We start from the raw sequence: 72,089 nt of genomic DNA on the forward strand, positions 1-72,089 counted from the left end.
AAGAAGTTTGATCTAATGGATTGCACATCTGCAAAAACTCCCATGGCCACTGCAACTAAGCTTGAATTAAACACTACTGAAAAGTCTGTGGATATTTCAAGCTATAGAGGCATGGTTGGCTCACTTCTGTACTTAACAGCTAGTAGGCTAGATATAATGTTTGCTACATGTGTATGTGCTAGATTTCAGGCTGATCCTAGAGAATCTCACTTGATAGCTATTAAGAGAATTTTTAGATATCTCAAGGGAACACCAAAACTTGGCATTTGGTACCATAGAGATTCTGGTTTTGATCTAACTGGTTATTCAGATGCAGATTATGCAGGGTGCAGAATTGATAGAAAGAGCACAACAGGAACCTGTCAATTTTTAGGAGAAAAGCTTGTGTACTGGTTCAGTAAAAAGCAAAATTCAGTTTCTACTTCTACAGCTGAAGCTGAATATATTGTTGCTGGCAGTTGCTGTGCACAGATTTTATGGATGAAAAATCAATTGCTAGACTATGGTTTGCAAGTTGAAAGGATTCTTATTTTCTGTGATAACATAAGTGCAATTGCCATCACTGAAAATCCAGTGCAACATTCAAGGACAAAGCACATAGACATCAAGTACCATTTTATAAGGGAACATGTAATGAATGGTATTGTAGAATTACATTTTGTTCCAATTGAGAAGCAACTTACAGATATCTTTACCAAGCCACTGGATGAATCCACCTTTTCTAGGTTGGTAAGTGAGTTAGATATGCTTAATTACTCTTGAATTTATCTGAGTTATTTTGCAAGTTGAAAAGTAGCCAGAAATTTAGCTGATTTTTAATAATGGATGAAATTTTGGGTAAGTCAAAATTTGCATCTCGACGGGTGACCATTATCCATCGAGTTGAGTCATTCGTCGATATACTATTTGCAAATAAAAATCAATTACTTTTCTGGAACCTTTTAAAACTCGACGGAGAACAGTTTATTCTCATCCGTCGAAGTGTCTAAATCTTAACCGTTAATTCCCTGAACATTATCCATCGAGTATACTTACAGTTTGTAAGTATTACACGACGGATAATGGGTGGAATTTTTACAGTTTATTTTTAAACGGCTATTTTAGGCAATTTCTATTGGGTAATTTACTTTTCTTTATTATTTTCATCCGTTGTTTTTGAGATAGTATTAAAGCTTATTTCATTCCAATTATTTTCTTTTATCATTCTCAAATTCAACTGCTTTTTTTTATTCTCTCTCAAGCAAATATCCTCTTTCTCTTCAAGGTTTCACTCTCTAACAATGGCACTTGTAGTAAAGATTATGTCTCAGACTGAGTTCATTTATGAGAAGAACAACTTCACTGCTTTGGTCAATAAGGGTATTCAGCAATCAGAAGACTATCACAAGATGATGGACTTCGTGAAGAACTGCAAGTTAAGTTATGCCATGCTTGAATCACCCACAATTTTCTGTGAATTTGTTGAAGAGATGTGGACCTCTGCAATCTACAACTCTACTGACAAAACCATCACTCTAACTATCAAAGGTAATGAGTTCTGTATCAATAGTGATGTGATAAAAGCATGTTTCAAAATTCCTGATGATAATGTAACTTCACCACACACTGACACTGATATTATCAATATGCTTAATTCCATGCATTATGCACTTCCTACTACTAAGCTAAGTGATATTAGAAGATTAGGTCTTAGAAAGGAATGGAGTTTCATGTGTGATGTTGTGACTAAAGTTTTCTCTGGAAAAATCAGTAATTTTGATTCTGTGAACATTTCCATGCTTAACATGCTATACATGCTAGTTACAGATAAATTTTACAATTTCAGTGACCTTGTCTTGTATGAGTTAGGTTTTAAACTAGGTGAGTTAGCCAAAAGGGGGAAGAATGTATATTATGCTAGATTTTTCATGATATTGGCTAACCATCTTTGTCAAGAGATTGTACTTGAGAACCCAAACAACAAATTAGCTTGTTGGGTTCAAGAGAGAAGAATTATTGCAGATTTGAACAGAGCCAACCATCATAGGGATGTGCCAATGTTCTACTTTCCTGTAATACAGACACCTCAGGTAAGTGAGGTAAGTTCATCCATACCCTCAACTATTCCAATCTCCTCAATTTCTTTGAGTTCAGGAGTAGCTATGGCAACTGTGACAATGACCAAACAGTTGCCTACCAAAGCTGCCAAAACAACTGTAATTTCCAAATCCAAGTCAAAGAAAACCCCCTCTGGTATCTCTCAAAAGGTACCAGTTGAAAAATCTACCAAACCCAAAGAGGGGAGTGTGAAGGAGGGTCAGTTAGGTGAGGGAAGGGGTGAACATCAAAGAAACCCCAAGGATAAGGTTGGAGAGTTGAGTGAATCCCAGCTTAGTCACACTACAGTTTCCCAACAAACTACAGTGCTTAAAAAGGACAAAAGCTCACTTCTAGCTGCATCCTCCCAAAAGGATGTGGCTATTGAACAAAGTTCTCAGCCAAGAGCACATGCCAAAAGGGTTAGGGACACAAGCTCACCCCAAACTTACACAAGAAAGAAGAAATCCAAAACAACTGGGGATGCACAGGGCACACACACAGTGCAAACTGGTGCTAAAGACACAGTCCCTGCACTTTTTCAAATTCAGATTGATGTGACTCCAATAAATGTGGAGTCACAGCCAAAATTTCTTATAATAGAAGCCTCTGAAACACCATACTCACCAACAAACTCTCTGGAAGTGGACATGATAAACACTTCAATTCCCGATTCCCCTTCTTTAACTCTTTTGGGGAAGCCAAAATCTAGTGCAAGTGAGCATCATCTTTTAGATGATTTGTTGGCTCACTTGCCAATTCTTTCAGATACTATTATGACATATGTGCCTCAAATAACTTCAATCAACACAGAGTCAACAATAGTTTCTCTTCCCACCTCATTCATTTCTACTCTCTCGATGGATATTGCTCATCCGTCGAGTAGTGATTGTATCCCGACGGATAAGCTTAACAGCAGTTATCCGTCGGATAGCTTTACCACTCACCCGATGGATATCACTTATCCGTCGAGTGTCTATGCACAACTTTAAACTTCAATTATTTCCAGTGCAGAAGATTTAGTGGTAATACAGTCACTCTTAGGACTGAGAGAGGACAGTGCATTAGATCGAGAGGCTGGGTTGCTCTCAGGCAAAAGGAGAGGAAAAGAGTGAATCTCAGCAATCCATTTATTCAGGATTGGCAAAAGTGATTGAGAGGAGTCCCACCTTAGTAGGTGAAGGTGAGGGTGTGAGGGTGGGGAGCCAGGGTGAGACCCTGATACAATAAAAGAGAGATTATAAGAGAAAGGTAGGTATAGGAGAAATAAGGGTGGATCCAGCCATTGCTAGTGAGTCAATGATTGTGGATGATGCTGAAAAGGAAAGACAATTTCAGCAACATTATAGAGCTGAAATTGATAACATTTCCTTGGATGCTGACACTTTTACTCATCCTGTGTCAGCCTATCAATTGTTGGCTGCTCAGGGCAATGTGGAGGCAGAACAGACCTTGAATCTAGTACACACCTCAGAATCTCTTCAAAGAGATAAAGCTGCTGTCAATAGGATGCCTTCTCAAGCTGGTGAGTCATCTGAAGAATTTGGAGTAAATTCTAATGATGATGACTCTGTTTTTTTGGATGGAAGCATGAACTTAGAGGGAGATGAAGGCCCAAGTTCTGTTTTAAATTTACCTGGATGGGCATGGACAAAGGAATTTACACCAGGACAATTTGACGTGTCTTTGGTCAAGCAAGTGATGGCTATTCAAAAGGCCCTTCAGGAAACTTCAGATGCTGGTACCAAGGCTATTCTTCAAGCTCACCTAGACTCTCTACATCTCATGAAGATCCAACACTTAAGATAGAATATGAGTGTGGATGAACTAAAAAGAGATATAGCTGACTTGAAGACATACAATTCTGAGAAGCTGGATTTAGTAATGCCATATGGTACCATGCAAGATCTACTACTAAGATTGAGGAGAGAATCAGATTCTGAAAAGAAGTTAGCCAAGCTGGAAAACAGAGTTCAAGTTATTGAGAATTCAGTGGCTATCCTTCTTCAAAATCAACAGACTCAGACAAATCTTCTCCTGCAACTGGCTAAAGCACAAGGCCTAACTCCTCAACTTGATGATAACAAAAAGGGGGAGAGAGAATCAAGTAAGGGGGAGAAAGGACCAACTGAGGGGGAGAAACTTCAAGTACAAATCAGCAAAGTAATTGTACCTTCAATTACAGTCTCCAAGCCAACAGTTGCAGATGGTATAGATCTAATTAAAGCAGCAACAGCAAATTTGAAAGTTGCTGAAAAAGGAAAGTTGAGTTTGATCAACTGGAATAAGATTGATGAGGAGATACATAAAAAATTTGAACTAGTCAAGGAGCCAGTTCAGTCAACCATCCATCACTCTCATATCAAGCCAATCAGTGTGAATGAGATGAGCATGAACTATCTGGAAAAAGGACAATCTTCCTGCATCAAGTCTACAAAGGCTGAAACAATTCTTAAACCAAGGGCAAATTATCCGAAATCATCTTGGAAGAACCCTATGGACATTGTGTATGAGACACCCAAGCCTGATGAAAAGAAGCTTCTGTCAAGATCTATTATCTTCTATAAAGATCCAGCTGATTCAGCTTCAAAAAGGAGAATTGCTAAGATATTCAGAAATGGAAAGGAAATTTGTGTGGTGGCTGGACATCCATAATTTGCTCAAGCAAAGAAAGAAGAAAAAGCCAGATTAAAGCAGGAAAAGAGGCAAGCTGCTCTAGATACAAAGAAGTCTAAACAAAAGAAAGAACAGATTGCTATCTTGGCCAAGCTTCAGGCTGTGAATTCTTCTCAACAAATTCCCTCTCAACCTTCTGAAGATGCTGAATCAAAGAAGAAGATTGAAGAACAGAAGAAATCCCCAAGAAAGAAAGAATTGGCTAGAAGAACAAAAAGGAAACTGGATGTTGTTGACAAGGAATTGGAAGATCAATTTCCTAAGGAATCCACTCAAGCTACAACTCAAGCATCAAAGCCCTCTGTGGTATTTGAAGACATAAGGGTGGTGGATCCCTACAGGAACATACATGGTGAACCTATTGTGCCAAAGGATGAGCCAATAGAGTGGGATAAAATACCAATTCCTGACTTCAGCTTACCAATCCTTAGCAAGCCAAAAAGGACAAAGTCAAGGGCAGTCAAGAAAGTGAAGGTGTCACCTCTCAAGTCCAAATCAGTAGTTAAAGCTCAACCCAAAGCCAACAGGGGAGACTACTTGTACTTGTGTGACATCAAAGAATTTTCAGATCTAAATCTTTATCTGGATGAACTGGATGAAGTAAGGGCAATTGATGCATACAGAAACCTACCTGAAAGGTTGGTGTTCAAGTACAAAGGAGGAAGGAAGATTCAGTGGCCACTTCACAGGATTCTTCAAGAAAGCCAAGCTGTGCTGATTAAAGTCTATTCATCCTTCAAGAAAAACTTTGGGTTCAATGTAACTGCAAGAAGACTAGTATTGAAAAAGATTGAAGAGCTGAGGAGTGTTAGAGCTAAAGATGCACTCCCAAAGACTCTAATCATCCCATACACAGGGAGAATAGTGCATCTAAGGCCCTACTGGCTGATGGAATTCATGGATGACAAGGGTATAAGAAGATTCTTCAGATTAGAAGACCAATTGAGTATCTCTAGCAATGAGACTCTCTTGGAAATGCAAGAAAAGCTAGATCTCTCAGAATCTGATGAACTAGAATTCAACAGGCAGCTCCAGAATCAAATTGAAGAAAATAACAGAAAGCTTGGAAGAAGATCCAGACCTTCAAGCAACTAGAAAAATCTGCTCAGGCTAGAGGGGCATCTTGAATTGACTGTGAGCCAAACCTTGTTCATTTTAATTAATTGAAGCACTTTCAGTTTTATCTACTTATCTTTAAAGATATATGTTCAGGATGTTTTGTTATCATCAAGTATCTCTTAATTTATGGCTACAATTCCAGTAGACATAAATTGGGGGAGATTGTTGTGCATATGTTGTGTACTTGATGAATTCATAAACAAAACATCTAAGTAGATTTTACTTAGTGAAATTATGTAGCACTCGACGGATAAGAATTATAGTCCCGACGGATAACTCATTATAGTCCCGACGGATAATTAACTTAGTATCCATCGAGTGAGTAGCTTATGTAATAATAAGTTTGTAGCACATTTATGTATGTGTTAGGAATACATGTGCATTAGTTTGATGATATGTTTAACAAAACACTTAAGTAGAAATCTAGTGTTTGTAGCCTCAACGGATAACACCACTTTGGCTATCCGTTGATGGTGTAGCTTTACTTAGAAATAAGTCTAGTGTTGTAGCACATTTCAGTCTCTGAATTTGAGATATAATTCTTAAATGTTGAGGGAAATTATAAGTCATGTTGACTACTGAAGGATATGCAGATAGGAAGGTCAATTGTAAATATTTCATGCCTTGTAATTTTGTATAAATGAAATGGTGTCAACGGATAACTTAAAGACCTTCAACGGATGAGAAACAAAGCTTCAACGGATGTCTCTAAAGCTTCAACGGATAATATCCTTCAACGGATGAGTGCATCAACGGATAGAGCTTCAACTGCTAACACATCAACGGATAAAGCCATCAACGGATGAAGGCTTCAACGGATGTTCTGTTAAATAGCAGTTGACAAGTGGTAGTTGTACCTACAAACAGAGGCACATGGGTTGACAGAGACAACTGAGATGTGGTAGCCTATTTCAGGAACATCAGAAAAAGCAGCCGTTCTACTCTAGCATAAAGAGGCAATAGTCAACAATGCACTGGAGTAAAATGGAGAAGAAACAAGTGGAGAACTTATTTTATTATTGTACTTTTTATCTTTGTCTTCACTTGTAAACTTGGTGTTATATAAACCAAGTAGCAGCTAGTAATTAGAGAGAATTTTTCCAGAGCTGTTTAGAAAAATCTTGAGAAAAATTATCTAGTTTGTACTAGGATGCAGCTGTGATCAACTTCTTGAATCACAGATTTTCTGAAATACCATCTCTGGTGGAACAACAAATCCACCAGAAAAGTTTTTAAGGTCTGTTGTGTTCTGTACTCTTGTGCTTGAATATATATCTGTCTGTATTAGCTTAAAGCAATTCACACACTTGTTTATCTTAAACACACAGCCTTTGAAACTGCTCAAAACTTGAAAAAGTTTTGAGATTTACATTCAACCCCCCTTCTGTAAATCTCATTGTTAGTTCACTAGGAATAACAGTATGCACCTTTGTATAGAATCTGTAGTAGCATATAAGTCATGTTGACTTTAACTAGATATGCAGAATAGGTTGATTAATTGTACATAAATGATGTCTTGTAATTCTGCATAAGTGATATAGAGTCAAGTGTCAAAATAGCTACCGACGGATGATTAACAAAGCCATCGACAGATGATCAAATGACTATCAACGGATGTTTAATATAGCAGTCGACGGATGATCAATTAAATCATCAATGGATGTTCTGAAAGTCGACAGGTGATCATATGAAGAATTCAAACAGCAGTTGAACAGTGAAAGCTGACACATAGCCGTCGAGATGATACAAACACACTGTGGAAGCTCATTAACTGGGTAATAGAGGACGAAAAGCAGCAAAGCTTAAGACTGTTAGATTTTATATTTGTTCAGTCTTTTTGACTTTGTAATCTTGGTATTATATAAACCAAGAGAGTAGAAAATTAAAAAAGAACTGAGATAGCTGAGAAACACAAAAACAGAGAAATCTTTGTAAGCAGAATCTTTAGCATTTCCTGTATTCTCAGTAGTTCCATTTGTAAGCAGCTGTGAGCATTTCTGCACACAGAGTCCTCTCGATATATTATATATATCTCTGGTGGAATTGTTTAAATCCACCAGAAAGTTTTTAAAGACTCTTGTTTTTAATTACTTATGTTTTGATTCAATTAAGTTCACATTCCGCATTGTGCTAATCAAAACAAATATATCTATAATCCAGTTGAACATTTTCAAGAAAAAGGTTCAAGAATTCCATTCAACCCCCCTTCTGTAATTCTTGCTATATTGTTAAGGGACTAACATAACGTTTAAAGACAGCTATCTCAAAGAACAACTGGCTCTCAAGGATCAATATCTCAAGAATGAATTGTCTGTCAGGGATCATCAGATTGCACGTCTTTCTGAACAACTTGAACTTCAACAAGCATCATTTGCTAGTTTACGGGAATTTATGGAGCAATCTCTCACTCAATCTGGGAAGGGAAAGGCAATTGCCAATACCGAGCCAGATGTAATGTCTGGGAAATTTACGTCTGTATTATATCATATTTATAATAAATTATGTGTGTTAATGTGTCATTTATGTGGAATTAACTGTCAAACCCTAATTGCTATGTGTTACGTGCATTTTATGTCGTCCCGATATTTTTAAGATATTTTTCAGGTATTTTATTTTTCATTTATAGCTTTCATTTCAAACGTTTTACGACCCGAATCATGATTTTAAAGCAGGTATTTCAAATAAAACAATGGGCCTTATTTTTCATCAAACAGCTTTTACCATCGCATTATTCTGAACATCTAGGTATTTCATAAATTTTCTTGTTTTACGAAAAATGACTTTTTCGGGCCCCATTGGGTGTTAAAAACCCCACAAAAATCACATTTTTATTTTTATAAAATTATAGGACTTTTATTTATACCATTTCTTTGTATTTTTGCATTATTCACAATTTTTGGGAAATTTTGGCATATATATTGCATATATAAAATATTTATAAATTAAATTTTAATATTTAAAAATTATAAAATTATTTATTATTTATTTATTATTTAAAAATGATTAATTATTTTGATAATTAATCAAATAATTTTTAATAAATCATAATAAATTCATTTTAATTCCAAAAATTGTAAAAAAATCATTTTCAGTTCTGATTTTTCTTAAATAATTATTTAAAAATTATTTTAGGGTTTAAAAATTAGTAATAATTATTTATAATGAATAATAAATTGATTTATTCGTGTTCAATTGATATTAATTAGACCGTTAGTCCGATTCGAGCGAAACGAAAGCCCTTTGACTCCGAAAAATAAATTCTTTTCATTAAAAATAATATTAAGACCTAATTTCTTTTAGAAATTAGTTGACTTTGTTACTTGTTTGATTATCAGTCGAGTTGCGTGCCGAGACGATTCCGAAAAATTTCGAAAAATAGGAAACGAGTCAGATAATGATCAGTTGAGCGATTAGCGAGTCGATTTTGATTCTAAAAATTATTTTAACTATTAAAAATGATTATGTGCTTATGTGCTTATGTGCTTATGTGTATTATGTGGTTAATCGAGTCTTACTTGCTAATATATAATATACGAGTCAGTCATAAGCGCATGGGTAGATAATAGGAACGATATGAAGTCGGTTCAAGACGCAATTGAAGTACAAAATGACTAAACAGGTATATTTCTCTTACAGAAGCTAAGCCAGCAAGGCAGGTTGAGTCGGTTATAGACAAAGGTGATATATTTGCAGTGAGTCGCGCAGAAGGCAAGTTTTTCCCCTATTCTAATTTCAGAATAGTGATATTTTTTCAGATTCTTATCACAACTGCACTCTTTTGATTCTTGTTCATATTTCATTTCGATTCTTGATTTCTCCTTTTCATTTGAATTCATTGTTCATATTCCAATTGTTACTCACAAATATTAATATATTCTGGTGATTAGAATATATCAAAGAATACCGATTGTTCCGGTTGCTACTCCATGGACTGGATAATGATACTTTTGGGGATTAAGTTTACTTAATCCTAAGGACCGGGACATAACCGGATCTTTGAGATGGGTTGTAGTGCCTGGGTGCCCGACGGGATCTATATAGTGGGATATAGATCTGCACTGTATCCTAGCTGTTCAGCAGGGTATAGATGCGAACTTGTATCCAGTTTAGTTCATTTGTACTCGCCAGTAATGGCCTTCTTTCTACTCTTGCGGGGTTATATCTTTGCAGATATACCCAGGTTACCGTTTCACTTAAACTGCTTAAACACTGTTTATATTTTGTAGACTTGTTGAGCAATTTTTGGCTCACCCCTTTTTGTTGTTATTCACCTTATTATTTTCAGTTAAGAAGGAATATGAAACCCATCAGGACTCGAGTGGTAAAGAAGCGGGTCAAGCCTCAGGATCCTCTCATACCCAATGTGGTGATCCCAATCCAGGAAGAAAGCTTTGAGTTTCCCGAACAGGTGGAGTGTAGATAGTTAGTGTATGTTTTTGAATAAAAGATGAAATTAGTTTAAAACTGGTTAGACAATGGTTTGTAATAAAGAGAGTTTGTAAGATTTTGAATTTGGTTTGTAATAAAGTAGTTAGTGGTTCAACCTAAAAAGATCCTGATTAGTGTTAAAGGGGTTTAGATTCATTTCTTTATTATTTGTTAATCAGATTTTATAGGTTTGGTGATTAGCTATTAACCCCCAGACTTATACCCCGGGTCTGGAAGGCGTAACACCAAAGATCTCCATTAGCAAGCAAGCGCTAATCTCTGTCCCCACTGAAACAGCTTTTGCCAGTACTGGGCCAAAGATCTCAATCAATAAGCAACTGTCTGTTTCAGAACAATATTCCAAAGAAATCCCTATCTTGATCGTGCCTGATCAATCAACCCCAGCTATGAAGGATAACACAACTGGGGGGAGAAATGGGTAGAGCAAGAAAAAGTAACTGCAGCTGTAAACTTAATTCAGGATGCTTTTCAAATAGCTGACCCTGGTTTTGATGAATTTGGAGATGAGCTTCAGAAAGAAAAGGAAGTGGAAGAGAGAATTGATGAAAGAGTATTGTTGAAAGCAAGACATGCTGCTGAGAAGAGTTCTTCAACTCAGGGGGAGCAATCAACTTCAAAACAAGATCTCCTAAGCAAAGTCATTACAAGTCAAAAGGATCTTCTGTTAGAGATATATGCTCCAAAGCCACTATTCTCAGAGTATGAGTTGAAGGAAGGAGAAATAGATGAAAGCGATTTTCTTGAGGGTTTTGAACCCAGAGTTGAAGCTGTGATTTCTGAAGAGAGAAAAGTCATATCTGAGGATAAAGAATTTGAAGATGAAGATGCATTCTCGGATGACTATATGTACTATGGACTATCTGAAAAGCTCAATCGATCTTATCAAGAAATTCAAGAAGATATTGAGAGATCAAGAGCCAGAATACAGAGGGAAATACAAAGAAGGGAAAAGAGATAAGCAAGGAAATCTTATCTTCGAGTTGATAGGAAAGGAAGTGGATGGTATGAAACCAAGAGGAAAATGGACAAACTAGAAAGCTGCCCCAAAATAGACCCTGGTAATAGAATCTTCTGAACACTGTAGAAAAGTACAGAAAGGACTATCCAAATATTCATGAGTTTTACTTTCAATTCGACAGGGTAATCACTGGCACCACTGTGAATATTCTAGAAAATGGATGGAAGATTACTGTCAACCACAGAGATGGACTTCAAATGAAGATCTCTACCAGTGTGCTGCAAAAACTGAATATAGTGGAGCTGTTTGTCTTAGCTTTAAAAATCCCATGGTTGAGATCGAATGAGAATGAATAATTCAGAGACAAACTTTGGAAAATGATGATGGATTTGTCTCCCCAAGCATTTCTTACTCTGTTTATGGTCAAAGTAGTTGTTGATGGCAGACTACAAAACATCTCCATGTCTGATCAACAGTAAAGATCCATTCGATATCTACAACTCACTTTCTTGGAAATTCAACTCAGAAGCAAAAGAGAAAAACTGGATGCACCAGGAGTTAAAAGATCAGAAGCAGACTTTAAGGTTGCTGAAGTTCTATATGCTTATAGGCTAAATGACAAAATGATCAAGGATACAGAAAAGGACATAAAGAAAGTTCAAAGAATCTATCATGAGATGGTGTACATCAATGGAGAGCCAGAAGTTAATCTTATAAAAGATAGTTAACCTATCATCAGCGCCAATAGTGAGGGGGAACTAGTATTTAAGATTAATAAAGCACTGATTAAAATCAAGGACTTCAGAACAAGCAGATCAAAAACAATACATCAAGCCTTAATGGACGTCAAGCTCTCCACATGTAAGAAGGACAAGATTGCTTTGATTCCAATCATAAAGATACTTGATGAAGTAGTGGAAGAAGAATAAATCAACGACACTAAGAGAGTACGAGGACATCCTAAAAGGATAACAGTCTTTGTAATGTCAAAGAGATCTAAAATGTTGTTTGATCTTGTTCATAAGTGCTCCAAAGTCAAATATCTTCAAATGATGCTCAATGAACTGAATAATCCACCTCCAAGTAATGCACTGGAAATAGAAGCTCGTGATTTGGTTCAAGCTAGACTAGATGTTCTTCAGAATAGAAGTAAATGATCATCTCTCCTAGAATCTACAAAGTCAACTGATCCTAAAAAAGAAAGCTCCTAAGCGAAAGTCTGTTGAGACTAAATCTACTCAAGAAGGAGAAGGCAGTCAAGGCAAGAAGCCCAAGAAGACAAAGACAAAGAAGACATAGATAATCTGTTCATGCTAGAGGAACACTTCTTTGTAATTTATAACTTAAGAAATCTGGAAATGAATATGTAATCCAAAATGTATTTAATATCTTTATCTATTTAGAGGTTGTTCTTTTTCTTATTGTCAGTTGCGTTATCCTTAGGAATTTGTTTGTCGAACTCTAACAATCAAATAGGGGGAGATTGTAAAGCATAATGTAATGTAACATGTAATTGAGGAATTATAACTCAACATGAAAACAGAAACAGATAAATAATATTAAAATGTGAAGCACATGAACCCTAGAGATGAAGACATGATACATACAAAGAATCAAAAGATGCAAATGACCCTCTAAATCCACACTCAGTTCATGGGAAGAAGTTCATTAACATGTTCAAACCTCCATGAAGAATAAGACATCAAAGGACTTTCAGAAATATTTACATGGTTTGATTGGAAGTATTGAAGATCAGGGGTTCAGTGTCTGAAGCTAGAAATAACTTTCAAATATGTATCAGCTCTTCAGTTCAAAAGGAATTGAATTATATCAACTCATGTTAGTTGTTTGTGAACCAGACTAGTGCACCAAACATCAACAATACGGAAGAGATTTAATTCAAAAACACAAAGAAAATTAGAGTTGATATAGCTATTGGAGACAAGGAAAATTCACTAAGGCAAATACTAGTCGCAGGTTAATTTGCAAGTCGCAAGTTGGTTTACTAAGTCTCAGGTTGAGTGATCAGTCGCAGCTTGGTAAAACAAGTCACAGGTTAGAAATGGAAGTCGCAGGTTGAGACAATGTCGCAGGATAATCACTTGGTCGCACCTTAGATTTACTAGTCGCAGGTTGAGTTTTTACTTGTCTCCAGTTAGCACTTTGATTAATTTCAGGAATGATTTGCAGCATAAACAAAAATGATATGTGGTGTAAAATATGCCACCTGTCCAAAGTTTGTGAAGTCTACAAAAGAAAGCAATTGAAGTAATAAATCAGTTGATTATCTTCTTCAGCTTTCAACAGAGTGTTTACGGGAGCTCCATTAAAATATCTCATTTATTAAGTTTGTAAACATAGTGTTATGCTGCTGAATTTATTATAGCTAATCAATTCATTGATTAGATTGTAACAACCTCAAGGATTATATTAATAAAACAATATATTCCTCGAATTGTTTTGTGTTTATTTTGATTCCGCTCTTATAACGAAGAACTTGTATACGAATCAAAAAGATTGTAGGTATCGTATTCAACCCCCCTTCTACGATACTTTGGGACTAACACTGATGTTGAAGATAATCAAGAAAAAATTGTTGATGAAGCTGGTCAGGATGCTAACTGTGATGCTTGGTTGGACAAGGAATTCAAAATTGAGATGGATGCTGTGCTAGCTAAATTCAGGGAGGAATACATCATAATTCTGGGAAGCAATGCCAGATTCCTAACTCCACAAGAGGTGTATGATGCCATCAATGAGGTCTACAAAGCTCAAATCAAGGCTTTCCACAAATTTGGAAAAGCACTACAAATTACATTGAATGGACATCAAGACAAAGTCATGAAGATGGTCAGAGAAAAGATGGACCAAATCATCCCCTCTCAAACTGAGATCAAAAACCAATTCAAAATCTTCTCAGAACAAATGTCAAGGTATGATCTCAATGGTATTGATAAAAGTGTAAATCAGCTCAAAGAATCTTTTGTAGCCTTGCACAAGGTAGTTCAAGATCACATCACTAAATCCAATGACACAAGGTGGAAGTTGGATCAAATGCACACTGCAAGATATACTCCACCTCTAGTCATGGATGAAATTCAGAAAGTTGTGCAAGCTACATTTGGACCATCTACTGCTCTTTCTACTACAAGCTCCTCTCCACAAGATCTTCAAGAACTCAAGACACATGTAGCTTCTTTGGAAACCTCCAATATATATCCCAATGCTCAAGTTTAGGCTTTGACTTCTCTAGTCAAGAGTCAACAGACAGACATCAAGATCCTGATGGACTCTCACAAGCATCTCCAAATGCAAAACTCAGTTGTTTTGGGAGCCATCATGGGGAAGCTCAAAATTCCTCTACCATCACTTCCTGAACAGATAAGGCATGAAATTCCTACTCCCCTTCTCATGCCTGCCAACAAGACTAAGGGGGAGATGGAGGCTAGGCTAGCAGAATCAAGACCATCTACTCAACATGTCCAAAGTGCTGAAAAGAGCTTAAGTCAAGAAGTAGATATTGGTATGGAGAGGTTCATTAGGGTTGCTGAAGGACCAAGTCTGAGCAGGGAATTTGATGAATTGCTCAAGGCTCTAAGGGCTTCTCTCAACAATAATCACTTCACCTACAAAAAGGCCTTGGACAGGATAATAAATTCATTGAGGGTGATTTTGGTAAATAAAGACAATTTTCAGGAGAAGAGGATAGTGGTCAATATAAATGACTATGGGGTAGATAGGTGTATGCGGGTATCCCTCAATTATCTTATCTCAAGGAGAGAATCTGAGTTGGATATTCTGATAAATAAAAGTCAGAGTTATGATCCATGAAGACACTCAATTGCTGGCTGAACTGAAGAATGCTCAAGTGGCTGCTTTTCCAGAAGCATACCTACAGCCAAACAAGGAAGTAGCATACATCTGTCCTACCACCAAACAATTCAAACACTTCCAAATTCCTAAACAGTGTGTCATGGCCAACAAGAAGTTAACCATGATCCTGGAAACTACTTTAAAGGGAAAGAGGAGTAAGTCTGTTGAAGATGTAGAAATGATTAAGCTATTGGGAAGATATCTAAGGGATGCTGAAGCTAACTTACTTAAAACTCAAATTAACAAGGATAATTTGGATGATGATGGATAGAAGAAAGATGATCAAAAACCTTCTGGCTCAAATCCAAGTCAATCCAGTAGGGTAGCTGGAAGCAAGGGTGGAGAGAAGAAGGGTGATGAAAAGAAGAATGATGAGAGAAAGAGAGGGAGTGGGAGGAGAAGCAAGAAGAATCATGATGGCTCGGAATCACAACAAACCCTAAAAATTCAAACAACTCTAGCTCAACCTTCAAAGTCAACAACCTCAATCATCAAACCTTCTCTAACCTCTAAGCCAAAGTTTCTGTACAAACAAACTGCAAACACCTTTCTTAAAACACCAATCACCTCAAACCAAACCTGTCTCAAGAAAATCACTACATTACCTTTAGACAAGCCTTCACTCAAAATCAATTTCAAGTCTGTTGGGAAGAAACCTAGAAAAGTCAAGCCTACAGAAAAAGTAAAAGTCACTGAAAGGGCTCTCTGGAATTATTTCAAGCGAAATGACTTTCTACCCTTGAATTGGTGCATCTCAGATGAAGATTATTTTCAAAAACTAGCTGATAAAATAGTTATAGTCTGGGTTGTATCTTTAAAGGAAGTCAAAATTTATTATGCAGATGGGTCCTTCACCTTCCTTGGCTGTGCTTTAATGGATTCTCTCTCTCCCACAAAAATCAAGAGAGTGATAAGTTTGCTAAAAGACAAGGATACTGCTACAAGAGCATGGAGATCAGTTTTAGATGAGTGGTTAATTGCAAGGGAAAAAAGAAGAGCCAAGGGTAAAGCAGAATATGAGGAGAAAAGGAGAAAGTATGATGAAGAGATTGAAATGTACATCAAAAGATCAGAAGAACTTAAAGCCAAAGGGATGAGTAGAATTTCTAAAGATGGAAGATTTCTGAATGTAAAAGCTGGCTCATTTTTAAAATTCAGAATTGAAATGTTATATGGTTATCCAAAGCAAGACAGACTCAAGCTGATAGAAGCTCTAACAGGGACTCCAATTATAGAGAAACTTGAAATTCTTGTGTATTTAAAGGACCTCATTAGAGAAGAATCAAAAGTTCCAGTCTTTTTCTGATGCCTGTAAATACTCAAACTCAAAATCATCTAATGTATAATTGTTGCAACTGTGTCAATTTTTATATTAGTATTATTTTCCATTTTTAAACTTGGGGTTAGTCTTGTTAACAGGCATGAATATGTGTTAAGCAATCTTCTCACAAAGTGGGGGAGATTGTTGTGCAAGACATGCCTGTACTTTAACAAGACTAAGTCAAATTGACAACCCTAAGTAAGTTTTATTGTAATCTTAGTTTGCATTTTGTACTTTGTAACATTTAAAGTCTGTAAATATGTCAAATGAGCAGACTAGAGTCTTTTTCTTTAAACAGTATCAAGCCTAAGAATTCTATCTGGAAGAAGATCAAGAAGATCATGCTTCAGAAGAATTATAAAGAAGCTTGGAGTTGAATAAATCTGTTTTGGGAAAATTGTTCTAAGTCAAGATCTCTGCAAGTCACAGATTTAGTGTTATAGAGAAGTCATTCGAGAACTCCAGAATGACTTATAGAGAACTCAGGAAAGCTACTAGAGAACTCAGAGATATCGACAAGCTAAATTGAAGACATGAAGATTGGAGATATCGACAAGTCATTTCTTCACTAGAGAACTCAGAGTTATCGACAAGTCAAAATTCATTAGAGAACTCTGAGTTATCGATAAGTCAAATTTTACTAGAGAACTCAGAGATATCGACAAACAAAAATTCACTAGAGAACTCTAAGTTATTGAAAAGTCAAATTTGACTAGAGAACTCTGAGTTATCGACAAGTAAATAAGTTACTACAGAACTCAGAGATATCGATAAGTCAAAGTGAAGATATGAAGATTAGAGATCTCGATAAGCCAAATTCTCTTATAGAGAAATTAGAGACCTCTACAAGTCAAATCATCTATGGAGTATTAGAGATCTCGATAAGTCATTATACTTATCGAGATGTCAATATCTTTATATGCCTAATTGGAGATCTCGAGGTAAAATCTCAAAGTACAATTTGCAGACCAGTTCAATCCAAGATTAACATTCAACAAACAATCCAACCAGTTGGATTGACAAGTCTACAAAAAGCAGCTTGAAGAGTGTGCAAGATAAAGGGTGAAGATTAACTGACAAAGGAAGATCAAAATTAACATAGTATGGAAAGATATGCTAAGCCATAAATGGAAGATATAGTTTTCCTAAAATGGAAATGATTAGTGACAGTTTACTAAAGTGAATAGCATCCCTTATTGTTGGGTCCCAATGTGTTTGTAGAAGGGGGGTTGAATACAAACGTTACCAAATAATCGAATAAAATGCGGAATAAAAAAATGTGAAACAAAATTCAAGTTAAATAAAAATATTATTAAACTTGAAAGGTGTTACAACAACTGTATCGATTACAAGGTATTAATCTCAAATCAATTATCACAAATCTAGAATAAATTCGACATGAACTTTTTCTATTTTTGCAATAATTAGAATCAAATGCTAAACGCGATTTGAGATTAAGTTCTAGGGATTTTAATCCGCTAGATTGATACACAAGAACAAGATAAAGATTTCTAGTGGATTAGATTTAACATTACAATCTAGAAATTATGATCTTGAATAAAGCAGATGAAGAATAATATGTTTCAGAGGCGGCTGCACTTTTGTTCTTGTATTTTGATTGAGATAAAAATGATATGCTGCTTCTCTGCTTCTATTTAATCAATCAGCTGAATCAATTGAATTGGAATGACAATCCTTTAAGCTTGCAAGACTTTCGATAGGACAATTGAATGAACTAGCAAGACAATCTGAATGAACTAGCATGACAATCAGAATGAACTAGCAAGACAATCATCCTCCTGATGTAACTTTTGGTGTAACAATTGAATATGGCCTAGCATGACAATCGGTATGACAATCCTGATTGTCATGCTAGTTCATTTTCAATTGTCTTGCTGATTTAATGCTTGAATTTAATCCAATTAAACTTCTGAAAATTCCTAAAATTCCTAGAATTAAATCAGAATTAATTAATCAATTAATTCAATTAATAAATAAATTATTCTTCGCAGATATAATTTATTTTCTTAATTAAATTAGATGACTCAATTAATTAATAGAGAATTAATTCTAGTCTTGAGCAGCAACCATTCTTCTGTAAATCTTCTGAAAATCACTGAAAATTATGAATCAATTCCACCACTTCAACGTTGACACTCGATGTACTGTCTGGTTCATGAGTGACTAACTTCCGTGACGTTTCTTCATGTCTTGACTCTGACACTTTGATTTTCTTCAGATTAAATCCTTGTAATTAATGATACTCTGACGAGATCTCTGTCATTTGATTAAATCCACAATCTTGACTTATATCACTGAGGCATGATCAATTTCTTGAACTTCTTCCAGTGAATTAATTCCTCAAGTCTGTAGATGAACCTTGTCTCTGAATCCTTTGACATATATTACTTTGCGAGATCTCTTTGACGGTCGATCCACTATTTACTTATTACATTCTTATTTGAGTTGAGTTGAATCCTCGAATATACAAATAGGTCTATGACATATGACTTACAATCTCCCCCTATTTGTTTGTTAGACAATAACACACAAATACCTAGAGGATAACTCAACTAGCAAATAAGAAAAAGATATAAACATACATGCAAAGTAAATAGGAGAAAAGTTCTGGATGACATTTAACATTTTCCAGATTCCAAGTAAATGTTCCTCTAGACTGAACATATCTTCAAGTAGTTCCATCTTCATTTGTACAACCACATTTCCTGTTGAGAAGCACATATCTCTTGCTTCTCCCCCTATGAGAATCAACTGATTAAAGAAGATCACCTTCGTTTTACCACCTCTCCCGTACAATAGGATCCGCAGATAAAAATCAATGGTACTCCCCTAACAGCTTCTTCCCTTATCAGAAAATCACCTTGTGTTTACCACCTCTCCCGTACAATAGGATCCGTAGTTAGAAACAACAATGGTGTGGTGTACTGTACATATAGGATCTTTTTCTTCCTCCCTGCTATTTCTCCCCCTTAGTTGAGGAATCCTCCAAACTATTACTTAAGCTTTTATCTCCCCCTTAAAGAAGGAATGTATGCCGTCGTCTGAAGGAGTTCTCATATTTCACTTGGATGGAAAAGAAATAACAAGTAGTTTCTCTTTCTTCCTCACTGTGAGTGTGTGATTGTGTTTTAGTGTACCTCACATGTGTTTCACTCTTCTCTCCACTCGTGTTTACACTCATTCTCACAAGTGTATCACTCTTCTCTCATAGCTCCATAATCCAGCTGTACCTGCAAGGAAAATCACCTTAGCCATCCTTAAAGGAGGTCACAGGTGGTGCAATGGGAGTTCACAAATCCCCATCCTTGTTAAACTCGTCAGATGAATCTGAGTCATAATCTACAAGTTGCTAGTTTCCCTTTTAGGGTTCCAGATTTGAATTCTGGGAAGGTAAACAATGATCCAAAGAATTTAGCATAAAGATCAAGGTTCCCTTCTAATGTCTGTGAAGACATTTCCTTGTGACTCATCAGGTAATATCTGAATCATTGTCAACAAGTTGCCGATCTGCACCTATGTCAGATCCACTATCCGCAGATGCATCCAGGGGATTTAAGCCTGGGGAGGTAGACACTGACCACTGACATATGGCTTTTGGATCAGTATCCTCTCCTAACACCTGTAAAGGCAATTGGTCCACTAACGAACCTTGAACAATCGAATCTGACCTTAAAATGGTCGAAACTCTTGTTTCCGTCAACTCATCCTTTGTGTGTGTAACCTCTCCTTGTGCATCAATAATTGATTATGTTTGAAGTGGTGACACTACATCGGATACCTTGGCCGACAGGCAAAATTCAATAGACGCACCCTGTTGAGAGAATGAATCTAGTAACTGTTTTTGTGCCTTTTCAGCCATTACATCTTTTTGAGAAGATGTATGGGGGCTAGCAATTGTCTCGGTTTAAATACTACTCATCTATGTAGGAGACAGAGCTACTGGGTTGACTACAGAACCTTCCTTATGTGGTCCACTAGGCACTATCTCCCTCACGCTCATTCATACTACATTTAGTGATAAGAGAGTGTTGGTTGGTTCTGTTTTTGTGTTTGTCTTTACAGTCTGGGATAGATGTTGTGGGTTTTCAACCTCATGACTGTCAATGAAAGAAAGTCATTGGAGACTGAATCCTGTATCATAGAACATATGGTAATAGAGAGAAAATGATTTACAATAGTGATTTCAAAAGATTTTACATGAAATAAGAAATCACTAATGTAGAAAGAAGTTTAATTTTTGTTTTTCAAAATGAATGAGTTTTTGATAAAACATTGATCACTTAGGGTAAAGTCTAAGTAATTCTCATTCATGTCAAAAGCTTACAAATATCTGCAACATAATGTTAACAACATATCATTGACCGATACTTGTCAAGTACTTTAGATACTAATTGTTATGTTGCATTAACAATATACCACTGCACATATAAAACAATATGATTGTGCTTAGTGATAAGATAGTTATTAATATGACAACTCTACTTATTCATATAAAATTATAACTTCTGTTAGAGTGCCATACCATGTCCTTGACGATTGCTTGAGCAGTATACTAGTTCATACCAACCTAAAGTGTGATTGTGAAGAAGAGATTGCATAGTCCAATAGATCTGCAGCTGCAAAGTCCATGAACTGTGGTGCATTGACTTCCTCTTTTGACTCACCAAACAGGAGTACACTTGTACACATCTTACTAGAGTACAATTCCAAGTGTAATGTGCAGCAGGTGTCTGATATGTCGTAATATTCTCAAGTCTCGTCACTGGTGCTATATGTTAGATACTGCTTCCTGATAATAACCTAGCACAATATACAAAATTACAATGATAACATTCCCAGCTTGCAAACAGCCATATCCCTCAGATAAACCTTTGCTGTTATCTCCAAAGGTAATCAGGGGGCCAGCTTTCTCAATCCACATCTGATAGCAGGGCTCTATCTCCGGTCATATGTCTTGATGATCCACTGTCAAGAATCCACACTACCGGTTATACTTGTTTAATGCCCTGCACTTCAAATGGATTAGACCTTCTTCGGAACCCAAACTTGGTTGGGCCCGACATACTTGTAGAACTGTCCTTTATCAGACAAAACAACATTTTTAATTTTAATGGTCTCAACATTCTCAATGACTGAACATTTGACCTTGTAAACAGCCTTAACAAATTTCTATTTAAGCTTAGGCACAAATGTCTCCTTTCTAGCCTTAGAAGGACTAGCAGTCTTAGACCTATCATGCTTCTTGTTATTCACATGCTGACGAGGAGTAGTCTTATCATTAGACACATGCTTACCATTAAAATAAGCATACATCATATTAAAAGCACAAGACATACAATTAGCAACACCACATGCTTTATGAGAGTGATTAACAGCAGGCAATTTATGCATGGTAGACATGGCATTATTGTTATCCAACTCATGTGTGTCTGAGTTAGTCTCAGTTGCTTTCACAACTTTGACTGGAACTTTCGACTCACTTGACTTGGAAACAATCTTCTCATAAGCATGATCCTCAGCACGTATTTCTTCTTGAATAACAGAAGAGGTCGCATCAAATGGTTCAGCAATTGATGCTTTATAGAGGGGTTCATCAACACCCTTAAGCACATGTGGTACTTCCCTCCCTTTAGCACAGACATGGGGAGGGGAGTTTATGCCTAATTCTCCAATAGCAGCATTGTAATCATAACCTATTCCAGATGTTTGATTAACAGCTTGCTTACTGTAGAACTCTTTAGCCTTCGAACAAGAATTGAAGTAGGCTCTAACCTTAGTCTCAAGACCGGTGATCTTGTCTTTGAGAATAGTTTCGAGTTTTCTATAACAGTCAACTCTATTCTCTAGAAAAGATACCTGTTCTTTTAATTTGTCTTGATTAATGTGCACAAGTCTTAATTCATTGACCTCTTTCTCAAGGTCTGTGATCTGTAAACTTAACAGTTCATTATCACGACGTGCACAATCTAAGTTACCTCTTAGATGATAAACCATTTCAGCATCAGAAAGTTTTACCTCTATTCTTGACGATGAAGCTTTTCCATCAACAGCCATAAGAGCAAGATTTCCTTCATCTTCATCTTCACTGTCAGTATCATCCCAGCTTCTTCCCTTTGCCAGATAAGCCCTTTCAGAGTTCTTTCTTACTTGCTTTGGCTTCCTATATTCTGTGGCAAAGTGTCCCAACTCATTGCAGTTATAGCATCTAATGGTGCTTCGATCAACCATCCCTGTTTTGTACCCACCACTGCTGGTGTTAGAGGATGAAGATCCACCTTTCTGGAATTTGTTGTAGTTGGACTTGTACTTAAGCTTGGGATTCCTCCTGAATCTGACATGGGAGAATCTCTTGACAATTTGGGCCATTGATTCATCTTCCAATTGCTCCAGCTCTTCCAAGGAATAAAAATCATCACTTGATTGATTTGTAGTAGGAGGATCATATTCTGCTACTAACTCATTTTCCTCACCCTTGGAAAACTGTACCATTCTTTCTAACTGTTGAGATTGTTGTTGTTGTTGACCTTCAGCTACAAGTGCAGTAGATGTGCTGACCATTCTATCCTTCCCGTAGACTTCCTTCTGTTGAATCTGCTCCAACTCATAGGTTTTTAACACTCCATAGAGCCTGTCCAAAGAAATCTCACTCAGATCTCTAGCTTCTCTAATGGCAGTGATTCTATGTTCAAGATGAGCTGGCAGTGTTAAAAGGAACTTTTTGTTGACCTCCCTGATTGAATAATACTTTCCATTGATGTTCAGGTTGTTGATCAACGCATTGTACCTCTCAAACACTTCAGTAATTCCTTCTCCTGGATTTGATTTGAAATGTTCATATTCAGAGGTTAGGATTTCCAACTTGTTCTCCCTAACTTCCTCTGGGCCTTCATTAATCACCTCAATAGTTTCCCACATGTGTTTGGAATTTTTACAGTTCATCACATGTCTGTTCATCAGGGGATCAAGGGAATCAATTAATATTAATTGAAGGCTGGCATCCAAGGAGGCTTCTTCCTTCTCAGCAGGAGTAAAATCTTCAGGCTCTTTTGGATAGGTTCTAGCTTCAGTAGTCACCACACCATCTATTATTACCTCCGGTTCAATAACCATCGGAGTTTTTATACCCTTCTTTAACATGTTTGAATATTTGGGATTTGCAACTTGTAAAAATAATAGCATCTTCTTCTTCCACATGATATAATTCTCTTTATCAAATTGTGGAATTTTAACGGTTCCAACTTTATGTGAAGTCATTATGAATTTTTGAATAAATAAAAATTCAAGGAGTTGAAAAATCACAAAAGTCTAGGATCTTGATTTGTTCGTTAATCAGAAGGCTCTGATACCAATTGTTGGGTCCCAATGTGTTTGTAGAAGGGGGGTTGAATACAAACGTTACCAAATAATCGAATAAAATGCGGAATAAAAAAATGTGAAACAAAATTCAAGTTAAATAAAAATATTATTAAACTTGAAAGGTGTTACAACAACTGTATCGATTACAAGGTATTAATCTCAAATCAATTATCACAAATCTAGAATAAATTCGACATGAACTTTTTCTATTTTTGCAATAATTAGAATCAAATGCTAAACGCGATTTGAGATTAAGTTCTAGGGATTTTAATCCGCTAGATTGATACACAAGAACAAGATAAAGATTTCTAGTGGATTAGATTTAACATTACAATCTAGAAATTATGATCTTGAATAAAGCAGATGAAGAATAATATGTTTCAGAGGCGGCTGCACTTTTGTTCTTGTATTTTGATTGAGATAAAAATGATATGCTGCTTCTCTGCTTCTATTTAATCAATCAGCTGAATCAATTGAATTGGAATGACAATCCTTTAAGCTTGCAAGACTTTCGGTAGGACAATTGAATGAACTAGCAAGACAATCTGAATGAACTAGCATGACAATCAGAATGAACTAGCAAGACAATCATCCTCCTGATGTAACTTTCGGTGTAACAATTGAATATGGCCTAGCATGACAATCGGTATGACAATCCTGATTGTCATGCTAGTTCATTTTCAATTGTCTTGCTGATTTAATGCTTGAATTTAATCCAATTAAACTTCTGAAAATTCCTAAAATTCCTAGAATTAAATCAGAATTAATTAATCAATTAATTCAATTAATAAATAAATTATTCTTCGCAGATATAATTTATTTTCTTAATTAAATTAGATGACTCAATTAATTAATAGAGAATTAATTCTAGTCTTGAGCAGCAACCATTCTTCTGTAAATCTTCTGAAAATCACTGAAAATTATGAATCAATTCCACCACTTCAACGTTGACACTCGATGTACTGTCTGGTTCATGAGTGACTAACTTCCGTGACGTTTCTTCATGTCTTGACTCTGACACTTTGATTTTCTTCAGATTAAATCCTTGTAATTAATGATACTCTGACGAGATCTCTGTCATTTGATTAAATCCACAATCTTGACTTATATCACTGAGGCATGATCAATTTCTTGAACTTCTTCCAGTGAATTAATTCCTCAAGTCTGTAGATGAACCTTGTCTCTGAATCCTTTGACAGATATTACTTTGCGAGATCTCTTTGACGGTCGATCCACTATTTACTTATTACATTCTTATTTGAGTTGAGTTGAATCCTCGAATATACAAATAGGTCTATGACATATGACTTACACTTATTGTACACTGTGTAAACCAGCAGTTAACTAGAATATAAAGTTAACACTGGTCCTTTGTGAGCAAGTAACAATTAGATCAGAAATTATTGTATTCTCTCAAGATAGAAGCTAAGCTCTTTAACAACAAAGAGCCCAGAAATTTTGTAGCAAAACATTCTTAATTTTCATATAAAATTAAGTGAGTTTTGAAAGATCTGTGTTAATCATAGCTGCATGTTTTATTTCTGTTATAACACATCTTACTGCAAGATTTGATTTACTTTGTTCAAAAACCAAAATAGTTCAAGAAAAGCATAAAAACTAAAAACACATTCACCCCCTATGTGTGTAATTCAATACCTAACAGGGTGTGCTAGCGATTCTAGACTGTGAATAACCATATTTTTCAAGTATAGATTTCTCTATATAATGAGATTGAGTCAAGGTTATTCCCTCAGCGGACCGAATCAGTTTGATTCCAAGAATCACACTAGCCTCACCCATATCCTTCATTTCAAAATGCCTTTTCAAGAATTCTTTTATCTCATTAATAATCTCAATATTGGTTCCAAACAATAAGATGTCATCCTCATATAGGCATAAGATAACACACTCACTACCTTTAACTTTGATGTAGACACACTTATCACTTTCATTAATCATATAACTAAATGGAAATACAGTTTCATCAAACTTTTTATGCCAATCCCAGGGAGCTTTTTTCAATCCATAGATGGACTTGATCAACTTACATACTTTCCTTTCATTGTCAGATGCAACAAATCCCTCATGCTGGTCCATATAAATCTCTTCTTCAAGTTCACCATGAAGAAAAACTGTCTTTACATCCATCTGATGGATGATAAGACCAAAGACGGAAGCCAATGCTCTAAGCATTCAGATTGTTACCATCCTTGCAACCGGAGAGTATGTATTAAAGTAATCAATTCCTTCCTTTTGCTTAAAACCCTTAGCTACCAGTCTAGCTTTATACTTTTCTATTGAGCCGTCAGGGTTCAACTTCCTTTTAAAGACCCATTTGCACCCGATAGTAGAACATCCAGGAGGGAGATCAACCAACTCTCATGTTCCATTAGAAACAATAGAGTCAATTTCACTTTTCACAGCGCCCTTCCAATGCCTAGACTCCGAAGAATCCATAGCTTGTCGGAAAGTTAAAGGTTCATCCTCAATATTGTAAGTGATAAAATCATCTCTAAAGTTCTTAACTACCTTTGCACGCTTACTTCTCCTTGGTTCCTCTACTTTCTTAGGAATAGAGCTACTACTAGGTTTCGCCTCCACATTTGTCATCTTTTTCACATGATCAGGAATAAAATTCGATGTGTGAGTATGATCTTCCTCAGAAGTCATTTTAGGAATTCTAGTATTTATAGGGTAGACATCCTCAAAGAATGTAGCATCTCGAAATTCAACTATCGTGTTTCCCACTATACCATCAATGTCAGATTTTAATACTAAAAATCTCATAGTTGTAGTGGTTTCAAGATAGCCCAGAAAGATACAATCAACAATTTTCGGACCTAGTTTCTTTCTCTTGTGTTCAGGAACAAGCACCTTAGCAAGGCACCCCCACACACGAAGATACTTAAGACTAGTCATCCTACTTTTCCATAGCTCCAAGGGTGTCTTATCCATGTGTTTCAGAGGGACTCTATTCAAAATACAACACGCCGTATTTAGAGCCTCTCCCCATATGTATTTAGGCAACCCAAAGTTAATAAGCATACTATTAATCATATCTTTAAATTTTCTGTTCTTTCGCTCAGCAACCCCATTAGACTCAGGTGTGTATAGTGTAGTAACTTCATGAACTATACCATTGTTTGCACAAAATTCATTAAAAGCGTTACTCGTATACTCTCCACCATTGTCAGATCTCAACCGTTTAAGTACCTTACTAGTTTGTTTTTCTACTTCAGTTTTATATATAATGAATTTACTAAGTGCTTCATCCTTATGTCTAAGTAAATAAACATAACAATAGTTGCTACTATCATCTATAAAAGTATTGAAGTATCTAAATTGGTCCTTGGTCAACACACCACTAAATTCAAAAATATCAATGTGTACTAATCTAACAAGTCCGAATCCCTAACAATGTTATGAAAAGGTTTCCTTATTTGTTTAGCAGACATACATACTTGACATTTAGAATTCTTTTCTATGGTATGTTTTGGAATCAATATAAGTTCATTATATTCTTAAGAGCACCAAAGTTTAAATGACCTAGTCTAGCATGCCATAAATTTGAGGATTCAACACAGTTAACAGAAGGAATAATATCATTATTCAAAGTCCCCAAAACGGGGTCAGCATTAATAATAAATAAACCATTTGACAAGTAACCCTTGTCAAAAAATGTACCTGTATGAATAAGAACTACTTTATTACACTTGAAAGAAATTTCAAAACCATTAGAAACTAAACAGCTTCCACTTATTATATTTCTCCGCATGTCAAGAACATGATGCACTCTAGTCAGATATAGAATACATCTCGAAGGGAATTTCAGATCCACATTTTCAACTCCATGTACTTGAGCAGCACTAGCATTCCCCATCTTTCTCATCCCACTTCGTAAAAGTCTTAACTGTGTCAGCCTTTTCTTGATCTACAACCGGTTTCTCATACTCCACAACCGGCCACAAACTCTTTACAGTCAACCACAATTTCATCCTATTCTACTAGCGAGAAAAGCCGATGCCACCATTGAATTTCTCTGGCAAGCCAGTTAATTCAACAGCTTGTGGAAAATAATAAGTGGTCCAATCAATGACCCCAGAAGTTGCACCAGAACCTCCACCTACGGGAACCTCAGTTTCGCTAACCATTATGCTAAATAATATATAACTAATTATCTCTTCAAGAATGTTGGAAATAATAATTATAACAACAATATAGAGGCAGTTATATATAACATTTAACAAGGCAAGACCAAGATAATAATTAACGAAACAAAATATGTAGGTAAAAAGCATGCATATCAGTGACTGTAAGAACAAAGTAAAATCAGAAAGTGTACCAGTAACCATAGCTTAAACTGAATGGAAAGAACAGAAAGTAGTGGTAGCCAACAGGTACAATGCAACAAGAAAATAATCAGCTGAGTCACCATGCCTTGCTCGAAGCCCTGATTGCTCTTGAAGAGATAATTATCCCCACCTGCTGCGTTGGGTTGCTTGCAATGCCTCCTCCAGGATAAAACAGCTCTGGACTTGATGTTCACAGCAACAACAAATCCTACTTCGACTAGCACCTCAGTCGCCGGAAAATCAGCAGCTCAGAATTGTGTTTGGAAGAGAATAGAAAGTAGAGGGAAGATGAGAATGTAGGTGTGATGTTTTTTCATCAACAACTCATGCCTCTATTTATAGTAGAGACTAAGTGTAACTGACCACCCTGACATTAATAGACTTTAATATCAGAAATCAAAACTGCTCATTTAATACATAAATCAAAACTGTTGATTTTGAATTTAAATAAAATGTAACAGCTTTTGTATTTAATCCACACATTAAATCAGTTTTAATATTTTCAATTATGAATATATATTATCAGTTACATGTTCAGATTCATTGAATCTGACTCAGCCCATTTACAAAGTGACCAATCCCAACGGAAACAATGACCCAGCCCGAATGATAAATTAATTCTAATTAAAAAATTAAATCACAAATAAATAAAATCCTCACTTTATTTATTTTCAATATGGGACAAATGACAAATTCTCCATTTTAAAATTTTACAAACTACTAGTTTCAACTCTATTTCTCTATGGATTTCACTAAGAAATAATTTGATCCATATATAAAGTTTAAGTTCACATATCATGGAATAACTTCCGATCATTAGATTTTAGGATTATCATCAAGAATATAATAAAAATTATAATCTAAAATTCATTTTTTTCTAACAGAGAGAGTATATTTTATCAATTTACTATAAAATATTAGTTAAGAGTTAGATAGAGGCTCTTAGAAATAAGGAGAAAGAATGGGCTCTTAAGATTTTAAAGAACCTCTAAGAGTTTTCTGGAGCTCAAATTTAAGCGTCACTCTTTATTTTTCAACTTAAAGCCCATATAAAGAGCTTGTTGAAGATGCTTTTAGGCAACAAATTAAATCAAAATAATCAATAAAATCAGTCACTTAATTAGCCAGCTCTAACTAAAAAACAACTTATACAAGTCAAACAGTACAATGACTTGCATAAATAAATCTAACCCAGTTGGCCAGTTGTATACGAACTGCAGCCTAATTTCAATTTACAAGTTGAAATTGCAGTAAACGGAGTGTTTTACAACTTAGTATTTGGACGAGTACTAGGACCAGACTCGGACCTATTTCTGATTCGAATTTGTTGTACTTGGCTATAACTCGGTTTTTAACTTGAATCGGATCAAATTCGGTCAAAACTCGGATTACTCGGAAAAAACTCGGTTTAAATTAAAAAAATTGAAAAAAAGAGTAATATTCCTCAAAAAACTCGTATATGAATACTAGTTTGTAATAAATAAATACAATTTTTATGCATTTTTAATGTTAAAATTATTGTAAATAGCTAGCCAAAATAAGCGAATAATTATTAATTATATTTCATATCATTTATAAAATATTATAAATTAAATTTATACAAAATTAAAAGTTACTGGTCATTTAAAATTTCGAATTTTATATCGAGTACTATTTTGAGATACTCGAAAACATAACTAATTATCTTGTATATTATTTATTTATATAATACTTTAAGTTAAATAAATATTAAAAGTAAAATTTAGTATTTTATTATCCGAGTTTTTAACCGAGTACTCCCCGAGTACTCCGAGTACTCGTTACTTCATGTATTCGCCGAGTCGAACCGAGTACCGATTTTTAGAACAATGTAAACGTAATTCTTCAAATATTTAAATTTATTTATTAATATTGATTATGTATGTAGCATTTAATTAATATTTTAATAACTAGTTCGGTTCGGTTTTTATCGGTTTGGTTGAGACGTATAACCCAACCATTTGAACTAAATCAATTTTTTATTTTTTAATTTCGATTTCAGATTACTTTTATTCAAATCAGTTTTTTTCCGATTTTTCCTGATTTCGATTCGATTTCAATTTCATTTTGATTTTTTCTCGGCCCAACTGTAAACACTTCACCATAAACGTACGTTACATGACTTGCCTATTTGATTTTGGTGATTGGTATATATCATGATTTCTTTTATCAAATTTTTTTAATATTTAAAAGGTTGATGGTCAAAAATATTTTTTTTTTTTAAAAAATATCACTTTTGAAGTTTATAGTAAAAAATATCCGCCTTATACGTATTTTATATACTAGTAAATTTATTACGTATTTGAGAAATGAGTATTAAGTAAAAAATAAATAAAATAAATAAAAAATAAGCATAACTTATTTGAGAAATATTATCAACCAAGTCAAAGGTGTGACGTGCATTGTGTGAATGCGTATCACAATTTATTTTATTTATTTATTTTATTCAACTTTTTTTATACAAATTACCTATTATTTAAAAAAGAGATATTTATATAATCTTTTCTATTTAAAAAGATAAATACTAGAGTCACTAAAGCGTTTCTGAAATTGTACAAAATACGGAGTTACCGTAATGCTATTGATTATTTTTCTATTAATCCAACTTTTTCGACCCTCGTGTATTAATATAGATCCTAGAATGAAATAATGTCACATATCGTTTGAGAAAATTTATTTAGATCATTTTTTAATTATTTAATATTGATCATTTTAGAATTCTCATTTAAATCTTTTGTTTTTTCAAAAATATACCAGAGTTCATTTACTTTACGAAAAACACCAATAATATAAGAATTTTATTTTCGTTTATCTTTTGATATTATGTCTTAATGTCTTAATAGCGTGAAAACATGACTTTTTATGTATTTTGTGCAATTTTCATTAATTTATTAATTAATTGATGAATATACTTGTAAATTAAAAGATAATTTATTTTGTTACTTTAAAAAATTTAATAATCACTAAAATGATATCAATGTAATTTATAATTTCAAAATTAGAAACGAGTTTAATATAATCTATCTATTCACACGTCCCTAGAAATGACAAATAAAAATCCTAACAAAAAAAAAAGAAAAGAAATACAAATAAACTAAGAAAAAAACTCCTAAATTTAATCAGCACAGTTCGAGCAATAACTAAAAGAATAAGAAAATCTTTTAGAAAAAGAAGAACAATTAAGAAAACAAAATTACAAGAAAGAAATGAACAATTTAAGTGGATAGAATTCTAGAAATATTGTTTATTTTTTTAAACAAAAACCCAAACGCAGTATCACTATGTGATCATCTAAACCTTGGGCTGGAGAATTATATATATATATATAGTGCATATCTGTGTGTATAACAGAGAGAAGGCAGGCAGCAGTTCATATAAAACACACACAACCATCCATAGTGTTCTTTGTTAATCCTCCTTTGACAATTTTATTTAAGGTTCTTGTTTCCTAGTTGATGATTTTTTTTCTTCTTCTTGTTTCCTTTGATAATTTTATTGGGTTGTTGATATTATGTTTAAAAATCTAATCTTTCTCAAAATTATGTGTAAAGTTTGAAACTTTATTCTTTAATGAAGCCTAGAGTTTAGTTAATTGTTGTTTCTGGAATTTCTTTGACATGTTTCATTATCTGTTATTGCTTTTAATATCCTAGTTGATGAGTTAGTCAAGTTTTTTTTAGTTAGTGATGATTCTTCTTCTTGTTGTTACCCATTTTCCTAGATTATTTGTCATGTTTTTACATTTTGCAGTGAATAGTGATTGAGGTTGTTAAATAAATTGGGTTGTTGATATATTGTTTAAAACTGTAATCTTTCTCAATGTTTAGTTGTAAAGTTTGAAATTTTTTCCCTATAGAAGTTTGAAAATCTGTTATCTGTTGTGGGATTCTTTTTTTAATTCTGACATGTTTAGTTTCTTGTTAAATTTTACCTTGTAGGGTGATACTCTAAATTGATTATAGAAATTGAATTTTGGTATAGATGGCTGCTTCTCAACTGTATGGTGGTGGGACTTCTACTAGATTGCTTATTAGGGAATTGAATCCCGATACAGCAATGGGGAGGTCGTCACTATCCCTGCAAAGCTCTAGTCAATTTCGCAATTCATACGCTTTAGTTAATGGGAAGAGATTGAGATTTATTGACATTGTTGCTCGTGCTTCTTTGTCCACCAACTACACACAACTGTTATCACCTCTGCCTGTTATGCGCCAAAGAAGAAGCCCTTTATTGGAGATTAATTATAAGTTGAGTTCAGATTCTAGTGTGCAAACTTCTGATATGGATGAGAGTTTTTCCACAGAAGAAGAGCTTGTGCCATCAAGTTCAGAAGATACTTTTATGTAAGACTACTAACAATTTACTTTATACTTCTATGTTTCACAATTCCCTTATTTGCGTATTGTTCTCTTTTGTGCCAATTGTTCTGAAAGTCGACTGTGTAGTTACCACATCTTTGTTAGTATTAAATTTTATCCCTTCTTTAATTTTGTGTTGCTTCCTATTTGCACTAGTTGTCTTTTTTCCAAATAAAATCATCTATTTTATTGTAATTCCATTCTTAATCTGTTTAATGAAATACTGCTATTTTTTTATGTATAGTCTCAGACTCTCAGGGGCTCTTTCTAAGATTAGAAGAGTAAATATAAATTCCTGTTGACAATCGTATTATTCCCGACGGGTTGTCCTGTTTACTCTGCTGCATTTTCCGTTGTATGCATAGAAGTTTTATCATATATTGTAACTTTGCTTTTATTCAAAAATAGCTTATGGTTCTAATCTCATGCAGTGATGCAGACTTGGTTTTACTGTACTAGCTTCTGAAACATCATAGGCTGAAAGCAGTCGTCTGTTAAAAAATAAGTGAATGGGATACTTTTATTCACTTATTTTAGTAATTTTAAAAAAATAAGTAAATTTTCAAAGGAAATTCTTTGTGAAAGCTCTTCTACAGCAATGAGACCTGAGAAATTTCTTTCTCCTGGCTTCTTTTAATAATTTTTGTTTGCCACATGTGTGTAGTGGACTATTTAGTTAAAAGTAAAATTATTCTGTCTGGATGTTTTACATGGTTATTGTAATTTAGTTACTGGTATGATGATCTCTCTCTCTTTTTTACAGTGATGTGAATGAGATTTCTATGTCAGTCGTATCTGATAAAGTTAAGGCTGAGTTGAAAGGAAATGCTACTAATCCAACACATGAACTTATCACGCTGTCCTTGCCAGCAATTCTAGGACAGGCTATCGACCCATTCGCACAACTAATGGAGACGGCTTTTATTGGTCGATTAGGTAAATTGGGCTCAACTCTTTATAAGCAACTTTTGTAAAGGATTTTCACAAAATTATTTCCCCGCTTCTCCTCAGTTAGGATCTATGTAGAATCTCCCTCACTCTCCCCCCCTGTGTGTGTGTTGCTTTGTATATAAACTTATAGTGACATTGGGTTGGGCAGGGAGGATGTACTTGTCTGGGTGATCTAGTTTTATTCATTATCAACATTGTTTACAGGAATGAGGGAACTCAATTTTATTTTTTTATTCTCACTTGATGTTCAGCTACTTTATTTCTTTATTTGGTTGTCAGTTTTCTTCACGGTCTTAGGGAAATAACTAGTGGCCTAGTATCTTGCTGTGTTTAAGTTAAATATTAAATTTGTACACTGGATTTCTTTTTGATCAGCTGATGATGCAGTGTTTCTTCATTGATGTTATGATGGCTCTAGGTTTTTAGCTGCTATAGTTCCTGCTTTATGACCTGAAAGCATTGCAATTTAAGAAACATGGAGATTCAATTAGGCGGAGTTGTAGAAATAAGAAAAAGTACTCGATTTTTCATTAACGTTTCTATCTAAAAAAATCAATAGCTTGTCTATTGGAAGCTTTCCAGATCTTGCCTTAATTAAAAATCACATCACTATGTTTCTTTTACTATTATCTTTTTCTTTTTCTTTTCCTTTGATTTGTTTCTTTCAGTTCATATTTGAAGGCTTTCTTGTGGATCAGAAATTCTTTGTATTGAGGTCTCTGTGATCTGTGACTCTCTTGCATTTTTGTATAATTGTAGGCCCTGTAGAGTTGGCTTCAGCTGGTGTGTCCATGTCAATCTTCAATATTGTCTCAAAGCTATTTAATATTCCTCTTCTCAGTGTTGCTACTTCTTTTGTGGCTGAAGACATTTCAAAAAATGCAAGTTCAATCTCCACTTCAGGTAAAACACTCTGGATATGCAAAGATCTGTCTGATGCATGGTTTTCAGGTATCCGATTTCATTGGTCTTTAAATTTTCATGTTCCATTATCAATATTGTTGTGCAGTGGAGGGCCATGAAGAAATTAACAATGCTAGACCTTTGGATGCTGTGGCTAAAAGAGAGCAGTTATCCTCTGTGTCAACAGCTTTGACTTTAGCAATTGGCATTGGCTTATTTGAGGCTGTAGCATTGTGGCTGGGATCCGGAGTTTTTCTCAATTTGATGGGCTTAGCATCGGTGAGCTTTTCACATCCTAAAGTTGCCGTAGTTCCTAAGATATCAGTTTTATTCGTCCCGTCTCTGTACATGTATCATTTCTGTCACTTGCACATATGTGTGTATCGTTAAAATATTGATGCCATCTAATCGAGGTTAGGTATCATATTATTACAATATGCAAATGTAGGTGCCAACAAGTGTAGCTTCACTTCTCGCTGCTGCAACGTTAATTCTGGATTCAGCTTGGTGCAACTTATTAAATCCACTTCCCATATCCATAACTATTTGCAAGTAGGAATACTTTTCTAGAGTGGTAATCCATCTGCCTTGCTTCGATCTAGTAAGCGATACACTTAGAACAATAAGTAATCTAATTAGAAAATCACTCACATATTTATAAATATAATAAATCTTTGATTACCAAATTACTAATAGATGTTTGGGACAAATATATCACAAAGTTTTTTGAAGATCTGCATTCAAATTTTACTTCAAAATTTATTATTTATTTTATGCATATCGTTTCTTCCCACTTAGACTTGCCTAAAGCAGAAAGTTTTTATTACAGGCTTCCTCGATGCATGCTCCAGCACGACACTTCCTTTCTCTTAGAGCCATTGGTGCTCCTGCTGTTGTTGTTTCCTTGGCTCTTCAAGGCATTTTTCGCGGATTCAAGGACACAAAAACGCCTGTAATCTGTCTCGGTATATTTTTTGAAAATTTTCATGCTATTAGATTTAAAGAAGGATTAGGCTTGATTTTTACTTTCATACACAACTACAAGAGTAAGATGCCCGTTGATATAAAAACTCACCATAAATCAGGGTCCAAAGGAGCTAGCATTTTGATATACATTAGTTGTAAACTTGGCTATATAAATTACTCGAATACGTGGGATGTTACAAACACCTCACCTTATAGGTCGATTTCCTCGTCAATCCCACAAACACACTATTGCCTCTCCACTTCCGGACGGGCAGAACTCTAATACCATTTATAAACATTTAAGCCCACAACTGAATGCATACGAGACCCAACAACCCACCTAACACAAGTCAATCCGTAAGAGATAGCAATTTTGGTATACATTAGTTGTAAACTTAAACTTCTTCTTTTAAAGGACTCGAATATTTTGATTGAATCGATTTAGAATGTTACAAATACACCACCTTATTGGGTTGACATCTTCGTCAAGCCCACAGACAAAAGGAGACGTAGCTCCAAAGTCAGAACACTATCACTAAAACATTACTCCAATTAAGCTCAAACCAAATCCATTTGTCTGTACGTCCAAGGCCTAAGCACCTTAAAATATGTAAATAATGAGCTAATACAGCCGAAAAAACAATTCGATAACTAATGATTCAAGTAATTCACAATATCCACAGAGTAAAAAATAATTGTTCAAAGTCCTAAGTCGAAACCATATAAGTTAATTCCACAACTCGCTAAGGCCACAAACACCGGTTGACATGGTATCATAGGTGCATAGTTTGTTAATAATGCGCCCCTTTTAAGGTTTCATAAAGTGTGCAACCCGAAATGATCATAAATGAAACACCCATAAGGTATCATAGGCTAGTTCTGGAACAATGCGCAGTTACCAACGGTTTCACAACTCAGAGCTTACCACGAATTCTTATATCTAAAATACACTTGATCCAAATTTAAAAACAAAAATAGTGTAGAAATATTTATAAAAATAAAAATTAAAGCACGAAAAGTTAACTTACCTCAATCTCTTGAACTGATCCAAATTTAGTGCCAAATAAATTCTTAGAAGAGAGTCAGTATAAGGAATAAATGGAACTAATGTGTTTATCTAGTATTTTTGTTTCAATGTATTCCATTATTCCTACTTTATCGTCTACACTAATTTCCCAGTTTTTTTTAAAACTCAAACCGCGTTATCTATCCACTTATTTTAAACTGATGCATCTTACTAACTTATCTAAAATATGACCATTAATTAGATTAAGCACGTATTCACTAACATATACATTTTACTAAAAATACAATAACTATTTTGTTTTCTTTTAAAACCATAATATAAGAAAATATTTTTTTCGAACTTAAATAATTTAAATCACTACAAATAAATTTCTTCTACAAAACCTACATGTTATCACATTCTACCTCCTTAAAAAATTGGTCCCCAATTTAAGTACAAGCATATAAATCAAATGTAGAGCACATACCATTTAAAAAATTGATTTCCTACCTTAATCTTATTTAGGTTGGTGCTGATACACTAGTCCGTAACTTTGTCTGAGAAGAGATCCCAAAGTGCCCTTAGTTGCATTATCTCTGTTATGGTTTGGATCGTGTTGTGGACATTATGAAACCCTATGTTCCATCTCCCACAACTAAAACAAGCTACCGTGTTCCGGCGGAAGTCATTATCCAAATGATTTCTACTGCACCTTGAATACGTGAGTTTATTTCCTGAACCTCCTCTATAAGATTTCCTCTATTACCTTGATAGTTAAACTTCTTCCATGGACCACTCTCGTATAATCAACTTACTGGTTCAGCTATCTGCTTAGTCTCAAGCTTTTCTATCTGGGATTGTTACCTCATAGCATGCAAAGCTATGTTGTCTTTTTATAGGGTAAAAAAAGTCTAAAACTCAAGCTTTCGCAATCAACTTATTGATAGACTTCCTCTAACATGCAGGTATAGGAAGTGCTGCAACTATCCTTTTGTTACCAGTTCTTATGTATTATTTTAAGCTGGGTGTAACCGGAGCCGCCATCTCTACTGTTGTTTCACAGTATGTGCTCACCCCATCACTTTCTTCCTTGGCATACTTTTCCCTTATGTAAATGATCATATTACATATAATTTGTTTCAGATATATCGTCACCTGCCTAATGCTTTGGCATCTCAATAAGAGAGCTGTATTATTGCCTCCAAAGCTGGGATCACTTCAGTTTGGTGGCTATTTGAAATCCGGTTAGCATTGAGTTGACGTTTAGTATAATTTTTTTCTGAAAATGTAAGCGTCAAGCATGTATGTCTGTCATGTTGGATACTAGCGACTGGGATGGAGTATACATATCTTTTCCATGTGTGTCTGTCATTTTGATGATTGTATTAGTTATTATAGTTTACCAGCATGCGATTTCATTTTAAGTTTGTAGGGACTCAATTCAGTATCGCATCATTCAGAGTGGCGTGATGCATTTGTTAATTGTTAGTATACTAATAGGGTGATACTAACGCCATCCTTCTTTTCTCTGATGCGAAAGAAGAACAAGTAACTTCGCACAATTTCAGTGTTGCCTAATCCTTCATTGTGCCACGGCTTAGGTGCAGATTCAGTCTTTGGGCCTTGCGGTGTCTATCTACAAGTTAGAAAAGAATTTTATTTTCAGGGTCTTTTAGTGGTTTCACACCCTGCTCACATGTTAGACTCACATGTTCGATTGCATTTTGGACTCGTATTCTGAGAGAATATGTTCTGGCCTTTCATAAGAAGGTTTCTAATATTTGTTTGTTAGAACAATTTATAAGCAGCAGTCCATTGTGTATATATACATGTCTGGTCGGAATGGGTCCTTTCATAATAAAAATACGCCAGGTCCAAATTTGCAGAATTTCATACTTAAGTATCTTCTCTAATTTTACATATATAGTAAATTTATTCCATGATCAATTGGCAAAATTCCAGGTGGTTTTCTGCTGGGGAGAACTCTTGCAGTCCTCATAACTACAACAATTGGAACCTCTATGGCTACTCGTCAAGGTCCCCTTGCTATGGCTGCTCATCAAATATGTCTACAAGTATGGTTAGCTGTATCTCTATTGACAGATGCACTTGCTGCATCTGGTCAGGTAAATTTTTTCTCCTGGAATTTTGTCTTCATTATAAAATCATTCTTAAATAATATTTAGTCCCAGTTCTATTTTATTTGTGTTCTTTCAAATGGTAAGTGCATGGTAAACTGATCTTCCATTAGAGAAATGGCCTTTAGTCAATTATTGACCTCGACACCTAAACCTATGTTACGGGCTGGAACTTTCACTGCTTACGACCTCTTCAGCTTATTGCGATACAGGCTTGCCTTTTTCTTGTAGTAGTCTACTACAGATGTTAAATGCACGTTAATCTTTGTGCACAAGTTTACACTCCTAAGGTTTTTCTTTCCACTCACTGACTTTTTCATTCTGCAGGCCTTGATATCTGGTTCAGTATCTAAAGGTGATTACAGATCTGTGAAGGAAGTCACATATTCTGTGTTAAAGGTATATCGGGGTCTGAAATTGTGATGAAATTTATACAGATCCTAATGCGATTAACTTCTTGATGCCTAAGTTCTTCGTGTTAAACATCACATGAAACATCTCTGTTTTTTTCAATCTTAATTGTGTTTAATTTCTTTGCAGATAGGATTTGGTACAGGTGTTTTATTGACTTTGATTTTGGGGGCATCATTTAGCTCTTTAGCTACCTTGTTTACTAAAGATGCAGAAGTATTAGCAATTGTGAGAACTGGGGTATTGGTAAGTCATATGGTTCCAAATATTTTTTGTTTTGTTATATTGGATTGTGGACATCTCTTTAATCATCTTAATTTTGATACAGTTTGTCAGTGCCAGTCAACCTATAAATGCATTAGCGTTTATTTTTGACGGACTCCATTATGGTGTTTCAGATTTCAAATATGCGGCTTGCTCAATGGTAAGTACTATGCTTTTAATTGTTATTTAATGTCAACAGGTTATGCTGAAAATAGCATTCCTCTTAAATGTTGTGTGATGCTCTGCAGATGGTAGTGGGAGCAATATCTTCCATGTTCCTGTATTGCGCTCCCTCAGTTTTGGGTCTTCCTGGTGTTTGGGCAGGTTTGACTCTTTTTATGGGGTTGCGGACACTTGCTGGAGTTAACAGGTAAAATTGATGCATTATTAGAGAAATAATTCTGATTAAAAAGACCATTATTTTGGAGAGCTATAGCGATTAGAGGGTGATGTTCTTGGTTAGCCTAAATGTCTAATTGGTCGTTGAACTAGGGACCACCTTGCAGTTTCATCACTGAACTGGAAAAGCTCTCATTGCATAATCATGCAGATGAAAACGCACATTATTACAACTGAACCTATATAAACTTCCACAACCTTTGAATGTATTTGACTTTAGCTGTTCCTCCAGTAAGTGGCATTACCTCACTCGAGAACTCAGCACCACCTGTTCAATCTTCGCAAAATGTGCCTATCCATCCGAAAACCTACACGAAAGTCAAAAAATCATACTAGCATTGAGAATACTAGTATATTTAACCTCAAACCCAGATAAATAATAGGCATTTGAGATCGGACGTTACCAAATATTTCTAAATCCTAACCCAAAAAATATCTCATTCCAGAGAGTTCTTGTGTAATTAGAATTGTGATTGTGTTTATGATGTTGGAGATCATTCACAAGTACGAAACCCCATAATAAATACTTTTGAAGGTTGTACCATTGGTCAGAACTTCAAAAAGGTTCAATGAATTTTACTCAATTTTTTTTTGTTTGACGATTATAAACTATAAAGAAGATATTATGAATCCTCCGGAAACAATGTGGTCACCTGAATAACGCGATTCATAAAACACAATCATTTTTTTTGTTTTTGGTATATCATATTATTCACTTTGGGTTTATGCCCTTAAAATTGTGTTAGTTATCTCATTTTTTTTTTTGCAAATGAGTGAGTTTATTGTTGTGTTTTCAGATTATTATCAAAAGATGGTCCATGGTGGTTTCTGCATAAAGACACTACAAGGCTTGAGTTTAGGGCTGTTCGCTAAATTTACCATGAAAATTACCATCCTGCAGCTTGTTAATGGTGTGCTAATACGTTAATGGTGTGCTAATACTACTTGTCCGAGTAATAATTTTTTCTAGCACATGATCAGTCTGACACCCCAATCACAGAATCATCTTGTCTTCTAGTTTATGCTGACAGCAAACCAAGGCCTTTAAGGGTGTTTTAGATAAATATTTTTTTCCCAGGATGTTATCGCTATGAACTTTGTCCTGTGCACACTAAACCATGTCTAACAGTTCACAAACGTTTTCAGAATCTATTAGTGGGGGAAAATGAGCACACATCTGTAAAATTATGTATATATATAAAGTTCTGTTGGACAATCTGATCGTCTTTCACATCTGTTCAGTTAATGTAATAAATATTGATACAGATGAATATTTTTGACAGTTTTTTTTCTTAATATACGTAATTTTTTGAAAATGGAGGGAGTAAAGTATAGAATGGCAACGCTTCAGGTATAAACCGATAGGTAACGCCTAAAAATGAGGTCAGGCAAAATGAGTGTTTGCTAGCTGCTCAGGCAATTTGATATCCGCGGCATTTACATATACCTTAAAACTTGTAGGTCAACAAAGGAAGCTTCATTCCTCACTTTGAAATTTATCAACATAACCCACCAGTTCACTACTACTTTGTCCTTCCTTAGTGATAAGCCTACAATATTATTATATTATTAAGACTATAATTTTAGGAGATGATCTCTTTACTTTAATTTGCCAACTCCTTCAAATGAGGTTATTGTCTTATATTTAGACTAAGTCCCAAATGTGCTTTATTTTACAAAATGGGTTTTTTTGGGCTTTACATTATGTTTCACAATTATCCTAATTATAACTCATTTGGGCCGTATTTTCTTGGTCCAACATTTGTCCCCCTCCTAGTTTGCGCAATATCTTTAGATTTGTGTTTTTCTATTTCTTCACTTTTGCGCTTTGAATCTTGATATTTTGCTTTGGTACCTGAATGAAGTTAGTGATCAGATAGGGGTATAGAATGAAAAAGACGATAAGAAAAAACAAGCAAGAAAATAAAAGCAATTGCAAACTCGAAATAAAAGTGAAATGTGTGTACTAAAAAAGAAAGAAAAATAATGTTTTTTGTTTTGTTGTTTTTTTTTGGACATATATATAGCCGTTCGTGCGTGTTTTTAAATTTGTTATTTTTTTTTAAGTTTCTTTGCAGATTGGCGGACTAGACTCTTCGGCTTCCTCCCAGGCCATCTAAAAGGCCGCTGTTGCACGCTTCCCCGTTCATAACCTCCTTGTAAGTCATCTTCTTTCTCTTTCTCTTTCTTTATTTGTGTGTCTGTCGTGTTTGTCCGTAGTTTACGAATTTAAGATGGCCGACTTTTCCTCATCATCGTCTTCGCATAGTGCTTCCAATCGGGATCCTGGGAAGAGACCCTTAGAAGAGGGCGACGAAGAGTCCGTTTTGAATTTGGATAACCTGGAAATTCCGGATTTAGGTCAGTGTGGGTTCTTTGATTTTCTGGAGGGTGATGATTTTTTAAAAGGTATGGCCGATGGTCCTTTGCCTTCTCCTCCCCTAAGTCCTCGTACCCTAGATTTCAGGAATAGGGTAGTCGAGGAGAGCCTTCGGTTAGGTAGGGTCGAGTTTGAGGGTAAGCCCAGTCTGAATTATCTTAGTTATTACATAACCGCCGACCCTCCTGTGAGCAAGTTAAAAAGTTATATCGACCTGTCTAATGGTTATCGGTACCGGATGCCGACAGCTGATGTGAGAGTTTGGATGATGCTAGAGTTCGGAATGCATGGGGTTACAATGATTATGTTTCAATTTGGTCTTCGACTGCCGATGCATCCCTTCTTCCTGACGATGTATGAGGCTATCGGGTGTGGCCTTGGACAGTTGATGCCAAATTCTATTGCTCAGTTAAGCGGATTCGTGGCATTATGTTGTGATAAGGGTCGACCGCCGACTCTGAAGTTGTTTTTCTCTATTTACGGTGTGCGTTACTACGGCAGGTAAGTATACTTCGACTCTCGACATAAGAGGATGTAGATCGTTAGTGTTAGATCATCGAACTCCGGTTATCACACCCAATGGTTGTTCGTTGGGGGTCCTGATTTGGTATTTGTAAAACCTAGTAGGAAGGTTAGTCAGGGTACGATCGACTACTTGAACAACTTGGAGAAACACGATACTGCTTACCTCGATCAATTTCATGGGTCGAGATCATTGTATACGCACTTAGATTTGAAGGATTCTGGCTTTTTGGAAATGCACGATTGTAAGGGGGATGTCTATTTGTTGTTGCCCCTATCTTGTCTATGTTACTTGTTTTATTCTTGTTACTATTATCATAAGCTCTTGTTTGTTTATTTTCGTATGTATATATAGTGTCTCTGACCCGCTTCTTTTTATCTTGTGTTTCAGTAGCAGGAGCTTCTTTGAAAAAAGTTTTAGACGGCGGGGTTCGAGAAGAGATGGATAAGGCTATGATGCTTTTGTTGCAACGTGCTTCAAGGAAGCCTTCTGATGCGGCTAAACCCGGACCGTCGGGAGTCCCTCATTCGGTTTCTATAGAACTGCTCGATGATCAAGGGAATAAAGTGGTCGAGGATAATGAAAGGGTTGTATCAGACATTGTTCGTGTAGAGGCTAACCCTCGTAAGCGCCTTCGACGGGAAGAAGACGAGGGTTTGGTTAGTGATCAGGAAGTTGTTGCTGAGGGTGTAAACAAGACTTTGACGGTTGCTGGAAGTAGGGTTTTTATAGGAAATACTATCGATCCGCGATCTAAAAAGGAGGTGATGAGGGTCGAGATTCAACCCACCGAACGATGGACGGGTGGATCCACCGTGAACTTGAGGGCGTTTAATTTTTTCAATCTTCCTCAGGATTCGGTGGCGTATGAGGGTCGAAGGCGTGAGGACCTTGCTGATCGATGTAAAAGTCGAGTTGGACGGGTATGCGTACTTCCTTCTTCCAACCCTCTTTTTTTCTTTTCTTTTCTTTTCTCTTTTTTTTTTATATATCTGCATGCTATACACCACTTGACATATATATTTTATACTTATTTATATTTATTTTTTTTGTGAAGTTCCTTTCCGATTTTATTTGTGGAGGATTATAAAGCTGATGTTGGTGGTGAAGTTCGTTCAAATTTGGAGGCTGAGATTACTGCTCTGAAGGGGGAAAGGAAGAAATCCGGGGCTAGTTTTGCAGAGCTCGAGAAGAGGGTGAGTGACTTGGCTAAAGCCAATACTGCGCTCTCGAGAAAAGTTGGGGAGATGGAAGTTGCTGAGAAGACACTAAGTGACAGGGTTCAGGAGCTCGAGGGTCGATTTCGTGAAGTCGAGAAAGAACGTGATGAGGAAAGGAACAAGCGTCACAGCTTGGATCGACAAGTTGAAGGGATGGATAGTTCGTATAAACTGATAGTAGAAGAGAATGAAAATTTGAAGCGTGAGGTGTGGAAGATATTGCCGATACTTTGGGCGATGGTTATGGAAGATGTTATCGTCGGATGAAGGAGGCTGGTTTTGCCGTCGAGGGTCATGCCTTCGAGGATTACCTTCGGGATCTTGCGTCGAAGGGTAACAATGTATGAAGGTGGGGTATGCCCCGTAGACCTTTGTAATTGAATTAAGTATTTTTATGAACTTAAGTATTTCATCGATGTCACCGGATGACGGATTTGTAGTATGTTCTAGACTTGGTTAAAATTCTTCACCGATTTTGCTCGCTTGCCCCTTTTTTTATTGAATTTACATCTGGATTTCGATGATGCACTTTTATGAAAATTCTCGACTTGATTTGTCGAACTTGCCAAGTGCTTAATCATGTTGCATATTTAGAAAATATCTTGGAGTGAATATTCTTCTTACTTATTATGAGATACATATATATATATCCTGATACAAATCTTCGTGACGTAGCTTTTTGCTTTTGCCGTTTGTGAAAGAGATGAAGTAAATAGATATTTATGCTTCTTGTTTTTTGAAATAAGTTAAAAGCATTCATTTGTCATAACTTAATCACCCCTCGATGGGGGTCTCATAACGACCCTCATTGCATCGAGGGTTTGTCTTTGGTATGGCATTAACTACCTCAAGATAACAAGCTAAAGATGAAATTAAATTACTGATAGAACTTTTTGAGATGAATCCCATTCCAAGTGTTTTTGATGGACGTGCCGTCGAGGTGAGCAAGTTCATATGTCCCCGTACTTACCACCTTCGAGACCCGATAAGGCCCTTCCCACGCTGGTTTGAATTTTCCTGAAATAGTGGGTTGTGATGTCGCGGAATCTCTTAGGACGAGGTCGTCGACCTTGAGGTCCTTGGACTTGACCTTTTTGTTGAAGTATCTTACGGTTTTTTCCTGCTGGGCGACCATCCGTATTTGGGCTTCTTCCCTTGTTTCTTCTAGCAAGTCATTGTGAAGGCGTAAACCCTCGAGGGAGAGGATAGGATCAAACACCTCAACCCGTGGTGAAGTTAGACCTACCTCGACGGGTAGGACAGCATCAACGCCGTATATAAGGCGGAAAGGGGTTTCACCTGTTGCGCTTCGGGGGGTTGTTCTATACGACCACAATATATTTGGGAGTTCATCGACCCAACAACGGGGTATTTCTTCAATTCTTTTCTTCAGACCTTGCTGGATGGTTCTATTTGTTACCTCTGCAAGCCCATTAGCTTGGGGGTATGCTACAGATGCCTTGATATGTTGGACTTTTAAGTCAAGCAGGGCCTTCTCGAACTGCTTCCCTACAAACTGTGTGCCATTATCGGAAACTAGGATTCTGGGGATCCCGAAGCGAAAGATAATATATTCCATAAAGAATTCTATCATTTCCTTTTCTCGGATCTTGGAGAGGGGTTTTGCTTCGACCCATTTGGTTTCGTAATCAACAGCGACCACGATATATTGGCATTGATTTATGGATTTTGGAAAAGGACCCACAATATTTATTCCCCATTGGAAAACGGGGCATGGACTAAGTATTGAATTTAGCTCAGTCGTGGGTCGACGGCTTACACTTCCGTGGAGTTGACATGCTTGGCATTTTTTGACATAATCTTCACAATCCCTTCGAATTGTGGGCCAGTATAGTCCCTGTCTGATTATTTTAAGGGCTAAGGATTTCCCCCCAAGATGCTCACCACAAATTCCAGTATGTACCTCAATAATCGCCTGGAGAGCTTCTTCTAGAGACAAGCAACGGAGTAGTGGTTCAGAGAGAGCACGTCGATATAACGCGGAGCCCACAATACAGTAGGTTTTGGCCTTGAACATAAGTGCGCGAGCCTCCGTTTTATGCTCAGGCAGCTTGTTGTCGATGATGTAGTCGAGGAAAGGTTGACGCCAATCGAGGTTAGTCTGGATCTGATTAACCGATACTTCGTCGATAGAGGGAGCCGCTAAGACATCAACGTATATCGGGTTGAGGTTAACAGGAAGATTAGATGACGCCAGTTTGGCAAGAGAGTCGGCCCACTGGTTCTCCTCTCTGTCGACATTTGACATTTTCCATGAAGAGAATTTCTTAAGTAGCTCTTGTGTTCTTGTCAAGTATTGGGCCATCCTTTCATTATGTGTCTTAAAGTCGCCACTTATTTGTCTAGAGACCAACTGAGAATCCCCGAATATATCGATGACTTCTACCTCAAGATCGGACGCGAGCTTTAGTCCTGCGATGAGTGCCTCGTATTCGGCCACGTTGTTTGTGGCGGAGAACCCAAATCTGAGCGCTTGTTGGATTTTGAATCCTTCTGGACTGATTAATATAACCCCCGTTCCCCTAGAGTTGGATGTCGATGACCTATCTACGAACAAAAGCCACGGGCGTGATTGGTCGTCCTCTGGATTTTGTGCCTTGGATTTGAACTGGCATTCAGCGATGAAATCTGAGAGAACCTGGGACTTTGATCGCCATTCGAGGTTTGTACTCGATGTAGAATTGGCTTATCTCTATAGTCCAGGCTGCAAGTCTGCCCGTTATGTCGGGCTTGTGCAAAATTCTTTTCAGAGGTAGATTGGTGAGAACATGGATTTCTCTCGCTTGAAAATAGTGTCGAAGCTTTCGACTCGCGACCACAAGAGCATATACGAGTTTTTCGACTTGTGGATACCTTGTTTCTTCGTCCTGAAGTGAATGGCTAATGTAGTACACAGGGACGTCTTTTCTTTCATCGACACGAACCAATACTGCCGCAACAGTATCGTCGGAGGCAGAGAGATATACTCGTAACGGCTCGCCAGTTAATGACCGAGTTGGAACTGGAGGATTCGTCAAGAATGCTTTCAATTCCGTGAAATTCTTTTCACAATCTTCATTCCACTCAAACTGTGAGGATTTAGAAGCTTTCTTCATTGCAGAGAAAAAAGGAGGCATCTCTTCGAGGATTGAGGGATGAACCTTCGAAGTGCGGCTATACATCCGGTGAGTTTTTGCAAGTCTTTGATAGATCTTGGGTTATCCATTTGCAGGATTGCTTTTGTCTGAGCTGGGTCTGCCTCGATACCTTTCTGGGTGACCAGGATTCCTAAGAATTTACCCGCCGTAAGGCCGAACGAACACTTTGCTGGGTTCAGTCACATATTGTTTGCCCTTGCATTTGTGAACGTTTTCCGAAGACCTGTTACATGATCTGAGGCAATTTTTGATTTTGTAATCATATCATCGACGTATATCAGCATGTTCCTTCCTATTTGTGAGGTGAATATTTTATCCATCGTCTGTTGAAATGTAGCACCCGCATTGATTAAACCGAAATGCATCACCTTGTAGCCAAAGACTCCCCTATGCGTGATGAACGCAGTCTGTTGCCAATCGTGGGAGTCCATCTTAATTTGATTATATCCTGAAAAGGCGTCCATAAAGAAGAGGAGTTCATTTCCCGCCGTAGCATCAATGAGTTGGTCGATATTCGGCAAAGGGTAAAAATCTTTGGGGCACGCCCTATTAACATCTGAGTAATCAATGCACATTCTCCACTTCCCATTATTTTTCTTGACTAGAACCACGTTCGATATCCATGTGGGAAATTGAACAGGCTCGATAAAGCCGGTGTCGAGAAGTCGATCGACCTCTTGGTCGATGGCGGCTCTTTTCTCAGCCGAGAATATTCGGTGTTTTTGTCGCACAGGCCTGGTGTCCTTACTGATGTACAGCGAGTATCGTGCTACGACTTCCGGAATCCCGGGCATGTCCCTCAGATTCCAGGCAAAATTGTCGGAGAATTCCCAGATAAGGTTCGTGATTTCTTTCTTGAGATTTGAGGAGAGACTCTTGCCAATTCTTGTTGTTTTATCGGGGTTTCCTTCAGATACTTCTATATCCTCAGTTTCTTCGAGAGGAGAGCATGAATTGCTCGTAGGTGTGTCGATCAATTCCCTTGGGTCGATGTCGAGTACTTGGTTGACCTCTAAATCTTCATCTGTCTTTTTCCTTGGAGAAACAGTGGTTAGGTAACACTGCCTAGCTGTTGCTTGATCACCTACCATTTCTCCTATACCAAAGTCTGTAGGGAACTTCATTTTTAAATGGGAGATGGAAGTTATAGCTCGAAGGGCAGTGACCGTTGTTCGTCCCAATATTGTGTTGAAACTTGAGGATGCGCTGATCACGTGGAACTTGACCATCTTCCAAATCTGGCATAGGGGAGAACCAAAGAGGACCGGTATGTCGACCGTTCCAACTACATGCACCTCATTCCCTGTAAACCCGTATAAAGGAGTTCAAGCATTCTCCAGGCGTCGATCCCCGAGATCCATTCGGGAGAAGGCATGGTGGTATAGAACGTCCACGGAACTGCCATTGTCGACTAGCATCTTTTTTACCGTGTTGTTTCCCACTCGTGTGGTAATGACAAGGGCGTCCTGATGGCCCTCGATGAGACCAGGGTGATAGTCATCATCTGAAAAGGAAATGACAGGAGAAGGGTTTGCTCGAGGGCGTTTAGTTGTTGGTGGGTTGACATTAAAAACTTCTCGGGCATAGATTTTTCGGGAGTTGTGAGAAAGCCCTCCAGCAGCTATGCCACCAAAGATAACGTCAATTACCCGATTTTCTTCATCACGCCTCTGACGTCGAGGAGAATCTTCTCATTTTACATAATGCACCAGCTGTCCTCGACGAATCTTCCCCTCGATGAGGTTACTGAGTTGAAAGCATTGTTCAGTTGTGTGACCTGTATCTTCGTGGTAATCACAGTATCTAGAGCTTGGAGGACGACCCGATTTCATGGGTCTCGGTGGACGATAGTCCGGCTCTGTCTTCAGGACCGCTAAAATGGTCATTTTTTCAGTGTTAAGCTTGGTGAATTCTTTCTCTGGTCGACTACGGGGTTGCAAATCCCTCTCTCTTCTATCCCTTGGGGGATGGTCGACAGTACGACCAGGTGGTGATCGGAAATGCTCTTGACGTCTGTCACGCGCGGGAGATCGTGGACTGTAGCTGCGGCGCCGTTCGTATCCAGAGGAGCGCTTAGGAGACTGGATGCAACTCACTGCCTCTTGGAGCATCATGTGGTGTTCTATGATTTGAAATGCTGCTTGTAAGGTTTTTGGTCTTTTCTCAAAGATCTCCTCTAAGAGCAATTCATGGCGGGATTTATCAATGCCTGCTGTCAGAAAGTTGACTGCCATTTGTTTGATTAGATCTAGAATCTCTGCTATTTCTTCTCTGAATCGGGTTAGGAAGCTTCAGAGACTTTCTCCTGAGCGTTGGTGCATTGTCATTATGGAAGCTGTGACCTTTATTCCTTTGTAGTTACTGGAGAAACGAGCTTGAAACTTGCTCTTTAGGGCTGCCCATGAGTCGATTGACCGAGGGGGCAAATTGTTGTACCATCGAAGGCTGTGCCTTGGAGGCAAGTGGAGAAAAACTGACACCGGGTGATTTCCGAGTGGCCGAAGAAGGCCATGCATCCATCAAAGGTATTGAGGAATGCTAACGGGTCCGAGGATCCGTCAAAATGATCGAGGGCGGGAGTTTTCAACGTCCTGTCGATGCGTGCTTTCTCGAGGACCGACGATAGGGGGCTCTCGGAGACGGTTTCAAACCCCGACTGATTTCTCATTATGGTACGCATCTGGGAGATTTCCTCCTGCATTTTGGCAAACTCTTCATGAGAGATAGATTCTGTGGACTCAGTTTAATGCGGGACTTCGGCGGATGACATTGTCCGCTGTCGACGCTCGCGCGGTTGTGAATATGTCGACTCTGCCGATGGCTCATATTCGTATTCGGCATCGTCGTCTTCATCATAAAACTCATCGTCTTGTTCTTTATTTTGTATTGTAGTTTGTTGGAGCTCTCGACGGAGACGATGAATTTCACATTTTCGCTCGAGTTTGGCCTGCAGCCTCCGAGTCTCACGTTCTAGAAGTTCAAGTTCTTCATCTGAATCAAGTGGTTCTTCTGGATTTTCTTGATTTTGAGCCTTTAGCCTTTTTTTCTTTTCTAAATGTAGTCGTATGTCGCTCGAGAGAACCTTCTTACCTTTGGAGGTCTGTACTCTCAAACGCTGATCTGAGATGGACCTTCTCTTCTTGTCTCTTTGACATGTATCTTTCAAGCTCAACGACTGGCCTTCAGGAGGGCCTTCAGGTTGGGGGAACAAGCACTTCGGCTTTAATGCCGGTTGTTTGGGCAGTTCATGACCACCGTGGGTCGAGGGGTCGGCGGCAATTTCTGCCGTCAACTCCTTCACTTGAGTTGGTCCGGCAATTCCCGGATCAAGCTCCTCCACAATCATATTCTGGTTGGATCTATAAAGCAAACCTTCTTCTAGCACCAAATGATAAGCCTACAATATTATTATATTATTAAGACTATAATTTTATGAGACGATCTCTTTACTTTAATTTGCCAACCCCCTCAAATGAGGTTGCTGTCTTATATTTATACTAAGTCCTAAATGGGCTTTATTTTACAAAATGAGCATTCTTGGGCTTTACATTATGTTTCACAATTATCCTAATTATAACTCATTTGGGCCGTATTATCTTGGTCCAACCTTCTTCTAGCACCAAACCTTCTTCTAGCACCAAATGATAAGCCTACAATATTATTATATTATTAAGACTACAATTTTATGAGACGATCTCTTTACTTTAATTTGCCAACCCTCTCAAATGAGGTTGCTGTCTTATATTTATACTAAGTCCCAAATGGGCTTTATTTTACAAAATGAGCATTCTTGGGCTTTACATTATGTTTCACAATTATCCTAATTATAACTCATTTGGGTTGTATTGTCTTGGTCCAACACTCAGTTAAGATATCCTCAGTCGAGATGACCCAGTACTCCTTCCTACTCCTAAATTAACCAAAATTAAGTGTCTTGTTTGTTGTCTGTTTTTTTAAGTGATCAAAATTAGATTGAAATTGACAATCAAAAAGTTAACTGAACGGACTCTAGCCTCCCTTAGCTCCCGGTTCCACCGGTGGAAGTAACATTAGAAAATAGAAGTTATTATAATGATCGTTAGTGGTATTCTTCTGGTACTTTTCTGGCTTATTAAACCTAGGGCTCCAAGATATGGTAATTGGGCCAGTGGGTTCAAAAACTGAAGAAGAAGAAGAAGAAGAAGAAGAAGAGGAAGAAGAAGAGGAAGAGGAAGAGGAAGAGGAAGAGGAAGAGGAAACAGTAGAAGATATACCTGTAACCTATAAGTGTTTGATTCTGCATTCTTGGATGCTTCTCTTCAAGGCATGCATTGCCAAACAAATCACACCTATAAATAAACAATCCCTTCGCATTGCTACACATAATAAACAAAATATACTATCAGAGAAGCCTCTCTTTTATCTCTTCAACATTCTTCTGTTTAACACATTGCCCTGTTTTAATTTATTTTTCCTTTAACCTTGGACAACAATAATGTCGTTGCTTATGCTTCCATAGTCATTGTAAGCACCCCTGGTTCAACTAGCAGGTGCAGATTTTTACAGAGACGCGGAAATCACTTGGGGTGATCACCGTGCCTGCCAAGATATTGAATGGTGGTCGAGACTTCACTCTGTCTCTTGACCAAACTTCTGGCTCAGGCTTTCAATACAACAATGAGTTCTTGTTCGGAAGATTTGACATACAACTCAAGCGTGTCCCTGCCAACTCTGCTGGCACTGTTACTACTTTCTTTGTCAGTAACTTATAATTTTAATTTTATCCTAATTACATGCTACATATACTTTGATCCTCAATTTAAAGTTCATAACAACTTGAGTAATATACGTTCATGCCTTGATTGATATATATTCTTTTTTTAGCAGCAATCTTCTCAAAGAGCTGGACATGATGAGTTTGATTTCGAGTTTTTGGGAAACTCCTCAGGCAGTCCATACACAATCCACACAAATGTATTTGCTCCGGGAAAAGACAACAAAGAACAACAATTCCGGCTCTGGTTTGATCCCACTTCTTCATTCCACACCTACTCCATTGTTTGGAAACCCCAAACAACCATGTAAGTACTCGTTTGACATAATTTCTTCAATAATTTTCAGTTTCTTGGTGGATAATAGTCCAATTAGAGTATTCAACAACCAGGAATCAGTAGGGGGTGCCATATCCCAAGAATCAGTACATGAGAGTCTTCGGCCAGCCTTTGGAATGCTGATGACTGGGCAACACAAGGCGGACGTGTAAAGACTGACTGGACCAAAGCTCCATTTACAACCAACTACAGGAACTTCAATATACCTGGATGCCCCAAGTCCTTGTGGATCATCAACTTGTTCAAACGAGGGACATGAGTTGGATGCAGCAGGCCTCAATAGACTACGATGGGTACAATCAAAGCATATGGTATACAACTACTGCTCTGACAACAGAGGTTTGCTAATGCTGTCCCAGCAGAATGCAAGCCCTCAAGTTTCCTGCCGATGACACACCCATGATCCTGATGCCTAATTCTTTACCAAATTATTCTGATTTCAGCGAAGAGGTGTACATTTTTTTTTCTTTAAATTAAAGTAGTTTTCAAATGAATAATAAAAGAATTTACTCCCTTTACAATTCAAATTTGTAATGAAAGACTTCTATATAATTTCAACAAAAGGCAGTAGAATGCTAGGATATTCATTGTGATGGAGAAAGCTATACCCCGTATATTCGAAACAGTACGATTTCCTGCTAAAACTACCTCAGTCCTTGCAGTGTTGGAAGGTGAGAGACTGCACTATATTAATTACTCCATTAGTCCAGACACCACACGCCTCATTCAAAGACCATATTTCCATGTGCAGCTTACTACAAAACTATCAAAGCTAGTCCAATTCTGTCAGGAACTAGGGTTTCTGACTTGGTATTTTTGGAATATTTTTGTGATTTTCTTATTTGTAAGAGCTAGAATGTAAACAAGCAGAGATTATAGACTAGAATCTATAGAGAAACAGAGAATTTAGGTGAAGAACGGATAGAATAAGCACAAAGAATCAAGTAACTTGAAGAAGAAGACATAATTCTGTTATAGAGAGAGAAAGAGTTTAGAGGGAGAGACAGATTTTGGTTGAATATAATTCCTTTTCATATATCTGCATACCCTCAACATTACAACTGGTGAGTCTATTTATAGACTCTACTGAATACTTAACTCCTAAGTAATTGGTAAAATACCAGTTTACCCTTACTAGCTTAATATTACAGCCTGCTATTAGAAATACAATCTATTATTAATACTAGTAATAAGCCTGACTGACTCTTCCTGACAATCCCCCCTTCTTCAAATCCAGCTTGTCCTCATGCTGGGAGTAGGAAATCTGGAAATTTAAGTTTCAGAAGATCTTCATCTTCCCAGATAGCTTCATCACTACTACAACCCTTCCATTGTATCAAAACCTGAGGCACCACTCTGTAATCCTTCACAATATTCCTAGTGTCCAGACTCCTTAGGGGACTGAGGTCAAATATCCCTTGCTCATTAACCTGAGGCAGCTGTCTCATAGCTTTAACCAGTCCCATAGCTTTTTTTTTAACTGAGACACATGGAAAACAGGGTGAACTCTTGAAGTTTCTGGCAAATCCAGTTTATAAGCAGCTTCACCTATCTTTTCCAGAATTATATAGGGTCCAAAATACCTTGCTGACAGCTTTAAATTCTATCTAATTGCAACTGTTACCTGTCTGTAAGGCTGTAACTTCAAATAAACCAAATCTTCCACCTCAAAATCTCTCACAGACCTTTTGTATCAGAGCAAAACTTTTCATTCTGAGCTGAGCCTTCTCCAATAACTCCTTTAGTAATGACCACTGCTGCTGTCTGGCATTCAACATTTCCTCCAAGGAAGACAAATTAGTATGAACCTTGTCTAATAGTGATATATGTCTTGGCTTGACTCCATACACCACTTGATATGGAGATGTATTTAAAGTTGTATTAAGGTGGTATTATACCACCATTCAGCAGCAACCAACCATGTAGCCCAGTTCCTTGGTGCCTGACTAGTCATACTCCTCAAGTATTGTTCTAGGCACTGATTAATTCTCTTTGTGCAACCATCAGACTGTGGGTGGTAAGTTGTGCTGAGACACAGTCTGGTTCCAGAAATCTTGAACAGAGTTTGCCAAAATTGACTCAAGAATAAGCTGTCTCTGTCACAGACTATGGATGCTGGTAATCCATGTAATCTATAAACTTGCTCAAAGAATGTCTGAGCTAGTCCTTTAGCTGTAATATGGTGGTTGAGGGATATGAATTGAGCATACCTACTACACCTGTCAACCACAACCCAGATTACCTCAAAACCTTTTGATTTTGGAAGACCTGTAATAAAGTCCATAGATATATCTTTCCATGGCTCCTGAGGAATAGGCAGAGGTCTTAAAAGGCCAGGGGTTTTAACAGTCTCCCCTTTCACCTGCTGGCACACCTCACACTCTCTCACCCACCTTCCCACATCTTGTCTTATTGAAGACCAATAAAAGTACTCTGATATTCTTTTATAGGTGGCCCTGTTTCCAGAATGTCCTCCTACCCCTTTACAGTATAATTCCTCAAAGATTTGTTTCCTCAAATCTCCTGCACCTCCAATCACCCACTTCCCTTGATACTGTAGCAACCCTTACTATAAATAATATTGTTGTGGACCCAACTTGTTGACAGCAACATCAATAATGAGATCTTCAATCTCCTTATCCCCTACATAACTCTCAGCAATCTGCTCCATCCTCTGCGGTACCACAGCAGAAAGCTGATGGCAATTACCTTCTATGATCACCTTAGAGTCAGAAGTAAGTTCTACATCCTTCCCTTGTCACTTAAATTTTAAAGCCTGAGCTTCAAAGTTGCATTGCAATTCTCCAAGTTCTGTTAGCCACTCCACTCCCAGTATAATCTCCCAGTCTTGTATATCTGCCACCCAAACTGCAGTGTTGAATTCCACATTTTGCCATTTCCATTTGAATGATGAGCATTTCTCACTACTGTTGAGTACCTCTCCATTAGGTAGTTCCAGGTCCAAACAAGCCTTTCTGCTAATCAAATTGAGAGTGCTGCCACCATCAACCAGCATTTTCACTTCTTTACCCTTGTAGTTTCCTTTAAACTGGATGGGAGTAGATTGTGTTGGTCTTTTCACTCCTAGAGCATCCAGTATGACTTCCTGAGTTTCCATCTCATTTAAATCTTCAGTTGGATCTTCATCATATTACTCTTCTTCTTCCTCCAGTACCATTAAGAAGTTCTGTGGCCTTTTGCACTCATGTCCTTTTGAGAACTTCTCATCACAATAGAAACATAAGTCTTTCTGCCTTCTTTCCTCTCTCTGAGCATAAGTCAGTGGCCTAGGCTTAGAAGAAATACTCTCTGGTGCTTTACTTGATACCAGCAAAGGTGCTTTACTAGTAACAGTTGCTCCTGTAGTTGCCACACTCTTACTTGTACCTGCTGCCACTGAATTAACCTTGTGACTATTTCCAAATCCAGTAAACTTCTTTGGTTGAGCATTCAAGGTATGCTCATAATACCGAGCCAGTTTAAGAGCCTGTTCCAGAGAGCTTGGTTCCAACAACCTTATCATGCCTTTAATCTCCTGTTGTAACCCTCCAACAAAGTTCTCTAAAAAATACTCTTTAGTTAAACTAGGAATCTTCTTCAGTAATTGACCCCCTGCACTTTTCAAAGTCATCAAAGTACTCCTCCACTGAAGTTACTTGTTGTAATTTCTTGAATTTATCAAATACTAAATCAGTCTCCACTTCACCAAACCGAGATATGAAGGCCTCAGAGAATTGTTGCCAAGTAACACTGTCATTCCCAATCATGAAGGACTTGTACCAAGATCTAGGAACTCCACTCAGGTGCATGGCTACTATAGCAGCTTTCTTCCTATCATTAACCTCATAAATTGTGAAGTATTCTTCACAATCCCTAAGCCATTCCAAAGAATCGGTCCCTTCTTTATAAACTGGAAAAGACAACTTCAGATGCCTCAGACTCTGATTATCTTTCAGAGTTCCTCCATAGCATCCACCATTCTTAACATCATCATCCACCTTATACTTCCTGTGAGTAGTCTTTTGTCTCTCAAAAGCAGCATGTGATGGATCTCTGAACATGCCTCTTTGAGAAAATTGTGGAGTTACATTCTCCTTGTAATCCTCCAGTTCTTCCTCATAGAAATTCTCAACTTCAGCCTGTGTAGACTTCTAATTTATTCCAACCACAAGCAACTCAATTTGTCTTTGCAATCTCTCAATTTTTTCATCAGTACCTAACAAGTGACCTTGTAATTCCTGCTGTATCATCCTTAAAGCTCCTTGATGAGAAGTCTCTACAAACTCATCATTCATGTAATAGCTCATTCTCTCAGACAATATATCAAACAATTTATACTCACTAATCTCAATACTTCACAGACTGTATCAACTAGCAATTCTCCACTATTTTATCTCCACAACAACTAAAATCAACCACAATTAACTCCAAATCACAGATCTAATCACAAATCCTTAACAAACAGCTCAAAACAGTTCTAACACAGCTCTATAGTACTGTTACCTCTACTATTTTTTGTGTTTTTCTTCACTGAACAACTAAAACAGCCAAGTAATGTCTAAACAAGATTAATCACAGCTAAAACAGCTCCAGTACATACTAAACATGATTGAAATTCAACAGATCTATAAGGTATAGTAAAGAACAAGACACCTGAACACCTTATGAGCACTTTCTGAGAAATTTTTGAACTTGAGTATGCGATTACTGCAACAACTAGCTCGCTCTGCTCGGAATAAGATGCTGACCACAGTAGAAGCAGTAGTAGATCAAATCTGATGCTCTGATACCAATTTGTTAGGAACTAGGGATCTGACTTAGTGTTTTTGGAATATTTTTGTGAGTTTCTGATTTATAAGAGCTAGAATGTAAACAAGCAGAGATTATAGACTAGAATCTATAGAGAAACAGAGAATTTAGGTGAAGAACATATAGAATAAGCACAGAGAATCAAGTAACTTGAAGAAGAATACATATTTCTGTTATAGAGAGAGAAAGAGTTTAGAGACAGAGACAGATTTTGGTGGAATAGAATTCCTTTTCATATATTTGCATACCTGCAATGGTGAGTCTATGGGTGATGGCCAAAAATACTTTTTTTTTAAGTTGTAACAAGAATACCACTTTTTGGAGTTTATGCCCAAAAATACCCTTCTAATACGCATTTTAGAAATGGATAAATCTATTACGCATCTGAAAAATGGGTATTACATAAAAAAAAAAAAAAGAAAAAAAAAAGAGAAGAACATGTGATACGCATGTCACAAATGCGTATCACCAGAATCAAATGGGTGATACGCATTTTGTGAATGCGTATCTTATTTTTTATCTATTTATTTTTTTTCAATTTTTTTATACGAATTACCTATTTTTAAAATGCGTATTAGTATACCAAACTGAAAAATGCATATTATACATGTATTTTTGGCCAAAATTTTTAAAAAAGGTATTTTTGTCACAAACTCTAAAAAAAGAGGTATTTTTGTCTTTTTTTTTAAGTCTATTTATAGACTCTACTGAATACTTAACTCCTAAGTAATTGGTAAAATACCAGTTTACCCTTACTAGCTTAATATTACAGCCTGCTATTAGAAATACAATCTATTATTAATACTAATAATAAGCCTGACTGACTCTTCCTGACAAATTCGTATTCATAAGCAACACCTATTAACCAAACATGGTTTCATCAAGTTTAGACAGCATATCTAATCACTAAACGAAATAACACTTAGTCTATCACTTAAACATAAGAGCACATGTATGCGTCTTTAAACACAGTCCGCAAATGTAAAACTGTGGCAAAAGCAATGAAATGACAAGGTGCAACATAAACATTTGGGGAAGAAATTTCTTTGTACCACAATGTAACTCAATAATATCAAGTGTGCCATTCTCATCATTGTGCATCAGGTGATGCCAAGCTAATATTTTCCAGCATTTCTATCTGACTTGGGTTATTCAATCTAGCCAAAACTTATTTAAAACCTATTTCTAAACAACTGAGATGTTTAGCCGCAAAACTGTTCACTGGTCTATGATCCAGTGAGAAAAAAATGAAAATATATATAGGTAAAAAACAAAGTCATTAAGATGAGATCATGTACGATCAAAGATCAGCAGGCGTATCCAATGTCATTCAAGATTTGCAATAACAGCATCAACAATTTGTTGGGTAGTGCTGTTTCCTCCTAGATCTTTCGTCCTGTATTTGCCCTCTGCAATCATGCGCCTTACTGCAGTCTCCAATCGATCAGCAAATAGAGGAAAGCGCAAATGTCTCAACATCATGGCTGAGGAGAGGAGCAAAGCTATCGGATTTGCTTTCTTTTGCTCTACTAACTCAATTTTTCCCACGTTTCCTGCTGAAGCACCTTGTTCAAAAATGGCATAATCCGACCCCACATTACCTGTCAGAGGTTGTCAGGAGTCAACAGTCTCAGTCAATAGTTTTCAAGCAACTAAGGTGTCAGCTCAACTATTAAAGGTAAACCGCTGTTAAGATATATGATTGTTTCATGGCCTCATCAATATTAACCTACAGATATTTCTGGTGTTAATTTGACTAGAGGTTTCAAAAGATGAGTTGGGGCCGTCAAAACATGACTCTCTTTTTTGTTGAAAAGATAAGAAAGTAAAAACCCTGTATATTAAATTGCTAAATCTAAATATATAAATGAGACTAAGCTTGTATAGTAGATACCTCCTGGCATGACACCAGTGCCCCCAGCGATACCAGCAGCTGTATTCGCCACTAGATTTCCATATAGATTAGGGGTGACCTACAAAATGTATATCAACCATCTTTAACTGTCTGTGATAACAACATGCAACAACACTAGGAAACAGACAATTAATCAAGAAATCTATTTGTTGATATCACATACCATAACATCAAATTGCTCGGGTTTTGAAACGAGTTGCATGCAGCAGTTGTCGACTATAATTTCATTGTATTTGATACCTGGATACTTGCTTGCAACCTCCCGGCACGATTCTAAGAAAAGTCCGTCTGCAAGTTTCATAATGTTGGCTTTGTGCACTGCCGTTACCATCTTTCGGTTGTTAAGGTGAGCGTACTCAAAGGCATATTTTGCAATACGTTCTGAACAGAACTTTGTAATCACCTAGCATATTGGAAAAATTATAATTGCGAAATATTTTCATGCTAAGGATATTTAAACATTGTTTCACAATTCTCTTCAAAATTCCGGCTGAAAGAGTGAGAATACATGACCAATTGACCATAAACTAAATGAAAAAGAAGCAAAAAATAGAGCATAATTCTCGATTCAGAGAGACTTAAGAAGAAAAAGTAACTGATGCGGAACAAAGAGTTATAACATTAGTTTGTATTTTTTATATTGTTAATTTGGAATAGATTTAAATATATTTGGTAAAGAATAATATTATATATAGTAGGTAAGAATTATTAGGTAGTAGTTATCAATTAGAGTTTTTTACTATTTTTTAGGATCTTACTTGTTCACCAAGTTTTAGGATTTTTGTATAATCTCATGTAATCTTCATTATGGGATAGAGTTGACTGATTATTATTGAATTGAGAATTGTTTCTCTCTTGTTATGGGTTGCGATCCTAACAAACCTCTATTTGGAGGTTGAAAAATCCTAGGGGTATTGATTCTTCTTCGGTTGGATAACCTTAGGCGTGGGTTTTCTGCTTATCTATCATTTTACTTGTTTTTAAAAGATAAAATAGAATGCCATCAATAGCCAAATTTTAAACATAAGATCTTCTGGCACGTTTTTTCGTTACAGATGATACAATGTTAACCGGAGTACCTACATGAACAAAATTATGAAAAAAACTGGTGTGAATATGATAGCTTTAGGACTATTTTTGTTTCAAAAAACTGAGAGAATATTGGCGAGTTACATCATTATGCACCCTGTATGTGTGTGTTTGTGTAAAGAGAAAGAGATATAGAGCCTCTTTCTCACTATTTGCCAAGTATTTTTTCACAATTGGCAAAAAAACCAAAAATTCCATTTCAAGCAGTGAGTGAGCACCAGAGTTGTCCAGGACACTGCTAATAATATTCCAGACACTACATGACCCAACATCCAAGTCCACGTAAACTAAAAACTTTACTTCTGTCATGAAGCAGGGGAATAAAGCTAGTATATTTCCTAGAGTGGGTAAACACCAAACTGATCATTACATACACATATCAGATTTTAGATTTATTCAACAATTCTATCAACCAGCACAACATAAAAAATCGGAACTAATTGGTAAGGGTAGCAATTAATCAGAAAGATTAAATGGAGCACTAATCAAATATATTATAATCTAAAAAAAATATTTATTATATTAGTCTTATTTACTATAAAAAAACATTTTTTGCGATTAATCAGATTTTATAAATCGAATAAGCATAATATTTTATAAGTTTTAATCCTGGACTTCTTAAATACTGCCTACTAGTACCACCAACTTTAAAGAATGCAGAAACAAAAATAACAAGGATCAGAAGCTGAACTACTATACATTATCGATCAATTTCAGACACTTTTATCCTTCGTGACAAGTACATTTAAGCACACTGACACAATCAATTTCTACTTCATAACAATAAATTAGCACATAATGACAATCATCATAGTTTTCATTAGGCAACATAAAACCCGTAAAAAACCCGAATAATAAAAGATAAAAGGTACCTTAAGGCTCTCGACGACACCGGGAACGACCTCATGTTCAAGTCCAGCATACTCACCTTCCGTATTCTCCCTAATAACAACAATATCCACATTCTGATGCCGAGTAGGCAACCCGGGGAAATTCGCACAATTCACAAGCGACGCATACAAATCAAGTTCCTTTCGTAAATGCAAATTCAACGAACTTATCCCTCCGCCCATCGGCGTCATCAATCCGCCTTTCAAACACACCTTATTTCTCTTAATCGATTCCATCACTTCTTGTGGGACCACTTTCATGTCGCCGTGGCACTCGTAGGTCTCGAATGTCACTGGCGCGTGCATCGCGTTGAAGACTTGCTCCACGGCGTTGGTTACCAGTGGGCCGATGCCGTCGCCGGGAATTAGGGTTACGGTGCGAGAGTCGCCGTCGCCGGGTCGGGGCATGTAGGTGACGGATCGGGTCGGGTGGAAACGGGAGGGAGAGGAGGTCAGGTGGCGGAGGAGAGGTAGGGTTCGTCTCGTCGCCATCGATGATCGATTCGAGATTTTTGGAGAATTTTATGAATTAACGATTATTTGTTTTGTTAAGATCGTATTTATATTTGTTAATACGTTTATCTAAGACGACGTTAACTGAAAATTTTCATTTTAATATTTTCCAAAAAATTGTTTATTTTAGTATAATTAAATTTATTCTTTCTATAATATAAAAACATTGTATTACTGTCAATAAAGTGTTGCAAGCGGTGGAATTCGTGTATATCCTATAGGAGGTTAGGAGTTTTCTCAGAGGGTATGTAATCAATTAACAACAAAAAAGAGCTGTATTACTTTATGAATAATTTGTATTTTGATAGTCATTACTTCATGATTAATTGTTTTAATTTTAAAATACATTTTTTTAAAAGACCCCATACAGTCTTCCTGAACTAAACGAGTCTATAACAGTGTTTAACTAATTAGCTTATTGATATAAAAATAAAAAGAATAGAAGTAAAATATACATTGTTACAAAAAAAATAATTATGTGTTAGCAATAATTTAAGATTAGCCAAACATGGATAATTCATTCATTAATCTAATAACGAACAAGTGTATGTTAAAGCACAACTACAGGCCAAAGAAACAAAACTCTTAATAATGCAGAAATTTGAATAACAAGTAGTGCTTTAGTTGATCAATATTCCTTCGATAAAGAGAGGCGTAAAAACATTCATCTCATCTTCAGGTAAGCATGATCCAATTTCGAAATCTTTCTTGGAATCCCTGAATCCATTGAGTGCACCCCCGAAAGAAGTTGATACTTTTTTGGCTTTCCCCATCCAAAATCTATAGTGTAATACTCGAATTTTGGTGATCCAAAAACTGTAAACCCTTTACTCTGTTGATAACTTCAATACCATCAAAAAGCGTCTCCAACCCTCCTTCTTTATATTTAATCTGTTCATGAAGAACCTTACTTATTTCTTCTACTGCATTTATAAATCCTTCATCACCTACAAGTTGGCAGGTTTTGAGAGTAGCTTCGCGAAATGTAATCGCGTGTCCAAAATAATTTGAAGATATTGGTGGAACAAGTCGACTTCTGATGTCTATAGCGAAACCAAAATGTTCCTCCACTTCATTTGCATCATAAGTATCCTGCAGAAAATTTGCGAGTGCCTTGGCCATGCAAGCCCATATATATAGGCACATGTAACCGTAAAAGTTGATACATGTGGTATTTGTGCTAAAACCAAGTTTTTAAGTCCTTGGATCTGGGCTAATTTCATCATAAGTATGGCTCGAACCATGTCTTTTTTAGGCACTGCACAAACTAAAACTTTTGAATTTTCATACCGCACCCTCAAGAAAATTTGATGGTATTCCCTTAGGGTCTTTAATCACACTCCTATCATAAAATGGGAGAGTGTCTAAATTATCACTATCATATTCGCCGTTGAGGTGCTTAGCACTAATAGAAGCCCATGTCCTGATGAAATTGGACAAAGTTTTTCCATCAGCTACATCATGGGAGTTTGTGAACCCGATGCTAAATCCTTGGTCCGGAAACAAGGTCACTTGAATAGATAAAACCGGAGATACCATAATGTTGTGGACTATAACAAATCACCTCGTGGAAGTTTATGAACAAGTGCAAACAACTCATCAACATCCGGAGCATGGTTCCCAGAGAGATGCTGGAATCCTTGGGAAATAGGACCACTAAACTCAGCTATTATCAGTGAAACATAGTCATTATTGAAATAGCGTATTGCATGTGTGATATCATCGATAGGAGTTGTGGGGGGGGGGGCGCTATTAGACTACCACACAAAGGAAAATAGTATTTAAGAGATAAGGCAAGTGATTTCCTGAGACGCGGAACAAGTGTTTGCACAAACTCAGTGGTAGAATATTGGAAGTCATAGAAGTAAACACGGCTAAAGGGGTGCGAGTTTATCCATACCATGTCATAAAAGTGAGGGGTAAAAGGTTTAGGGTGATAGAAGGATCAAATGGTGGTGAAACACGGCAGTGCTCAAGCACAATCAACATGTTGTTTCAACATGTTGTTGGATGCCATTTTAGCCATTTCTCAGATACTGCATTAGCCAAGTTAAAATCCTTTACTCAAATTATTATGTCGGAAAATCTTATAAAATGCAGGTATTCAAATAATTAGTAGATTGGTTATTGAAGATGAGAATCTAGTTACATCCTATAATATAGAAAGGTTTCTATATCCGGTAGTAAATTATTTAGAGTAATATTTATTCTTTATGATGAAATAGAAATAATTTGTTTGTGTAATATGTATTTCTCCTAAGAAGAAATAAGTGAATAAATTTAGGGGTGGTACTGAGATGGTTAGTGGTTGTGAATTTCCTATTAGGAAAAGAGTGATGGTAGTCCATCACCTTAGTGAGATCAATTATGTTACACAATGAACTACTCTAACCGATCAAAACCAACTGCACTGCATAAATCTCAGATTGCATAAATGACACCATTAAAATGCGGTATGATTTCTTAAGAAACTCAGTCATCAAAAATCAAAGATCCAAGAGCACATGAAGGGCAAGATCTCAACACACCACACCAAAGCCTGTCTCATGCTATTTCACAACTCATTGAAGTCCCGACCACTAAAATTCAAATGATAGTCTTTTATCCTGCTGAACGACACCAGAGGCCTAATCGGATAATTTATAGACGCTAGTCCTAAAATTGTATAAGTTCATAAAACACAACCGCATTACATACATACATGTGTTAGGCAGTGATGCCAGAGACCCAATCATATTTGAACTATTTTTACGAGTTGTTATAGCCAAAATTTGGCATTAAATCATTTTGTATCGCGAACGGGTCAATTAAAATCAAATTGGGGCGCAATGATAAAAAATTAGATTTTAGGCTATAAGAAAGGAAGCGTGGACGCGTCCCAGGTTGAGGACGCGTCGTCGTTGGTTGAGATATTTGATATGGACTGATTAGAAGTAAGCTTGCGATATAAGAGGAAATAGGTGCATTCATCAAATGAGAACGCGACCAAGTTCAAGGACGCACCTTGATTGGATGAAATACAGGCATGTTTGGATCACAATGTAAGGAAGAATGTGTGCATTTCACAAGAATAGGACGCGTTCTAGGCAAAAATGATGCATGATCTTGGATTCATATGGATAGATGTGTTTGTTCTCATCTAGAATAAGGACATCTTCGGGACAAGGCAGACATGGAAAGAGAAATGGAAGGTATTTTCACTAACGTATTTATTTTAGGCACTCTTTGAAAAATTCCCCCCTTGAGTCGGTCAAGGACGGGGATGTCCGTGAAAAACTTGAAGGCCTCCAGGGGTATTCTTGATGATTGAAGGCCTCCTCCTGTATTCAACGGGTGTCCTCGTTGATGATGCAGGGTTAATATTGGTGTGTGCTTTGTGAGCTCTGTTCTTGTATTCAATGGGTGTCCTTGTGGAGAACTTTGAAGTCATCCTGCACTTTGCACCCAAGAGTTTGGGATCACATGTCCTGCTATTTGATGGGTTATCTTCATTCGGGGGATAGGCACGCGTCCAGCATTTTGGGTAAACCGTGGCTATACCTGCGTTCGTATATCAAGGGAGATATATGTAGCGGGGTTTTATTCTTCCGCAGGGAGATGCACTATCCATGAATTCCTACGATTATGAACGAGTCTTGGGCCTTCGCGGTTGGGCCTCATAGTTGGACATTCCTAAAGCTAGCGGAAGATGAATTCTGGAAGGAATTCTACCGGGCCTAGGAGCCTTGGGCCTAGGAACATCCCAAGTATACCTGGCAAAAAATGAATATAGATGGTTTTGGACCAATAAATATGGATTTGGATTGGTTTATGATCCAAATCCATATTTGGTCCATTTTCAAACAAATGTGGTTTTGGACTGGTTTGGATAGTTGTGGTTTTGGACCGGTTTGGATAAATTATATTTTACTAAACTATATTTGTATAATAATTTTGTAAACATGAAATTATTATTATTTATGTTATTCTAATTTTTATTAGGATATTATAAATATAACTATTATGATATTATAATATAATAATAATAAATACAAGTCTTGTTCTTTAATTCTCAAAAAATGCTTCGTGGGCCAAAAGGCCCAAAACTCAAATGGATTGATGATGTGGCTTATACACTTTATTATTCTATCGTAAGTAAATATATATTGTGTCCATTATGTTGGGATTCGAAAAAAAATATTATTTTAGCGAGATTATTACATTATTAATTATTATTTTAATCGAGGTTCAACTGTAATATTATTACAGGATAAGGGAAAATTTGATACTGGAACAATACAATTGGATCTGCCTTTTGCTGCATATATGGTACCGTGCTTTCATAATTCAGATTAGGTAATCTATTAAAATATATAAGTAAGTACTTATATATTTATAAAAAACAAAAAGAAACCAGATTACTTTTTTTTTTGACAAAATGCTTTTTATAAATTGCATCAACCAAAATTACAACTTAATTTCAATAGGAACAAAACTCCCATCGAAAAAAACACAGTCAGGATTAAACAAATAAACGAGCTAAGCAAATAGTCGCTTATGTTTTCAGACTGTTTAACATCATGAATCTCACGATTGTTTGAATGAAAAAAGATTAAAATAGCTTCCTGATCGATCATACATGCACCAATCCTGGAACTAGTAATATCACAAATAACCTTCACATACGCACCACCTGTAGCCCAATGTTCAGAAGCACCCAAGCTATCTACATGCCAAAAACCAGCTATAGACAAGCCGAGGGTGAAAGATCTCAAAAGATGAACACATTTTAGTTGTGAAAAGTAAGCTCTTGTAATAATCGGCACCAACCCAAAATTAATGCACGAAAAACAGATCTCCCACAAAACCACATAAATCATTTTCAAAGTAGCCAGATTAACCCAAGCATGACTAAGCAAAAACATAACAAACACTCCAAAAGGAGAGACAGATACACACTCCAAGAGGAGAGACACACAAATACCCAAAAAAAGGGTTTTATTGAAAAGAAATCAACGAGAATAAAAAAATGAAGGGATTGGGGCTTTCCACTGGAGAAAACCAGTAGAAGCCCCTCGATTTACTTGAAAATTGACAAACCCTAGGAGAGGGGACAGAGGAGGGAGGCGGCTTCTATCTTTTTCTGTTATTAGTTTTATATTCTCTCTAAAAAGAAACCAGATTACTACTATAATATAAAGAAGTATAATTTATAAAAATATAAGAACAAATAAAATACATATTCCCCATTATTAATAGGTAAGAAAAGTAATTTAGAATAAAAAAAAAGTAAATTAAAAAGTTTTCATTCATACGTGTAAATTCTTACATGTACTGTACATACATACATACAGTTATACATACATACATACAGTAAATATTAAAAAAATTTGGAGAACTTGGAGATAATAAAATGAGACAAATAGATGCTTGCTAATGAAATGAACGGCTTATATATTCACTTATATATTCAATTGAGTACACTCATCAAAGTGTGTTTGAGACGAATAACCAAATATGGATCCATATATGGTTGTCACTCTTTCAATCCATATTTGTGGGAAAATGTGTGATAAAAATCCAACCAAATGCATTTTTCAGAAATGTGATTTTGTTTCAATCCAGATCCAAAAGTTTGGTTTGGTTTGGACTGGTTTCATGGTTTTCCATCCATTTTGCGAGGTCTAATCCCAAGGCTCGTTCGTAATCGTAGAAATGTGCCTAGGCTTGATCTTTATTTTGCGATAACTCATGATGTGTGATCCTTGATTCTTGTTCTCTCTGTAGCAATACATAAGACACAGGTTTTTATTTGCGATTTAGTATTATTTTAAAAATTTTGACATAATTTTATTTTCAATAGTCGTAGTCAGATTTTTGATATTTTATGCAGCTCCCTTGAAAGATTATTCGTGTGATCCTAAAATAAAACGAGCATCGGTAGCATTTCGGATGTGCCAAAATATAGATATAGATTTCTTTTAAGTTGCCCATACATTTATAGATAGAACTTAAGAATAGCCAAGATGGCATAACTGTATGCAGAAAACACACCACAGCCACTTGGGAATCAAACTCTTAATATCGTTAAACATAAGAAGAGGAGGTTCAGCGGAGATTGAACATGAGAAGAGGAATACCATGTCAAACAAAGTGAGGATCAAGTGGTGGTGAAACTCGGCAATGTTCAAGAACAGTCAGCATGTTGTTGCATACTGTTTTAGCCATTTCTCAAATGCTGCCTTGGCTAAATCGAAATCCTTTATTTAAACTACGGTATATTGGAATATCCTATAAAAATGTGTGGACACACATATAATTAGCAGGATGCAGAAGTTGTTGGTTAATGAAGACTGGGATGGAGACTGCATATCTGCTTATTATTTGTATCAGGCCCTATAGTAGTGATATAAAAAGATTCCTATATTAGGTAGTTTATTAATTGGAGAAGTTAAGCGAGTGGGTGTTTGGAAGGTTAGTGGTTGTGAAGAGTGATGCTAGTCCAGTACCTCAGTCCCCGGTGGAATCATTAATGTAGCTCAGATGAGTGCTTCTGGAGACACTTAATCATCAATGATCCAAGAGCACATGAAAAACAACATCTCAACATACAACCACCATAGTCTGTCCAACGCAATCTCACAAGTCAGAGACGTTTTCTCCCGCTATGTGTTAGGAATGACTCTAGAGCGCTGATAGCTGAATAACATATTCTTCAGCTTCCACCACTCCATACAATTTTTATCAATCTTGTCTACACAAATAATTATGCTTTACTGTCAACTATCTTCCTCTTCCCCTTCCCCTTCCCCTTCCCCTTGTCATTGTCATTTTTTTTTGCTAATTAATTACACACGCACACCCCAGGATGGGGACAAGAATTTAAACACTGTGCACCAACCCTTTGTTGGTCCCTTGTCATCAACATTAATTGAGCTAAAAGTAGGTTTCCTAACCTACCACCATTCCGTCTTTACTCTGCTTCAACCTCCAGAAAATGCTTGCTTGCTGTTGACACTAACAGTATATAATTTGATTGAAATTATACAACTGCATGCCTTATTATCTCCCAGTTTTGCCTCGAGATTGGGTCGTCATTCTTAAACTCAACTCTCATAGTCAATCAATATGGAAGCACCAAATCCAAGCTTGCACATTGCGATGTTTTTTTGGTTTGCCATGGGACACTACATCCCTTCCCTCATTCTATCAAACAAACTAGCCAAACAAGGCCACAGAGTTTCCTTTATAATTCCCACGAAAACCCAACAAAAACTACAACATCTCAATCTCCATCCAGACCTCATCACCTTCATTCCAATCGTTCTCCCTCATGTACAAGGACTACCTCCTGGATCAGAAACAACAAACGACGTGCCCTTCGAGTTAGGTACTCTACTTGCCACTGCCATGGACGAAACCAAGGACCAAGTGGAAGCTCTCCTCCGTGACCTCAAAGTGGACGTTGTGTTCTTTGATTTTGCTCACTGGATTCCCAGCTTGGCTAGACAGTTAGGAATCAAATCATTTAATTACTGTGCTGCTACTCCTGCTGCAATAGGTTTCAATCTCTCCCGAGAAAGGCATCGTAGTGGAAGTAATGTATCTGAAGCTGAATTAAAGCAACCTCCAGCAAGCTATCCTGCTTCAAACGTCACCCTCAGGGCCTATGAAGCACGGAATATTTCTGCAAGAAGAGAGATGAAGTATGGAAGTAATATACTGTTCTTCGATCGTCTATTCATTGGAGTGAGCCAGTGTGATGCACTAGGTTTCAGAGCATGTAGGGAGATTGATGGTCCTTATTGTAACTACCTTGAAAATCAAACAAAGAAGCCTGTTTTTCTTGCGGGGCCTCTAATCCCAGAGCCTTCTATGTCTCCTAATTTAGAAGAAAAATGGGAAAAGTGGCTAGGTAAATTTGATTCAGGCTCAGTTATTTACTGTGCATTTGGAAGCGAATGCATTATGAAAAAGGATGAATTTCAAGAATTGGTGAATGGTCTAGTGCTGACAGGTATGCCATTTCTAGCAGCACTAAAACCGCCAATCGGAGTAGATTCAATTGAAGAAGCATTGCCAGATAAGTTTGAAGAAAGTGTGCAGGGAAGAGGAGTGGTTCACGGAGGTTGGATTCAGCAGCAACTGATATTAAAACACCCGTCAATCGGATGCTTCATAACACATTGTGGAACAAGTTCATTAGTGGAAGCTTTGTTGAATAAGTGTCAACTAGTGCTGCTGCCTAATGTATATGGTGATCAAATCATCAATGCCAGAATATTCAGTCGAAATTTAAAGGTTGGTGTGGAAGTGGAGAAAGATGAAGAAGATGGGGCGCTTACTAGAGAGAATGTATACAAAGCTGTGGCTGCTGTCATGGAAGAGAATAGTGATGTTGCGAAACAGGTGCGAAACAATCATGCCAAGTTGAGGAATTTATTGTTGGACAAAGATTTGGATTCCTTTTACATCCACAACTTCATTAACAAATTGCAGGAGTTGGTGAAGGGATAATATTGATGTTAAGCTTGATGTACTTGTTTTCTCTAAAAACAACATTTTATGTAAAAGTTTATGTTTGTCTGTAATGTAAGACAAGAATAAATTGTATCATCTGTTATAAGAGAAGACAAGTGTGTAAAAAATTGTTTGTTTCTATAATAACCGGTAATTTTTGACGCTTGATAAAGATATTATTATTAACCCGTACTACTGATCAGAATATTTTTAGCCTCAGTACTTCAATTATAACCCTCAGAGTTTGCATGAAAATACTCATCAGCCCCTCAAAATATAACATACTTGTGCATCCTGATCCAAGTGAGGGGTTTTACGGTGACCGAAGGATCAAGTTATGGTGAAACACGAAAGTGTTCAAGAGCAATCATCATTTTGATGCCTGCAGCTGCAGTATATACCGCATATATTTTATTTAGTGCATGCTGCTACTTCCCATGGATTCAAGCATTTCTTTGGTAATCATACTCGTGATGTTGAGTTGTTATATAGTACAGATTCTGGGTGGGGAAAGCCTAAAAATGTATGAACTTCTTTCGGAGAAGTTGAAGAATTATAGAAAAATCTGGAAATCAAAACATGCTTACCAAAAGATGAGATGATTCAATTCAAAACCTCTTATCAAAAACCACACAAAAAACATACTACAAAAAGGAAGAGATGGTATGAACAAGATAACACTCGATCTAGATGACCAAATAACCATTTAACATATATATATATATTTACCAACTAATATCACAAGCAGCATAGATCGGCTTGTACAAACATTTAACAACACACTTACTATATATTTAATCTCATAAAATATGCGAAACAGAAAACTAGTAACTTTAGTCGATAAATCCATGGTTAAAGGTAGTGCTAAAAGCATCCATTTCTTTTTTTGATAAGCAAATTCCAATCTCTACAACTCCGTCTAAATCCCTGGACATACAAACCCCTGGAACTTGCTCGTATTTTCTTGGTTTTCCCCACCCAAAATCTGTACTATAATAGTCGAATTTTGGCGATCCAGAAACCCCAAGCTTTGTCTGCCCTTTTGTTACTTTAGGTTTCTCAAAATGCGTTTCCAAACCTTTCAACACTCCCTCTTCGTTATTAATCTTTTCATCAAGGACCTTTCTTATTTGTTGAACTGCACTATAAAACCCGTCCTCACCTACCAATTGCCTGGTTTTTAGGGTATTCCAACAGCCCAAAACTGCATTTCCAAAATAATTTGCAGGTATTGGTGGATCCAAACGAGCCCTGGCGTCCATGCCAAAAATCAAATGCTCCTCCTCTTCGGTTTCATGCCCTAAACTCACCCTTGCCTTAGCCATGCAAGTCCAAACATAAGCACATGCAACTATAAAAGCTGATACACGTGGAATTTGGTCCAACACCAAGTTCTTGAGTCCTTGGATCTGGGCTATATTCATTACAAATGTTGCTTGAACTCGGTCTTCTTGCAGCGGCCGTGCAGAAAGCAAAGCTTTAGAATTCTCATGCTGCGCCCTTATGAAAAGTGAAGCTATTCCCTTGGGTTCCTTAATCACACTCCTATCATAAAATGGGAGAGTATCTAGACTGTCACAATCATGTTCGCCGTTTAGTTGCTTAGCATTAATAGAAGCCCATGTCCTAATAAAATTGGACATAGTTTTTCCATCAGCAGCAACATGGGAGTTTGTGAATCCAATGCTGAATCCTTGGTCAGGAAACAAAGTCAACTGAATAGATAAAACCGGAGATATGTTAATGGTGCCGTCTTCAACTGTATGAGTATCACCTCCTGGAAGTTTAGGAACAAGTGCAAAGAACTCATCAACATCCCGAGGATGATTCCCCGACAGGTGCTTGAATCCTTGGGAAGTAGCACCACTAAACTCAGCCATTGTCAGCAAAACCGAGTCATTGTCTAAGTAACGTAGTGCAGGGGCGGTACCATTGGCAAGATTTGTGGGGGTTATGAGATTACCACAGAAAGGAAAATAGTATTTAAAAGCAAAGGCAAGTGATTTCTTGAGATGCGGAACTAGTGTTTGCATAAACTCAGTTGTAGAACATGGGAAATCATAGAACAAAACACGGCCAAGAGGGGGCCAGTTTAGGGCCATCAAATCAAAAAAAGTGAGGGGTAAAATTGTTTGGGTGATGGAGGGATCAAGTGGTGGTGAAACACGGCAGTGCTCAAGAACAGTCACCATGTTGCATGCTGTTTTGGCCATTTCTCAAGACTGACTTGGCTTATATCAAATGTAAATGTAGACGATACATATAATTAGTAGGAGCTTTTAAGAGCCGCAATAATTGTACTAGTTGCTTCTCAAATGACCACATATTCAAGCTGTGCAAATCCTCACCACAATTAATCAATTATTAAAGACATCTTGATTTTAAGCA

At 36.7% G+C, this 72,089-nt stretch overlaps 5 protein-coding genes and 2 pseudogenes across 6 annotated transcripts; 4 read left to right on the forward strand and 3 right to left on the reverse strand.

Moving 5' to 3' along the window:
- Positions 1-31,470: 31,470 nt before the first annotated feature.
- LOC141697700 (protein DETOXIFICATION 45, chloroplastic-like) lies at positions 31,471-40,897 on the forward strand. Of its 2 annotated transcripts, none has more exons than XM_074502202.1 (14): positions 31,471-31,656; positions 32,158-32,562; positions 33,341-33,513; positions 34,288-34,431; positions 34,538-34,710; positions 35,261-35,396; positions 37,369-37,465; positions 37,547-37,647; positions 38,366-38,529; positions 38,869-38,940; positions 39,082-39,198; positions 39,281-39,376; positions 39,465-39,586; positions 40,413-40,897. In XM_074502202.1, exons 2-14 carry the CDS (start codon positions 32,201-32,203, stop codon positions 40,486-40,488), a joined length of 1,833 nt encoding a protein of 610 aa, XP_074358303.1. In that variant the 5' UTR covers positions 31,471-31,656; positions 32,158-32,200; the 3' UTR covers positions 40,489-40,897. The 2 variants fall into 2 exon arrangements, with proteins under 2 accessions (XP_074358303.1, XP_074358304.1); XM_074502203.1 differs by having other exon boundaries at positions 32,201-32,562.
- A 763-nt stretch (positions 40,898-41,660) lies between these two features.
- Positions 41,661-44,270, forward strand: LOC141697669 (uncharacterized). The gene is made up of 3 exons (XM_074502160.1): positions 41,661-41,774; positions 42,909-43,441; positions 43,576-44,270. Exons 2-3 carry the CDS (start codon positions 43,386-43,388, stop codon positions 44,003-44,005), a joined length of 486 nt encoding a protein of 161 aa, XP_074358261.1. The 5' UTR covers positions 41,661-41,774; positions 42,909-43,385; the 3' UTR covers positions 44,006-44,270.
- A 1,676-nt stretch (positions 44,271-45,946) lies between these two features.
- LOC141696198 (xyloglucan endotransglucosylase protein 1-like) lies at positions 45,947-52,389 on the forward strand (annotated as a pseudogene).
- Positions 52,390-57,823: 5,434 nt separating this feature from the next.
- Positions 57,824-61,273, reverse strand: LOC141698349 (isocitrate dehydrogenase [NAD] regulatory subunit 1, mitochondrial-like). Its single transcript, XM_074503037.1, has 4 exons — positions 60,672-61,273; positions 58,874-59,113; positions 58,690-58,768; positions 57,824-58,396 (listed from the first exon to the last, which is right to left on the reverse strand). Exons 1-4 carry the CDS (start codon positions 61,179-61,181, stop codon positions 58,122-58,124), a joined length of 1,104 nt encoding a protein of 367 aa, XP_074359138.1. The 5' UTR covers positions 61,182-61,273; the 3' UTR covers positions 57,824-58,121.
- Positions 61,274-61,982: 709 nt separating this feature from the next.
- Positions 61,983-63,105, reverse strand: LOC141696199 (phenolic glucoside malonyltransferase 1-like; annotated as a pseudogene).
- A 5,031-nt stretch (positions 63,106-68,136) lies between these two features.
- On the forward strand, positions 68,137-69,862 carry LOC141695865 (cyanidin 3-O-galactoside 2''-O-xylosyltransferase FGGT1-like). Its single transcript, XM_074500073.1, has one exon. It carries the CDS (start codon positions 68,310-68,312, stop codon positions 69,696-69,698), a length of 1,389 nt encoding a protein of 462 aa, XP_074356174.1. The 5' UTR covers positions 68,137-68,309; the 3' UTR covers positions 69,699-69,862.
- A 647-nt stretch (positions 69,863-70,509) lies between these two features.
- LOC141696640 (phenolic glucoside malonyltransferase 1-like) lies at positions 70,510-71,968 on the reverse strand. Its single transcript, XM_074500756.1, has one exon. It carries the CDS (start codon positions 71,912-71,914, stop codon positions 70,535-70,537), a length of 1,380 nt encoding a protein of 459 aa, XP_074356857.1. The 5' UTR covers positions 71,915-71,968; the 3' UTR covers positions 70,510-70,534.
- Between the last annotated feature and the right edge of the window lie 121 nt (positions 71,969-72,089).

This window comes from Apium graveolens, chromosome 11 (genome assembly GCF_009905375.1).
Source record: "Apium graveolens cultivar Ventura chromosome 11, ASM990537v1, whole genome shotgun sequence".
NCBI lineage: Eukaryota > Viridiplantae > Streptophyta > Magnoliopsida > Apiales > Apiaceae > Apium > Apium graveolens.

Bases quoted from the DNA above. Each gene is read 5' to 3' on its own strand.
- LOC141697700 (XM_074502202.1), top strand. From the start codon at position 32,201: ATGGCTGCTTCTCAACTGTATGGTGGTGGGACTTCTACTAGATTGCTT. The intron at 34,432-34,537 runs GTAAAACACTCT...ATTGTTGTGCAG, and splicing joins AAGTTCAATCTCCACTTCAG to TGGAGGGCCATGAAGAAATT. The intron at 39,377-39,464 runs GTAAGTACTATG...GATGCTCTGCAG, and splicing joins AATATGCGGCTTGCTCAATG to ATGGTAGTGGGAGCAATATC.
- LOC141695865 (XM_074500073.1), top strand. From the start codon at position 68,310: ATGGAAGCACCAAATCCAAGCTTGCACATTGCGATGTTTTTTTGGTTT.
- LOC141698349 (XM_074503037.1), bottom strand. From the start codon at position 61,181: ATGGCGACGAGACGAACCCTACCTCTCCTCCGCCACCTGACCTCCTCT. The intron at 58,769-58,873 runs GTATGTGATATC...TACATTTTGTAG, and splicing joins CCGAGCAATTTGATGTTATG to GTCACCCCTAATCTATATGG. The intron at 58,397-58,689 runs GTATCTACTATA...AACCTCTGACAG, and splicing joins CACTGGTGTCATGCCAGGAG to GTAATGTGGGGTCGGATTAT.
- LOC141697669 (XM_074502160.1), top strand. From the start codon at position 43,386: ATGAGGGTCGAAGGCGTGAGGACCTTGCTGATCGATGTAAAAGTCGAG. The intron at 43,442-43,575 runs GTATGCGTACTT...TTTTTTGTGAAG, and splicing joins GTAAAAGTCGAGTTGGACGG to TTCCTTTCCGATTTTATTTG.
- LOC141696640 (XM_074500756.1), bottom strand. From the start codon at position 71,914: ATGGCCAAAACAGCATGCAACATGGTGACTGTTCTTGAGCACTGCCGT.